General features: G+C 36.7%; 8 protein-coding genes across 11 annotated transcripts in view; 4 read left to right on the forward strand and 4 right to left on the reverse strand.

The window, feature by feature from the left end:
• Positions 1 to 1,986, reverse strand: part of LOC116215016 (probable GTP-binding protein OBGC2) — a 5,586-nt gene extending 3,600 nt beyond the window's left edge. Inside the window, exons 1-4 of the mRNA XM_031550571.1 lie at positions 1,864 to 1,986; positions 1,306 to 1,787; positions 957 to 1,048; positions 757 to 840 (exon numbers count right to left, since the gene is read on the reverse strand). Of these exons, the coding sequence (XP_031406431.1) occupies positions 757 to 840; positions 957 to 1,048; positions 1,306 to 1,787; positions 1,864 to 1,952 (747 nt within the window). The 5' untranslated portion in view covers positions 1,953 to 1,986. The remainder of the gene's footprint in view (positions 1 to 756; positions 841 to 956; positions 1,049 to 1,305; positions 1,788 to 1,863) is intronic.
• A 2,004-nt stretch (positions 1,987 to 3,990) lies between these two features.
• LOC116213498 (jacalin-related lectin 3) lies at positions 3,991 to 7,139 on the forward strand. 2 transcript variants are annotated; one of them, XM_031548476.1, is made up of 7 exons: positions 3,991 to 4,109; positions 4,200 to 4,418; positions 4,543 to 5,019; positions 5,213 to 5,440; positions 5,630 to 6,004; positions 6,140 to 6,358; positions 6,696 to 7,139. In XM_031548476.1, the coding sequence occupies exons 1-7, from the start codon at positions 4,107 to 4,109 to the stop codon at positions 6,987 to 6,989; spliced, it is 1,815 nt and encodes a 604-aa protein (XP_031404336.1). In that variant the 5' UTR covers positions 3,991 to 4,106; the 3' UTR covers positions 6,990 to 7,139. The 2 variants fall into 2 exon arrangements, with proteins under 2 accessions (XP_031404336.1, XP_031404335.1); XM_031548475.1 differs by having other exon boundaries at positions 4,010 to 4,109; positions 4,197 to 4,418.
• LOC116213500 (ribosomal RNA small subunit methyltransferase I) lies at positions 6,362 to 10,159 on the reverse strand. Of its 3 annotated transcripts, XM_031548479.1 has the most exons (10): positions 9,915 to 10,156; positions 9,727 to 9,794; positions 9,449 to 9,545; positions 9,223 to 9,351; positions 8,772 to 8,880; positions 8,537 to 8,681; positions 8,124 to 8,166; positions 7,829 to 8,002; positions 7,556 to 7,679; positions 6,362 to 6,754 (listed from the first exon to the last, which is right to left on the reverse strand). In XM_031548479.1, exons 1-9 carry the CDS (start codon positions 10,113 to 10,115, stop codon positions 7,572 to 7,574), a joined length of 1,074 nt encoding a protein of 357 aa, XP_031404339.1. In that variant the 5' UTR covers positions 10,116 to 10,156; the 3' UTR covers positions 6,362 to 6,754; positions 7,556 to 7,571. The 3 variants fall into 3 exon arrangements, 2 of the variants coding, with proteins under 2 accessions (XP_031404339.1, XP_031404338.1); XR_004158091.1 differs by having other exon boundaries at positions 6,362 to 7,679; positions 7,829 to 7,946; positions 9,915 to 10,159; XM_031548478.1 differs by having other exon boundaries at positions 6,362 to 7,679.
• A 526-nt stretch (positions 10,160 to 10,685) lies between these two features.
• On the forward strand, positions 10,686 to 14,510 carry LOC116213499. The gene is made up of 7 exons (XM_031548477.1): positions 10,686 to 11,112; positions 11,352 to 11,494; positions 11,891 to 12,162; positions 12,798 to 12,952; positions 13,051 to 13,313; positions 13,545 to 13,607; positions 13,964 to 14,510. The coding sequence occupies exons 1-7, from the start codon at positions 10,836 to 10,838 to the stop codon at positions 14,219 to 14,221; spliced, it is 1,431 nt and encodes a 476-aa protein (XP_031404337.1). The 5' UTR covers positions 10,686 to 10,835; the 3' UTR covers positions 14,222 to 14,510.
• A 5,183-nt stretch (positions 14,511 to 19,693) lies between these two features.
• On the reverse strand, positions 19,694 to 21,353 carry LOC116212638 (bZIP transcription factor 44-like). The gene has a single exon (XM_031547269.1). It carries the CDS (start codon positions 20,294 to 20,296, stop codon positions 19,901 to 19,903), a length of 396 nt encoding a protein of 131 aa, XP_031403129.1. The 5' UTR covers positions 20,297 to 21,353; the 3' UTR covers positions 19,694 to 19,900.
• Positions 21,354 to 28,059: 6,706 nt separating this feature from the next.
• Positions 28,060 to 31,290, reverse strand: LOC116213904 (mitogen-activated protein kinase homolog NTF3). The gene is made up of 3 exons (XM_031549041.1): positions 30,897 to 31,290; positions 29,848 to 30,274; positions 28,060 to 29,108 (listed from the first exon to the last, which is right to left on the reverse strand). Exons 2-3 carry the CDS (start codon positions 30,268 to 30,270, stop codon positions 28,413 to 28,415), a joined length of 1,119 nt encoding a protein of 372 aa, XP_031404901.1. The 5' UTR covers positions 30,271 to 30,274; positions 30,897 to 31,290; the 3' UTR covers positions 28,060 to 28,412.
• Positions 31,291 to 38,273: 6,983 nt separating this feature from the next.
• Positions 38,274 to 44,324, forward strand: LOC116213905 (fatty alcohol:caffeoyl-CoA acyltransferase-like). The gene is made up of 3 exons (XM_031549043.1): positions 38,274 to 38,802; positions 43,109 to 43,645; positions 43,739 to 44,324. The coding sequence occupies exons 1-3, from the start codon at positions 38,353 to 38,355 to the stop codon at positions 44,138 to 44,140; spliced, it is 1,389 nt and encodes a 462-aa protein (XP_031404903.1). The 5' UTR covers positions 38,274 to 38,352; the 3' UTR covers positions 44,141 to 44,324.
• Positions 44,325 to 62,214: 17,890 nt separating this feature from the next.
• On the forward strand, positions 62,215 to 64,771 carry LOC116213042 (transcription factor bHLH110-like). Its single transcript, XM_031547847.1, has 6 exons — positions 62,215 to 62,757; positions 62,962 to 63,093; positions 63,202 to 63,267; positions 63,538 to 63,603; positions 64,226 to 64,288; positions 64,460 to 64,771. The coding sequence occupies exons 1-6, from the start codon at positions 62,257 to 62,259 to the stop codon at positions 64,610 to 64,612; spliced, it is 981 nt and encodes a 326-aa protein (XP_031403707.1). The 5' UTR covers positions 62,215 to 62,256; the 3' UTR covers positions 64,613 to 64,771.
• The last annotated feature ends 1,687 nt before the right edge of the window (positions 64,772 to 66,458 follow it).

Below are 66,458 nucleotides of genomic sequence, written 5' to 3' on the forward strand. Positions count from 1 at the left end.
GACACAAGGATCATTCTAAAATCTGAACTGCAACAGCTGATATTCTTACCAAATGAGTCCATAAATATGGTTCGAAATTTCATCCATATACAAGAAAAAGGTTAAGACTTCATAATATACCAGCTCTAGGATTAGATAGTTCAATTTTTTTACCCTTTTGAAGGCCAATGAACAAGATATGTCAATACAAACACAAAAATAATAATAATTAAAAAAATATATATGAAACAGAACCAGTTTACCCTCTGGAGATAATGGTAAAATGGGACAACCAAATAGGAACTCTGTCGGTTCCAGCAAACAGCTAGCACAAACTTATACTTTAACACCAGCCTCGACATTCAACTAATGAACATTATGGTGGTGACATGCAAAACACCAAGGTTAATAAGAGAAAAGAGAGAAGGGGGAAAAAAAGAGGGAAAAAAAAGAGGAAAAAATAAAAGGACAGCTTTTTGCCACAAGACCTCTGAGTTTCTCATCTTTTTTTTTTTTCTTTTTACTTTTTTTAAATGGCGAGTCTCAGTTCCTCCTCTGTTAGCTCAGAGAGACTCTAACCTATTCATTTTTAGCAAGACAAATTCAGAGCAGCAAAACACAAGGCAGTGGCTGATAGCGGAATATTCCAATAAAGTAACTTTCAAAGTTCTATTAAGACATGGACCGGCTTGAAATGTCTCAATGGACATTAGTCCAAGATATGCATGATTCTTCAAAACATCAAAATGACTAAAATTTTGCATGGAATCTCAATACCTTATCACTGTCATCTCTCATAACATTTGTTGTCAAAGCCATCATCTTCTTCCGTTTATGTTCAGGCATCTCTATCAAGCTAATCTGCCACAAAGCCAAAATCAAAAGGTCTTCAGCTCAAACTGGGTACATGGAGAGGTTCATACTGATCCAAACAAGATAAATTTATTTCTAAAAGGGAAAATCTTCAATAGGCTCACCCCGCCTTGTCCACCTCTTGCGACAAGAACTTCGTCACCTGGATTAGCCAGATCAGCCAACAACTTCCCGCGTTTATGTTTGACCACGGTACCTGCAATTTGAGCGTCAAATAACATGAGCCGGGCACTCCTCATTCAAAGTTCCTAACTTGGACGAACAAATGGAGGCTGGACCAAATATAGCCGATTACTCAGTACCATTCTAGCTAGCTCGTAAGTTAATCGGAGAATTTTGTTCGAGTTCTATATTAAGGTCGCACCCTGTATCATGTTTCCGTTTCTAGTGAGTAGCTGCTCACTATCGATGCAATCACAGTCCAATATTGCTAATCCATTGGTTCATACTAACCTACAGGCACAGGAATGCGGAGAGTAGGAGCAGCGAACCCGTCGTGCAATTGAGACGTCAAAACGCCCATGGCGTCGGCATTTCCACCGCGCTTGGCGTTGTACCGGCTCTTCTGGTGGAACTCCAGCAGCGAATCCTTCCCTTCATCGGCGTAGATGACGACATCCCCGCCGTGGCCTCCCATGGGGAGTATGAGCGATCCATCGAAGTCTCTCTTAAGCGAGCTCTTCTTCCTCCCCTTGGGCCTCTCCTTCTCGTGCCTGCCACCGGTCCTTGGAGGCTGAGGCATGTTGAGGACGGCGCCGTGGCCTCCATCGCCCGACCGGACGGTGATGACGACCTGATCGAAGTACTTGTGAGGCTCCCTGACCAACGAAGCTGGGCTCGGGGAAGAAGCGGACTCCTTAGGCCTGGCGAGCCTGCACTGGACTGTGCATAGCTTGAAGTTCTGCTGATGCGTCCGCCGAATTCTATGACAGTACCTGTGGCCGACGGCGGTGAGAGCTGAGAAGCCGACGCGGTGAACGGCGAGGAGGAGAAGGTGAGTGAGTAGAGTACCTGAGAGGGAGAGAGCGGCCGAGGAAGAGGGAGCGGGATGGAGAGGACGAGGCGTGGAGAGAGGACGGTGGATGAAGCAGAGACGCCATTATCTTCTTCAGGGAGAAGCAGAGAAGAGAGTAGTTCTGTTTTCAGGCGGGAGATCATTGAATTGGGCCACTTCGGCCCATTTGGTCTGCGAGCAAGGAGGTTGGGCCCAGAAGAGGCCCAACATTGTGTGGGCTCTGGAGGTGGAAATCTTCCCCCCTGAAAACACGAGTTGCATATTGAATTAAACCAGCCTGGGAGTCTCCACTTCTTGGCCGCACCAAGGGATGTAAATGAGACGTGACCATTCGCGAATGGTTCGGAATCAACTCGACGAAAACTCGAGTTCATCTCATTCTTATTAAGCTCGAGCTCGCTAGTTGAACAAGCAGAATTGAGCTTCATAGTATTCGGTTCGCAAAGCTCATGAGCCTAAACGAGTTATTATCATCGATATCATCATCATCATCAAACATAGTATTTTAATTGAGCTCCATATGATTTGAATTTGAGTACCATCAAGTTGTAGTTGGTATTTTTGAATTATATTTTGCATGATATTGTTGTTTTATAATTTAGTTTATAGTCTTTTTTTTTCGAGCTTAAACGAGCCTAAATTCATGCCTAAGCCCGAGCCCTAGCCCGACTTTTCTACTTATTGGTTGAGCCAAGCCCGAGCTCAAAGCTCGGGCTTTTAGGTTGGATCAAGGTCAAGCCCAAACTTGGACATAGGAAAAGGTCCAAGTTTGAACCTTGTATATTTGGGCTCGGCTTGACTCGTTTACACCCCTCTACATCCAAACAACACCGTTTTTTTAAGCACAGTGCTCGCTGTATTTGTTGTTCTTGTGGTAGGAAAGCATATGAGACCTTCAGTGGCTTTTTGGATTTCGGGAAAAGGAGAAAGGCGGGGTGAGTATGATCTTGAGATCGCCTGAGGCAAAATGAAGAACTGCACCCACGTTGAGATGCTAAGCAAATGAACGCGGGATGGAGGCAATGCTTATGCATTCAGACTGGGGGAAGCGTGACTGTGTCCGTAACTCTACATAAGATCTATGTAAGCACCTCTTCTATTGTAAGCACAAAGAGATATGGAGACAAAGGGTCCCCTGCTTCACACCCTTAGCTCCTTGTCTTGAGATTATACCGAGGATAGAGCAACAATTGTGAATACTTAGATGCACTGCGTACAGGGTTTCCATACGATTAAAAGATCGGAACTCGGCTATGTTTCTAGTAGACTCCGGAGGGGAATGAAATGAATCACTGAAAGCATTCTCTACACGTGATGATATAGGTTCTGATGGTTCTTTCTTAACGAAACCAAGCTGTATAAATTGCGCTGCTCAGAGCAGTGCACAACGAAAGCGGCATCTATGAGTCAGTCGAGTCGATGTGACTAAACATGAATCATAAGGGATGCTACTTGGCACCCGATCCAACTTTCATTTTCAACTAATGTGGCTGATATCTTTGAAAGTGTACCATGATATTTTTCTTGAGAATCCTTATTTGTCACGGTTTTATCGCCATTTTCTTCTTTCTTTATTATAGTAATGTCATTGCTAACATAAGATTCACAAGGAATCGAATGCCACGGTCTTGACCATGCTCGAGCAGGAACTTAGAATATTGTGGCTGGATCACACTGATGAAAAAGGGATTGGCTTTATTCTATGGATTCTGAATTCAGAGGAGACCTGTTCCAAAATTTAACACAGCATAAAGAGAGAGATTTGCTGCGTCTTTCTTCCCTTTCGAGATATGCGAACTAGAGAAGGAAAAATTTTGTCGGCACGAAACCTCCTCGGGATTCACCTACTCGGTGCCTCTACTACCCTTTTCTGATAATGAAATTCCGGCATTAGTTGACTTCGGAAAACGACCCGTCCGATAACAAGAACTGATGAACCTGTTGGTTAAAAACGAAAAAGAAGAAAAAACGTATGCTGCACGAGTGATCACAGAACTCTTTATCAGTATCCTATTCCCTCGCTTTTGGTATTTCCCATCGGTAGTGGTAAGGCGAATGAGCTTCTCCTACGTGATTCTAATGTTATTTTAATGGAAGCTCCGTACAAAGGATCGACCCTTCCTCTCTTAATAAATGCCATGCCAGAGTCTCCCTGCAACTCACCAGAGCAACAAGCAACACTCAGCTCAATCCCGCACGGTTGCTCCCGGGAGAGATTATCGCTCTTCAGAGTTCAAAAATGGTAAGAGCTCGTCCAATATTATACACTCGGAAGTCCATATAACAACAGGGTTTTAATGCATTGTTGGGTTTTCTTCTTTCAAACAAGCAGCAGCAGCAACTTCAGGAGTGCGAGAAGAAGACGGTCTCGCTGGGGCCGTGGGGAGGACAAGACGGGTTCAAGTGGGATGATGGCATGTACTCCACAGTAAGGCAGATCGTGATAGCCCATGGAGCTGGGATCGACTACATTCAGATTGAGTACGACCGGAAAGGGAGCTCGGTTTGGTCTGAGAAGCATGGTGGGAAAGGAGGCAACAAAGTTGACACGGTCAGGGACTAACTCTGTTCAGCTTCACAACACACCCTGGTCAAGAAACAACGAAGAAAAAGAAAAGAAAGAAAATTTAAGCTACATGCTGAATACTTCTTAATCGTATCCTAATCCTGTACAGGTTAAGCTGAATTACCCGACTGAGTATCTCACTTCCATCCAAGGATATTATGGAAGTTTTCTAAATATGGGGGCCGTTATCGTACGATCACTGACTTTCCACAGCAACATGAGATCTTACGGACCATTTGGGGTCGAACAGGGATCGAGTTTTGCTCTCTCGATGACTGGGGGTAAGATTGTCGGGTTCCATGGAAAGTCAGGATGGTACCTTGATGCCATCGGGGTTCATTTGAAACCTTACCAGGAACAGAAGAAATCCAAAATATTGGTCCAGGGTCTGCAGACACAGAGCTATCTTGCTCACGGAAGCGAGAGATCCGGGTATTCAGTAATGCATGGGCAGATTGGCAATGGCTACGACATAGTGCTCGCTGTGAAACAAAGAGAGGATCAACGCTATAATGCTGTTGAGGGTAAATTCTCAGCCCAAGTTTCCGAGACTGGAGATTACAGCAAGGTGGAAACTAAAGAGAAGGTCAGTTCGAGTTTGTTTATTGCAGTATTAAATACTTGATAATTCAAGTCCTATTTCTCACATAAGCAGGTGACGAAGTATGTTCGGTGAGATTGCTATGTCTCTTCGAGTAGATGCATTCTTATCCTATTTCCGACTGGCATACGTAAGGAATAGAGGGTTCTCACCCTCGTCGAACTAAGCCCTGTTTCAGGTGCATAGTGTGGAAAAGGTGACCAAGAAAATTGAAGGTTTAGAGACTTGTGGACCCTGGGGAGGATCAAAAGGGACCAAATTTGACGACGGGATCTACACGGGAATAAGACAGATTCATCTATCACGCAACCTCGGGCTCGTATCGATGAGGGTTCTATACGATCGCAATGGAGAAGCTATATGGGGAAGCAAACAGGGTGGCACCGGAGGATTAAAGAATGATAAGGTCAAGAATCATCACGCCAAATTCTCCATATTAGTTTAAATTTTGAAGTTTTCCATCTTTTCAACTCTAAACCAAAAACAGAAAATGAGAAATTTGCTAAGAAAGGGGAAAACAGTGTGCTACTCTTATACCTGCTATGTTCAACATCGACTTCCTAATTTTTCATGCTTCTCTATTTGCTTACTGAAGGTCATCTTTGATTACCCGAACGAGATCTTGACACATATAACGGGGACACATGAGCCTCTGATGAAAATGGGGCCGACTGTGATTAGGTCCATCACCTTCCACACAAACAAAGGGAAGTATGGACCGTTTGGAGAAGAGAACGGACAGTCTTTTACATCAAAGGTCAAGGAAGGGAAAATTGTTGGGTTTCACGGGAGGGGAGGACTATTCATTGATGCTATCGGGATTCACATGATAGAATGCAAGGTGCCACCAGCACCACCAGCACCAATTCCTGTCCACAATTCGAATGACAAGATTGAAGCAAACGGAGCCAAAACAGATTATCCATGGTCGAACAAGTTCCATCTTCCAAAGCCGGTACCAAACGAAGAGGTATAATCTATTAGACCAATCTATGTATATAATAAATTCATCATGATGCGTAGACACGGGTATGACAAAAAAGAGGAAAAGAAGAAAAGACACAGGTGTTTCGAAAGATCGGAAATTTGACTTATCAAGCCACAGGTTTCTTGCGGAATTGTCAAGGAGCCAGCACCCTATGGGCCTGGACCTTGGGGAGGAGATGGTGGGAGGCCGTGGGATGATGGAGTCTTTTCTGGTATCAAACAGATCTATTTGACCAGAGGTGAAGCCATTTGCTCCATTCAGATAGAGTACGATAGGAACGGCCAGTCAGTTTGGTCACTGAAGCATGGAGGCAATGGAGGAATCATCGCACACCGGGTAAGAAACATAAAAGAAGCAGCTTCATTGCATATTATTCAGAAGCAGAGCTATTCGTTAAACAGGCCAAACCATGGGGTCAATTGGTTCACCAAAGGCTACTCTACTGGATTGCCTCGAGTTTCCAAAGACAAATACAAAAATCAGTTTAAAACATGAATTTATAAATTATGAATTTGAATGGTTTCACTTCCTTATTTGGTTTCTTAAGAGACCCGATTGTTGTTCCCGGTCCGACCAGCTGCTCTGATACAGTGCTAATACCTCTTCATTGAGATACCTGGTTATTTTGCCAAGTAATTTCTTTAAAATCGCTTCTTCTTGTGGGTGGTTTCAGATCAAATTGGAGTATCCTAATGAAGTACTCACTTGCATATCCGGTTACTATGCTCCAATCTGCAAAGAAGAAGGGCCTAAAGTTATAAGGTCACTGACATTTTATACAAGTCGAGGGAAATTCGGTCCCTTTGGGGAAGAAGTAGGGAACTTTTTCACTTCAACTACAACAGAAGGCAAGGTGGTGGGATTCCATGGGAGGAGCGGCTTGTACTTGGATGCAATTGGAGTGCATATGCAACACTGGTTAGGGAACCAAAAACAAACCAGGTCTCTATTCAGAAAGGGCAACTGAGATGGGAATTTCCGCTGGGACGTGTTTCCCCAAGAATAAAAATCAACATAAATGGTCAGCCTAAACAAATATTTAAATAAATTTAATGAAAAATTATGTATTGACTTGTCAGTACTTAAATGCTTTGAGCCTCTAATGGCAGCTATATTAGTTGGGTTTGAACAATAGTTCTATTAAGATATTCTCCACGTTTTGACCATGACAGGAGAAAACCTCAGAACAGAAAGAACGAGAAGTGCTCTCTTCGTGATTAAGTTTCTCTCATTCCAATATTCATTGATAGCAAATGGGCATTGAAAACCTTATAAGTCAGAAATCATACTGTGAGAACTTTGATTATCAAAATGCATTTGGTATTAAATTCAAGATTGCAGATTATACTCTAAGCCACATGGGGGAAAAAAAAAAGATCACATAGATGCTAAACGACATGGATTCATATTATACAACTTTCTAACACCAGCCAAAAAATTCAGTGCCAAAGCAACTACCATAAATTACTATGTTCTAGGAGCTCTTTCCAAACTCACAATCAAAAACACGAAAGTATGAAGTTGATAAGTAACCTGTTAATGCTGATCATCAAATTGAATCATCATCGACCCCAAGTTGCTTCCCGAATTTCTGTAATGCAAGCGTATAAACTGTCTTCTTCCTCACAGATGTTGCCTCAGCAACCATCTTGACAGCCTATAATATGATAAATTGTTCACTAGATCAATCATAATAAATTATTAGATCAATATGTGATGCTTGATTAAACAATAATACGATCCAGACAAAGAGGACTGATTGTATATTACAAATCTACCAGATACAGCCAAAACAAAAAGTGTTACCGCTGAAAGGCTATGTCCACTGGAAATCAAACGTCTCAGTTCATTCTCGAGCTGAGTGTCTGACGGAGCCTCTGGTTCAGAACTTGTTTTGCCTTCTATCAGTAGAGTAATTTCTCCTCTGGGTTGTCGAGTCAAAAATTCTTCTTTAGCTTCACATAGAGTACCCCGCCAAAACTGGCGAGTGATGGGGGAAAGGGAAGGGAGATATAACCACTCAGTTAAAATGAGAATCAAATTTCTCAAACAAAGGGCAGTGAGAAACTTGATTTACTAACAGCAAAATTGAGCACCCTACCTCTTCATGTATCTTTGTAATTTCTCGAGCTATGACACATCTCCTGCAATAATAATAAGACAAACTAATCAAACCTAGGGGATGTTAAATAACATAAAGCTGCAGGAAAGCCAAAAAATTTGTAATTGATAACGAGTTGAACGAAAGTAGGTATATAAGAATTTCAAACATTGAAAATGATCAAGTAGAGGATGTCAGGGAATAAGATGGACAGACAAAGTATCAATAAATGAACTGGAACATCTCATGATGCTCGTGATGCATATCTCAAGCACACGAACATTCAAGATTTGACCAACTAAATATTAAAGCATCAAGGGCAAGACTAATCTTCCAGCAAAAACAGATCTTCACAATTTCAGTATTTGTTCTATGGCTAAGATTGATGAGATGTAAGATCTAATGATGTCTACCTTGAATCACTGAAAATTGAACAAGCCTCCTCAAGAAACTGAAGAAGCTTGTGTGGAGGAACAAAGAATATCTGAGTTGTCGCTTGATTTGCAGAAACTAATAGCCTCTCTCTCCTCGTTCCAGAGTGCTTGGGAAGAAATCCAACTGAAGCAGTACATATCATATTTAGGGTCTAATATGAAAATATTAAAATGGCATCAACTTTAAGAAATGGATTAACATATCAGGAGTTACCAAATGTGAACTCCTCTGTGTTAAGGCCTGATGCAGAGAGGGCAGCTACCACAGCAGAAGGGCCAGGGATGGGGATGACTGGTATATCTTCCTTGACACATAACTTCGCCTTGCAATAGAAATCGGGGAACATACCATTGTTATATTTAAGATGGAAAACAAACAACATCCATGGTTCTAATTTCTTTTAGGATACAGTAGAAAAGACCATGAACTTCACAGAACAATGTTCGGGTTTTCACAAGAATCTACCCTAATTATCCATGTAAATCGCAAACATCTAACCTCAATTGAAAAGACACCAACAATTCAATTTAAAGAGAGATCGTCAAGAAAACAATTGAAAAATGCTCCATATCTCCTAGTCTACAAGTAATGCTAACAAGTATTATTCTACGGAGACAAAACTGAAGCTGGTAAAGAAAAAAGCTACAAGGAAATGTAAACTTACCAATTCAGTACCTGGATCACTGATACCCGGCATCCCGGCATCACTAATCAGAGCAACTACTTCACCCCCCCTCAACTTGTTCAAAACCGTGTGCTCTCTCTGCGACTCATTGAATTTGTGATAACTCAACTGAAAATCTAAAGTACACAATTAGAATCATCATAACGCCTATATAGGCTTAATACCTCAAAACCAGTCTCACCATTCACATCCTAGAGAAACTTACGAGAGGGGTTTTAATATCATAGTACCGGAGCAACTTTCCCGAATGTCTCGTATCTTCTGAAAGTATCACATTTGCTGATCTCAACACACGGAGTGCCCTGAATCAAGCAATTGAAGACAAGCTAACGGTCCATTTGTCCCAGAGAACCAATCAAAACAAACATATACTTTCTACATCAAAATTTCCCTACAATCAATTCCCCCAATTGCTCCTAAAGTGTATTAATTGTTGCCTACAGCAAAGAATAGTAAAAATGATATGCAGAGTTAGACGATTACCGAAAGGAGATATCTTCAAGATTGCCAATTGGTGTTCCTACGAGGTACAAGCCGGGCTTAAGCGCCGCCTGCAGAATCAAAAATGCTGCCTGAGCTGAAAGGTAGCAGAAGCTCTGTTTCCCACCTTGGTTTTGAGCTCTAAAACCAAGACAAAGGGCCGGAGAGAGATTAGTCGATGAGAAGCTTACACTTTTGGAATGCTCTGTCGGGGGCGACTCGGACGATTCTGTGCTCGAACACGCAGAGAGTGAGCGGGGAGAGAGCGACTGGAGAGAGAACGTAACGAGCTTGGGGTTGGGAAGGAACGGGATAGGCCTCGGCCGCCACGAGAGGGGTACGGTCGAGCTCAGTGACGTCGCCGTCGATGAGGAGATTCCCCTCAGCAGCATTTCCTCTGCTCAGTCTGAAACTTTTGGCTCGTCGGACTTCCAAGGTGAAATCCACATTAACTTCCCCAAAAATTATACATTGACCCCAAAAAATATGTTTATTAACATATTTCCCCCAATGTTTGCACCGGAATTGAACCTTGAGTTTAACGTTTAAGTTTGGCGGACCATTTTGCACGTCTATTCCTATTTCTAGATGACTATAAAGCATGATGTTCTAATTTCTAGATCAGGGAATTAATCTTATTAAATAACTATATTATCATCCTAAAAATAGCTAGTAATAATGTCAGTTGTATGAGTAGATTAACGATTATCCATTGAATTTCCAGTTAGCACCGGAAATTATCTTCAAACTGGAACTAACAACAAAAAATAATGGGGGCAAGATGGTCTGGATGAACAAAAGATGAACATTCAGGGAGCAAAGTGGCATTACACAAACTTCATGGGGCAACCTGGTACGGTCTGAAACTTCAGGGTGCAACATATAACTTTTTCTTCACTGCCTCCCTTCCCGCCAAAAACGATGTCGTTAGGTAGACCTCGGTAAAACAGAAAACATGGCATTGTCGGCTTGTGGAGATGTGATCGGATCTAAACGCTCTCACACTGACTCAACGGCGGGCAACGGTAGCCGGAGAATTCGAATCTCCGTCGCCGTCTTCGTCCTGCCGGCGGACTGCAGGCTGAAGTGAACTCTACTTCCGGCGAGTTAGCATGGTCAAGCAATCGAGCGAGTGGGCCGTAATGCAGAAGAAGAGATGGCCTCTGCTGCTCCTGCTCCTCTTCTCCCTCTCCACCGCCTTCGTTTTCCTCCTCCGATCCGCCTTCGATTCCTGTAGCACCGGTGCTGTCTCTGGCAGCAGGAATTTCGTCGGAGAAGAGACGTACCCGAGCAATGGTGTCCTGTACACCCCGAGTCTCAAGCCCAACCCGCTCGAGTTCATGAGGTCCAAGCTCGTGCTCCTCGTCTCGCACGAGCTCTCGCTCTCTGGTACTGTCCGATTTTCTGAGGTCTAGACTTTACCTATGCTTTGTAACTATCTATGAATGTGTCTCATGGAAAGAACAAAGAAGCCATTTTTATGAGCCAAGGACTTCGGAAATGGGCAACTCTGAACTTTTTTCCTTGGCATGTGTGCATACTGTAATTTCATGGAAACACGGGGTGTGAAATGTATGATGGCTATGGTAATCAGAGGAGATTGGTATTTGCTCATATTTTTGACTCAGGGGGCCCATTATTGTTGATGGAGCTGGCTTTCTTGTTGAGGGGTGTCGGCACGGAAGTCGTATGGATAAGTAACCAGAAACCAGCGGAGCCCGATGAGGTTATTTATAGCTTGGAGCACAAGATGTTAAACCATGGAGTACAGGTGATTTTCTTTTTTGATATAGTAATCTCTCGAAGTTTCTATCCTTTTCTCATGATTGTCCCGGGTTACATCAAAGATACTATATTGTTGTTTATTTGTTCAGAAGTCTGTGTTTCAACTGTACTTTTATTCTAGTGTGTATGTTGAATGGCTTCGGTGAGGTAGAGGGACAAAAGGAAGCATCATAAAACCCAGTTGTGTAGCAGTTACAAGATGATATAGGAATAAAATCTCGTGATTATCCTATTCATTGCTTCTGTGGACTCTACAGTGTGACTAAGCATGAGCATTAAGCAACTTCGTGCTAGCAAATTTCGTAATGACTGGATTTGCAGTTACTACAAATTGTATCAGGCGACTCGGGCCTTATTACTATGTTGTGCTTTCTGTTAGTAGGTCTTCTCTGCAAGAGGTCAGGAGGCAGTTAATACAGCTCTTAAAGCCGACTTGGTTGTTCTAAATACTGCTGTTGCAGGGAAATGGCTCGATGCTGTTCTTAAGGAGAACGTCCCTCGTGTTCTTCCAAAGGTTCTGTGGTGGATTCATGAGATGCGTGGGCATTATTTCAAACTGGAGTATGTTAAGCACCTTCCTTTGGTTGCAGGTGCGATGATTGATTCACACACAACAGCTGAATATTGGAAAAACAGAACCCAAGATCGTCTGGGGTATGGATAGGACACCGTGTTCACTCTTTTTCGAGTTCTTTTCCCATTTCTTTCCTCAAACTGTTCCACTTTTGAGGACTTACTCTTATTCTTAGCATTTATGTTCTTGGGTTGCTAAATGAAATAGTATCATTCCCCTTTGATATTGGGCATTTTTCATTTCTGCAGTTTCAACCTTGATCCCTTGGAACACCTTCCAAAACAGTACTTTAAAATGCAATAGAAAGTTTGGTTCCAAATTGCTTTGTTATTGAAGTGATGGACTGATACATGCTTTTAAATGATCATTTTTAGAATCTTTGTGCAAGTGGACTTGCTCTCAGTTATTATGTGTGATAATCGGCTAGTGCATTACTTTTTTAGTAGAACTCCACATTCCAATTCCATAGGTGTGATTGGATGATTCTGGTGCATCCAGAATTATGCACCTTCCTTCCCTAAAATCGCATTCTCTTTCTTCTTGTTATTCATATGCAGGGAAGAAAGAAATTCCAGTCCTGTTTTCTATGTCTTTGGATTATAATTTGCTCTCCAATATGTCATTTTAGAAGAGTACTCTTTCTTGGTTGCAACACATTCGTTTTTTTTTCCCTGTTTTGGGTGGATTCTCATGATTGCAACTCTTCTTTTCGCAGGATTAAAATGCCTAAAACTTATGTTGTGCATCTTGGAAATAGCAAAGAAATGATGGAAGTAGCTGAAAATATTGTTGCCAGGAGGATTCTCCGTGAGCATGTCCGAGAGTCTCTTGGAGTGCGCAGTGAAGATCTACTCTTCGCCATCATAAACAGTACGATTTCTATTAAACTTGTGAAATACAAGACAACAGATCATTCTTCATGTTGCTTTGCTTTTGTAATGTTTAGTTGCTTTCCTTACAACTTTCAGGTGTTTCACGTGGGAAAGGCCAGGATCTGTTCCTCAGGTCCTTTTGCGAAAGTTTGCAGATTATTCAAGAAAGGAAAATTAAAGTCCCAACAATGCATGCAGTTGTAGTTGGAAGTGACATGAATGCTCAGACAAAGTATGAGATGGAACTGCGTAAATTCGTCGCAGAAAAGAAAATTCAGGAGCGTGTGCACTTCGTCAATAAAACCCTTGCTGTTGCACCTTATTTGGCTTCCATTGATGTTCTTGTTCAGAATTCTCAGGTATTTCGCGACAGATATATGCAAGTATGAATATGTGAATAAGATGATCCAATTTTAGTAGTTAAAACATAATTCAACATCAAAGTTACTTAGTGAGAGTCCTTGCTAACTTCTTCCATAGTTTAACTTTTTTCATTAAATCTGCATTGAATCTCCAACCGTAGTTAACACTCTGTCTAATTGTGTGTGCTCTGTTTGATTTTATTGGTTTGACTCCTCGTTCACTTCTAGGCTCGGGGAGAATGCTTTGGTAGGATAACCATTGAAGCAATGGCCTTTCAGCTACCTGTGCTGGTAATATTTTGCTCTCAAGTCTTTTTCTCTACTCTGCTGTTTTTCCTTTCCACATGTAATCTTTGCTCTTGATTGGATATTTTCTTTTGAATAGTTGGCTTCCCTTTTGGATGGCATTTTCCAAAATAAACATTTCGTAGTTCACGTTTGGTGTCCATGGGTTAGAAATTAATAAAATTGACATTTAGAGAGGCCCACTTATGCTGAGCAATCCCATTTTTCAGAGCATCTCCATTCTATCATACGAAATGTGGAAATACATATCTAAACATTGGAATGATCGTGTTTCTTCTGGTTAGTTTGACGATGTTCAATCCCTTGGTGTTCTTTTTTCGTGGATGATGGTGACATCTCAGGGCACAGCAGCAGGAGGAACCACAGAGATCGTGGTGAATGGTTCAACAGGCTTGCTGCATCCTGCCGGAAAAGAAGGCGTGACGCCTCTTGCGAGCAATATCGTAAAACTGGCCACTGATGTGGAGAAGAGGTCAGAGATGGGGAGGAAGGGATATGAGCGAGTGAAAGAGAGGTTCTTGGAAGATCACATGTCTCAGAGGATTGCACTGGTCTTGAAGGAAGTGTTGGAAAAGGCAAAGAGCCGCTCGGTTTCTTGACTTTCCTCATTCAGGATGTCAAATATTCTTCGCTCCGATTGTCCTTTAATGCCCTTTTGTACCATATGCACGCCCCCGGAGTGGGAATGTCTGTAGATAGAAAGCAAAAGCCAGTTACAAGGGCTGTTCTCCTGCATGCCTTCATTTCTGGAAAACCAGACAAACGTCTTCCAATTTTCCAGTTTTCTCTTTTCACTATAGGTGGAGAATAAGGGGATAGAAACATGTATTCAGAAGTTGATGTCTTTTTACGAGCAACAAAGAAGGATGTTTTCCCGCGGTTTCTTCAGTCCAGTCTCCGTTTTCTTGTAACCAGCACTGTAGCCTTTCTTCACGCGGTTATGGTTGCCAGGGTGTTTAGTATTCATTCAACAAATATGAGTATCCTCATACCGGCAATAGCTTATCGGAATTCGAGTTCCACCATTTTCAACTATCACCATCTTGTTTGGATCTCAGGTTAGGAATGGTTATAGAGCTGGGTTTAATATTTCATAATTCATCCATCCATAACTCTTTCTAACCCGTGATCTAGACAAGCCAGACAAACGTCTTCCAATCTTCCAGTTTTCTCTTTTCACTATAGGCGGAGAATAAGGGGATAAAAACATGTATTCAGAAGTTGATGTCATGTCACGAGCAACAAAGAAGGATGTTTTCCCGCGATATCTTCAGTCTGGTTTCCGTTTTCCTGTAACTAGCACCGTAGCCTTTCTTCACGCGGTTACGGTTGCCAGAGTGTCTAGTATTCATTCCACAAATATGAGTATTCCTCATACAGGCAATAGCCTATCGGAATTCGAGTTCCACCATTTTCAACTACCACCGTCTTGTTTGGATCGCAAGTTAAAAATGATATATGACTGCACCCGTACAGTGCATGGGAAAAGAAAAAACTAGTATAAATTATATTTGTTTTCTAGTTACCGATATCACCTTAATGTCCGACAACCCATTAGATACTTTCTCACGCATACTCATAAAACATTATCTCGGCGGGTCTACGATTTTGGTTTTTTTTTTCTGAAATTTAAATATATTGAATTCTGAATGTGACATGTGCCAGGTAGCCATGTATATAGGACGATTCAGAAGGAAATGTTGTGCTCTTCTGATGTATGTTATTCGCAATTTTATCTTCGCCACAAGATTGTCTTCACTTCATCGATTGAAACTAAATATCCTCACTTATACATCAGCTTGTTCTAGTTACAAAGTGCATTCGGTGAATTTGAAATACCCTGTACTTCGACTACGTACAATATAGGTCCATTAACGGAGAGCTAGCAAACTACGCAACAGCTCGCGATTATAATATTCAAGATTTTAAGTAGGTGTAAACACCACCATATAAACTCTCTTTTTCTTTGCAATTGGGAATAATCTTAGTTTGAAAATGGAATTATTCTAAGTTAGCGCTTTTCGTGTCGTTTGCGGTCATTCTCCTAAAGTCGAAGGTGCCAGATAAATAAATGTACATGTGCATGTGATGAAATAAAACCATTTAAACAGTCAAATGACGTGGTGATAGTACCGTCTCAAATGACCCGATAATATGATATAATTGAATCACGACATATAAATCCGAACACAAGAAGACATGGATGGCTCAACCTATATTCAGTAAGGCAGGAACTCTCGAGGATTTGTGACCGTCCACAAAAACCGAAGAACATGACAGCTTTGAGTTGTATATATGATAGTTGACAACACTTGTATATGTTTTCGTCCCGTCTTGGAATTACAAGCGAATTATTCCCACTTGAGATTCAAGAAACCAACAAATAAAAAATTTTGAAATTTTCTTCTGTTTGCTATCTTTATTGGTCGAATGAGATCTGGCAGGAGACCAACGAAGGAGAGGGGAAAAAAAAATCAAATCACCATAGATAAGAATCAAATTGAAAGTCTCATGGTTCCAAGTCGGGGATGACTATCATCATACTAACTTTTTTTTTTAATTAGACCATGAGGTGTTTCAGTCTATTACTGAATATGCTAATCCACACTCAAGTATTGTTTTCCCGTTATCATGAAACGTCTATTTGCTTGAGCATGGACTAGAATATAAGGCCCGTGCTACAAACATATAAGGACCCATTTGGTTCATTTAAAATAAGAAGATAATCAAAATTGAAATGAAGCATTCCAATTATAGGTTCTTTTATTTAGGAGAATCGAAAACCGATTCTCTCATATAGGGGAACCAATTCCCCATAATGGGGAATCATCCATTCCCTGAGGTAACCTAGAAAATAGGAAAAGGGACAAGCAAAATTAATTTAATTTAATTTTTATCTAATTTTAGACTGAAAATTCGATTACAAAATGAAAGGAAAATCTCATAAATTGTCAATAAATAATAAATTGATGAAAAGATTAGTTGGTAGGAATATCTCGTCAATCTAGAATTCAACAGATATACTCAACAAATTCATGATGTTTTATATGAATAATTATTGAGTTGTATGGATACTAGTAATTGTTCGTTTGAATTATTACAAATAATTATCAAATATTGAAATTTGATTTCAGCTCTGTAGACAATGAACCATATAGAAGCAAATGGGATTAGATTTCAATTTATTGCTAAACCAAACAAAAATGAAAATTTGTCATTTTGTTTCCAATTCTGTCCCATTTTACCTCATTATGTTTTTGTTTCCACTTTTATACCTCGAACCAAAAGGGTCCTAATAGTAATCTAGAAATAATGAATTCCAAGTTATAAATAAATACATTGTTCATATATACAAGCAAATTCGAAGAATAGAAATTACTATAGAGAAAAGGAAAAGTAGCAAAGACGATTTGTAGTGGATTCGGCATAGTATGAAAAGAGACCTTGTAAGGGCCAAAATTGTTCAAATTATAATTGTAGTTTTCCTTCTAATGGTATTAATCCATTTTAATTTTTTGTGGATGGGGAGGGTTATATTAATGACAATGGAAAACTACATCCAAAAGGATTCGTAGGTTCTCTTCACCACTACCACCTCCTCTACTAGGAAATGTGCGCAATAGGCCTGATACGAGATTGGCGAACCAAAAACGAAATGGATGTGGTAAACCCTGCCAATAAAAATTGATCTAAAACCTCTTGATTCCCGTAGGTTGAGGGTGAATATTATTGAACACTTTCTATAAGATAGCATCGATTATTAATAATCTCCTGCAAGAAGCAATTCAATCCCATTAATAGAAAGGCATGACGGAGATTGATTGCTTTACATTTTGCTTTGCTCCTCCACACAATGATGATCAATTCCATTTGAAGACAACACGTTACCTACCTTTCACCCACTTATTGGATCCTTTTAGTAGTCCCTATTAATTAGTTTTATCCCCACCTTCCCTTTACAATTATTGACGTTGTTAAGACAATTCTTTAGTCCGCCTCTTGATTTTTCAAAATAATTACTAGTTAAACTTGGACAATGATATATAATGACTTCTGTACAACCTTAGATGTAACTTGATTATTAGTCTCCTCACCTGACACTGTGTTGCATGGACTTGTTTGAGAGTTGATACATTAGTTTGACATTTATATATTTGCTAATTAATATCTGGAATAGCTGGCAAAAAAAAATTTATATATAGAATATTGCATAACGCTATTTTACGATTGAAACATTATTTTTCCAGCTTCTATTCATGATTCCGCTATTTATTAGCTGGATAAATTTTTCTCGTTTGTTATAGAAAAGAAAATGTTAACTTTTCATTTTATAGTTAAGAAAAGAGTTCAGCATATATACATAGACTAGTTTCAAATTCTTTTATATGCCAAAGGAATATTTTTCTCAATGAGGTGGGCGAATTTTATAACATTTTCACCATTTGAAAGTGCATACTATAATTTCAATTTTCCAAAAAAAAAAACTTTGCAATTTCTAAAGTAATAATTTATGAATTACTTGTAGAATCTATACATTTAAGAGTGCTAGAAAAAAGTGACAAAATTATGTGGAGGTGCAAGTTGACATATCGTACGTAGAAGAGGGACAAATTCTCATTTCATCCATAAAATTAAGGTGTGCCATGCATAGGTTTTCTTGTACAAATTGCATCTTTCCTATAACATGATCATAAAAAATATTTTACTCATCAAATTAAGTATCGAACCTGAAACTTTTTAATTATTAGATAAAAGTGTGCGTTATTGTACTACACCCTCTTTGGTATAAGATGGTATGTTATGTAGCTTTTGGTTGGCAAGTAATATTAAAAAAAGTATACATATATATTTACTCTTTGCTTTTCACCAATATATATATATATATATACTCTTTGCATTTTCTATTTTGTCCTATGGTGTTTGATATCAATCCTGACCTCACACTTTTATATTATTCAGTGAAACTGGCCGAAATGAAGTCCACATGGGAGAAAGATGAAAGCATATCAGTGGTAAATAATAATATAATAGATCAACTCTGAACGCAACAACAATCAAATTTTACACCAAAAAAAAAAAAAGAAATAGAGAGAAAGAGACAATTGGAATTTATTTATTTATCTATTTTTATATTTTTTATTTATGGCATTAGAAAATAATGTCTGGATGCATGGCATGACGCATGAGGGTGGCTCCGGAGGACTACAGTTGCCAGTTTATTATTAGAGTGAAGACACAAATGTGTGTGGGTTCACTAAAGTGTTTTATCTATGGATAACTTACTATATGAAAATTGTCCAATATCATGAAAACCTCACAGACATCCTTAAAAAATCCCAACTGCTTCTGCTTTCTACCATCATCAAGATCCAAGAAAATATATAGTGATAAACCTAATCCAAAATTAACATGTATAATAATTAAGTGCCTCCAAATGTTATCGTATACTAGAACTTTATCCGCGTGTATCTTGCAATGCACACTTCGGTTCTCTATTGTTTCAAAATACTTTTTATCAATATTTTACATTTAATCACAACACTTTCTTTTGCTTCTTTTTTTTCCTCCCTCCTTTTCTGTGAAATATTACTGATATTTCAATCAACAGTTAATTACATATATATATATATATATAAATAGATATATATACCATGGAACCTTACAGGTTAAAAATTAGTGAAAGCAAAGAAACGTAATCAAGAGGGAGAGGAAAGAAAAGAGCGCGAGAGAAAAGTGGGCGAAGATGTTAGGTAATTATCTAATAAAATTGCTAATTTCATAAATCTAGCTGTAGTACATAATTTTCTTAGTGAATTAAAATTGTGAAAGATATTATTTTCACAATTCTGGAAGATCGAACAGTAAGCACCGTTTTCCCTGCTAATAAGTACAGTTTCTAAGACTCGACCAACACTTTATTGGTAGTGGTTGTATGTAATTAATTATCTATAATGTGCTATGGCAATTTGAAAGAAAGTCATACCGAATTCAATTGGGATTTTATTTTATTTTTTCAAATAGGACCATTCTGATTTTCACGCAAATATATAAATATTTGTACATCTTTCTCATAAGAAAACCCAAGATATGTACTAATAATTACTGACAATTAAGAAACATATAAGCCTCTAATATTTGTCCCCATTATATCATTCCACTCATTTTAGAGATGAAATCCATTCCATTAGTAGTACTCGAATACATCACTAGCAGCTGCAATGATAGGGTGATTCACAACTCTGCCCGTCATCACATCCATCAATGGGCTCACCACAACATTAGGAATTAGGATTATAATCTTCAAATCCTCCACTAACATTGTTCAAGTGGATGTAGTTCAATATCTCGGTGAGCGACTCGAGTCTCTGACTGAGTTCTGCAATCTGGGCACGGAGCACGGCATTCTCGGCTTCCACCTTCAATAACTGCTGGGTCGTGACGCCGAATCTAGCAATGATCTCACTGTTCGTAGCTCTGAGCTGGGCCAGCCTGGTCATTAACTCGTCCAGATGCTTCTGTTTCCGCACCCTCGATCTCCTCGCTGACTCCCTGTTCGATTCCATTCTCTTGCGTTTCCTCAGGTTCATCAGGACCAGCAAGTCGTCCTCAAAACCCGAGTTTGGGATATTCGAAATCAGTGTGATCCCTGAGGAATTCCCGCTAGAGCAAGCCATAGAATATTTACACCAAAATGGGACCAACTAGCACTGACTGTACTTGACGCGCACACAATAATACGATAGCAATTGATTAATTTTCTAGCTAACTGATATAGTTTTTCCTATATATGTTCTAGATGTACGGCTATACTACAACTTTGGAGCACTACGCTGAAGAAGTGATTTCTGAGAAAACATAGAACCAGTAAAGGAACTCGACCGAGAAAGACTGAACTAGGTGGGTCCGGCGCCGAAGGAAGGAGCTGATCATATAACCAGAGCGAAGGATCTCACTAAGTACTGGAGACATGAATCTCACATGCCAAGACCAATAATGGGCAAAGCATCAAGATGTTTTCAAGGGGGCTTAGATCTTGATTGAGGGGTGAAAATGGAGATCTTGGGGAACTTGTTCTAACGGTTAAAACACCCCGGATATTTGGCAGCGAAGTAGGAAGGAGGAGGAATATCGCGGGCTGAACTTTAATTTCTGAAAATTACAAAAGCAGAGCAGCAGAACATCATCAGAACTCTAATGGAACTTCTGAAGGATGATTTTCAGAAGAGGTGAAAGGGGAAGAGGTTTTTGCAGGTAGTGGTAATTTATAGATGGACAAAAGGTGGTGAAGAAATTAAAAATAAAATAAAATAAAATAATAAGGTAGAAAAAATTAAATGAGAGAAAGACGAGAGAATAAAGTATAACAAGGGATGGGAATCTCCTCGGAAGATCTTGCTTGGCAAGGTGTTTGGACAACAAAAAAAATTATAAAATTTTCTTAGAGCATTCAGTATATATTAATTCGTCGCCTCACATAGTAAGTGAAAAATACTCATCATTTTGACCCACCATGGATAGTTCGGTGTATTTCGATTAAGTGGCTCTGATCCCCCTTCATTACGACGCCTCAGTTCTGATAGCCACGTGCTCCGATTGATGGGTCGCAAGTTGTCCCGTCTTCACCAAATCTGACTTTAAGATTTCCAAGGTTTTTAAATGAGGCTCAACTCAAGACCCCATCACTCCTCCACTATCGTATTCAATCAGTTCGGTACTGCAACGGCGCTTCTTCACAATAGATAGAATTTTTGGAAAGCGTAAAGATCCAGCTGCTGAGCAAGACGACCACTGATTTTGCAAAATATCAGAAAATTAATTTCGGAAGAAATTGAAAAAAAAAAGAAGAAGAAGACAGAAGATCTTAACCACTGACTGCAAAATCAGAAGTTCCAACCTCGCTTTCACCGCCCAGTACCAGAATTCACCGTACCAATCTTTGTCTGACGAGTAGCACCTGGGGACAGAAGTCACAAAACATTGCCCGAGGAATCTCTGCCTCTGGACTGACCCCATCTAATTATTTTTTAATTTGTCCACTAATCTCGAGATTAACAAATAATATTTTTTTAGCAAATTTGTAATTTTCTTCTCCCCAAAATAACAACTTGCTTGAAGATTGAAAAGGTACTTTAAAAACATTTATTCCTGCATGACCGAAGTCCAATATAAATAGGATTCTTGATCATGTAAATTTATCATTTTTTTTTGTTATATGAAGTTCATAAATTTTGTACAATAAAATATAAATTTTAATAATTAATAAAGGAGCATAAATAGTCACACTTATGGCGAACCTGAAATCTCTTAATTATTAGGCTTTCAGTGAGTAAGATCAAGCTCTCCGGCTTCAAACCATTATTGTGGCCCATGCCAACTTATTCTTATGGTTAACTCATAAAAAAAACATTCATCGGGTCTATTCCACTAATCTTTTCATAACTCTGTCAAAGAAGTCTCAGACTTAAACCTAATCTCTTCAATCCACATACAGACCATATCTTTGTTACTGATTAGACTCGATATCTCGTTGAAATGCCTAGAGAAGAATCATAGAGGGTGTAGCTGAGCTAACTTGAGCAATCCACATAGATGCCCAACAATTGATTTCCATTGTTTGGCTTTGCCTTTAAATAAGCATATTATACTCTATATAGGCCTAAAGTTTCCTATTGAGATAAAAAGCATGAAATTCTGTTTTTTAGCCATATTACCATTTGGCATCTATGAACCCTATCCCTATTCTATATCCATGAATGGAAAGGAAAGACATAGAGAGCCCCCAATGACGCGAAAGCTAACTATTGGGAAACTTCAGGCACAAAATTCCCATAGGGAGATCTCTTATCCTCAAGATATATGCCTAACTTAATCGAGCTAGAAAATCTGATATTACTGAATGAGGGTGCATGGATTGAAGATTTTTAGTGTACTTTGCTGGTCGATCAATAATAATATGACTCTTTGAGAGTGACGCAAATCGATTCCATCTTAATTATTACAGCATCAAGACTTCAGGTACATAGAAGATTTTAGCACAAACATGCGATTCAGGCACTTTATATTGGCACGTCCTAATTAATATTGAGACAAGTGTGAACCGAGGGTCCATTCAAATACTAAACTTGTAAATTCCTTTTTGTTTTTTGGCTAAGAAATCGGAATTAAGAGTTCCCATTGGGAGATCTCTTATCCTCGAGATATATGCCTAACTTAATTGAGCAAGAAAATCCGATATTACCGAATAAGGGTGCATGGATTGAAGATTTTTAGTTTACCCTGCTTGTCGATCAATAATAATATGAACCCTTTGAGAGTGATGCAGATTCGATTCCATCTTAATTATTACAGCATCAAGACTTCAGGGACATAGAAGATTTTAGCACAAACATGCGATCAGGCACTTTATACTGGTAATGTCCTAATTGATATTGAGACAAGTGCAAATCGAGGGTCCATTCAAGTACTAAGCTTGTAAATTCCTTTTTGTTTGTTGGCTAAGAAATTGGAAGTAAGAATAGGCCATTATTGGTATACGTCTGTGTCCTAAGTGTTTGATGAAAAATAATGTCAGCTAACCAAAAGGCAAAAAAATCAGAGAAGAGAAGGGAGAGGATGGCCAGATGTATACGTGGATAGAAGCAACACCATTGGAACTTGGGAGTAATGAATTCAAATGAAATCCTATGGGACAACATTTGTAAAGCAATTTTGGAAGTTGTAACTCCAAATTTAATGTAATTACTTAGTGAAAGTTTTATGTTGCAACTAAACCAAGTTTGTTCAGGTGATTCGACATCTCTTTCTCCTAAGTAAAATCTCTTATTCGATTTTTAGGAATGAAAAAAATTCACGATCGGGAGGATTTCACCTTTTAGTGGATCGATTCGACTCGAACCTAGGATCTAGTGAATTTTTGTAAATCAGGTGGTTAAAATCTAAAAAACACAATTTTTTTTTATGACTAGAGTATTCGAGTTTCGCCCAACTATTTTCACAATTTACTGAACACCCTGTAAACTCACGAGACAAGTTAGTTCGGCCACAAGTCGTGTATGTGCCTCAATAAGGAGTATTCTCCTGTATGGTTTCCGAAGTGATTTGAATTTAAAACTTCTCCAAAGAAGTCACACCCAAGCTTTATCCACTAGGCTAACGCTAAAAAAAACAATTTACTTGTACTGATGATATTATTGCCTAGTAAATCAGTTATGGTGATATTAAACTTGAGTTATTGCTATATATATATATATATATATATATATATATATATATGTATATAGAGTATCGCCATTTTATGAGTTGAAACCATTCCAAATCATGATATTAGGGATAGTTCCGGTTCTCTTGTCTCCTCATTTATTTGCCGAGAAAGAAGTGTGAAAGCTAACGTCCATCTCTATCTATCAAAAGAAAGGAAAAAAGAAGAGGGACATGAAAGATGGGTATGACTTGCGAGATCTCATCGGATATTACCTTGGCCCCCCTTATTTTTGATGCTCGTAATGATACTTTTCCACGAATCACTTTTATCAGAAATGATCAAGAGCCGGAGATCTGAGAGACAGAGGATAAGGGAACAGTTACGGAAAGCTCGAGCGCTAGTCACTAATCCCTCCAAATGTGGTGGATAACTAATATGAGTTAACTCCAGAGAGTAAGAATAACAGGATCGAGACATAGCATGAAGTAGGGGATTCAGGGTCTTATATCTCATTTAAGTCGGTACGAAGCTTCCCTATTAAAGTTCACAACCGCCGGGAGGTGACTTCTGATTCCAATATAGGGATCATATGGTATATTAATGACTTTGTTCATCCAAAACTGGACCCGACTGAATGACCTTATAGATGCTTCATTGTATATCTAGTGTACGTAGGTATACTTGTAGATGACATCATGTCTGCCAAATTAAAATGGGCAGCCAAAAAAAAAGTATAACGTGGAATACTCTAGCTGTCTTGAGCAAGGAAATCAGCTCTTGCATAAAATTAAAACATTAATTAATTAAAGAGATTCTTTTCTTTTTTCTTTTTTTTTTTGCTTGAAAATTAAAGAGATTCCTGTTGTACAATAGAGTATAGTATAGACACACAATGCATCAAAAGTCGTGCCAACGAAAACTGTTTCTCTTTTTCTTTTCTTCTCCTTCTCCTTCTTCTTCTTCTTCCCTTTTTTTTTTGGGTAATAGCTCAAATAACCGTTCTTAATCAGAAAAAGTTCATAGATTTGACAGAACATCTAAGATTTTTTTTAAAAAAAGAAAATCTAAGTCAAGTCACCTAGAAACAAGGAGGTTCTTAGAAGTAAGTTCCTTAAAAATTATATAGCAATTAATCACAATGATTCAAATAGCGAAATCACAGTTCAAATATATATCTTTTTGAAAGTCCGGTGTGGTCGATCGGTTATCACATGAAAGTGCAACATCGCCATTAACAATACATGGAGAATCGATTGTTGAAGATCTCGCTCGAAAGATTACCGACGAAGGGAGAAAACAGAAAAGAAAGGATGAAGAACTAGGATACGGGGGAAAAAAAATCCCATAGGCGGACAAGTTGGAGGGAAAAAGCTGATTTGACTGCATATAGGAGACGATGGAGACCCAACACAAGATAACAAACATATATTAACATGTACGTATTGAGGAGGGCCCCATGTAGCTAAAGACTTACATTTATGTAACATTGATGATTTCACTTTTATTGTAACTTGGGAGTGATGTATCAGTATAGGGAGAGGCAACTACTTTTCGAAAGTAAATTTAGCATCAAAGCTCGATTCACATGTCATCCACATGGCAAGTTGCCTGGCTAGCTACCTATGCCCACGATACCATTCCTGACCCAATAGATATAGTATAATAGTACATAGTGTTCCCAATTGCAAACTGCGAGTCCATGCGGATGGACCAGCTAGCATAAACATCGCCATAATTAACGGTGGGGAGATCATCTGGCGAAATTATATTCATGTCTGATGAGGACAACTGATGAATGACTGCATATCTTTGACGATTATATGTACGTTTAATTATCGATTTTGGGTTGGAGAGATGAGCGATATATTTGATAGGTTAGTGGTGTTATCTTAGAAGCAAAGGAGCTGAAAAAGAGAAAGAAAGGAAAAGCAGTTAGCTTTAATATCGGGCTTTTAAGAAGATAAGTATATGTCGTGCGCGATATTGTTGGGGTCTTCGTTCTCTTCCCGAGAGTTCGGTCTCTTTTATACAGAGAAAAAAAAAAAGTGTATGTCGTACGTGCGATATGGACCCTGTCAGCAGTACAGCCCACATGCATGATAGGGGGGAGTGACACTTCCAATGACTGAGAGAGGAGAGAGCTTGTGAATCTTCTGTGGTGAGAAAGATATATATGCCCTACATATGGAAGATTCTTGCTAGTCTTAATACACAAAAAGAATCTAATGTTAACCATTCAAAGGACAGTTAAATTAGTTACTAATACTAGTCACAAAATCGTGAACATCATCATGTTCTTAGGGGTAAAAAAACACGGTTCTGTCCATTTGGTTTGGTTCGTTTTCCTGATATTGGACACATAGATATAGCATAGCCAAATTTTCACAGTTGATTACAGTTTATGGAAGATTTGGTTTTGGTTTGAGTACAATTATGTGATGTTGTCACCAGAATAATGCACATGAATATGTTCAAAGTTCGGATTTTTGATACGAAATCGAACTGGAACAGATGTCTGAATCGTGTCAGTTCTGTTTTATGATTGTTTTGTACGATGCTATAGCAAATCGTCGTCATTGTTCATGCATCCAATGGGACCTTGCTTCTATTTTACGGTTCAAAATGCACAATATGTACTGTTAATGGAATGCTTTCGCCAAATGGGGCTCTGCAAATTAAACTCCTCATTAAATAAATAAGTCTAGTGGATTTTTGCAAGAGATCCTCGGTATGGAAGTTAAATGTTAAAACCTCTGTTCGATTGAAGAACCGAAGCTTTGCGTAAATTATGCGAGCTCGATAACTCCCGACTGGGGCAATTCAGTGCTTGAATTTGCTCAAACTTTCCGACTCAATGTTGATCGAATTAACTTCAAACGTGTTCTCTGCTTCTATATATTTTTCTTCCTCTCAACCTTTATTTTCTCTTCCGCCCACTTTTCTCACCAAAAGCCGATTGGCCCTTTTCAGAGCTAAAGAAATTTGCTCCTAACTTCAAATGAATATATATATATATATATATATATATATACACACACACATTTACATATATACAAACATACCTACGCACACATATACACATATGCAGCATCAAATTTTTAAGTGCAGTGGCGTACAAGTAATTGTCCGAAACCATAAGGTCACGAGTTTGATCCTCATCAATAGAACTTGTGTCCCTCTATTTAGATTTGTTGTTTCTATTATTATACTAGGCATAGGCCTCCCTAACAATCGAAAGGGGAAAAAAAAATTACAAACTTCAATCCTCTCCTATAATTGTACCATGGAGCTAAAACTATATAAACTTCATTTATTCTCTCTATTTAATTATCAATATATCTATCTTTTTCATTAACCAGTACGCCCCAGCCCCATGTGCCAGCTGCTGCATTAAAGCCGACAGCTACAAACAAGAAGCTGAAAAAAAAAAACATAAAAAGCAAAAATATTTGACAGCCATTCCAACTGTTTTTTCCTTTTTTAAAATATTTAAAATATTATAAATTCGATGGTTAGTGTCTCAACTCTCAACTTTGTGTTCCTCTCTTTATGGGCCTCCCAAAGTACCAACCGAAACCCACATCTCTTTAATTAAAGGAAGAGGCCTTGGCAGGAGGAACCTTGCATCAGAAGAACCATACAGTACCTTCGAGTTGCCTAGCATGATACTTTGGTCGGTTTTTCGATCCTCGAGATATTTATCGTTGTCACCGATGCTGTCTTTTCAGCCACGAACGTTGGTTTTATCGTGCTAGATTATTGGGTTCTCTTGCCAGATATCGGTTTTATATTATTCGATGTCTCTAGAAAGACAAGATTTCGAGACTAGCAGATATGCTCAAACAGAGTAATGAGGTTATGGCTTTTCCATGCAGAAAATGCAAAATACAAGTATATATGTGAATAGAATATACGTTACTTGGCATTTCAAATATCGACCCAAAAGCATCCAATTCCCAATTCCAGTCATCCAAGAAATAAACAAATAAATAATTAAAGTTAATGTTCAGACTTAATGTACATTGGAATTAGATGCTCCAATCAGGGGAAGGTATTAATACCATTAGTATAAAAATGAGAATCACGATCTGAGAATATATAGTTTTGCTTTCATATTGCAAGTCTACAAATATGTAAAAGGTATATATAATTCGTATATAGTTTTACTCATTCTATGATGCATGACGAGCTAAGGAAATATCATCATTCAACTTTAATGAGAAGATCAGAAGCATATCATAGAAACACAGCTGAGCTGATAATATTAATTAGCATCTTCAGCATACATTTAATAAGGTTACAACAAAAACGAGTTCTTTTTTTGTTTATTTTTTGTCTCTTCGAACAGCAGCAGCATCTATATACATAACCCTAGATAGGTCATCGACTAACTTACGAGCACAAGCTCATGGCTTAAAACAGAACTTGCAACTCATGCTCTTTGTAATTTATAGCATAAGCACTCATATGCATGATTTTAGCATATAATTGACATTATTGTGATACCTCTAGAGAGAAATAGAAAACTGGCGCATAGACTACAGCGATTACCTACAGCACCTTCTCAGCAGAGAAGTCGATAAACGTTATCAAGAGTACACTGGCATGGGGCCTGCGACGACCTCAGGATGGTAATGGAGCATTTCCATCCACATCATCTCCCTTATCATGTCTTCCCCCAAGTCTTCGTCAATGTCCAGATCAATTGGGACCTGAGCAGGAGGGTTGTTGGCCGGGTCATATAGTGGGGCCATGTATGGGTGCTGAAGGGCCTCGGTCACACCAATCCTCTTTGTCGGGTCGAAAATGAGCATCTTCTGGAGCAAGTCAATTGCTAGAGGATGGGCATTGGGGTAGAGCCGGGAGAAGGGGGTCCCAGGGGAGTAAGGCAGGGACTTGATGTACTTCCTTGCCTTCGGGTTATCAATAAATTCAATGTCCTCTTCCCTCTGGCTTCCTAGGACGTTGATGATGAGCTTTAGTTGGTTTAGGCATTCTGTGCCTGGGAAAAGGGGCTTTCGTCCGAGGAGCTCGGCGAAGATGCAGCCCACAGACCAGACATCAATTGAGGTTCCATAGTTGTCGCAGCAGAGGAGAAGCTCTGGTGCCCGGTACCAGCGGGTCACAACATACTCTGTCATGAACTGCCCCTTACCATTGCTTGTACGTGCCAGCCCAAAATCGCATATCTTTAGATCGCAATTTGCATTGATGAGAAGGTTCCCAGGCTTCAGGTCACGGTGGAGAATATTCGCTGAGTGCAGGTACTTCAGGCCTCGAAGCAACTACATTTTTGAAGTAAAATAGTAATTAAAGACTTCAGAATATACTGCCCGAATTGTTGTAGTCAAACCATCAAATTAAGAATTGGGTTATTCCCCCCAATCATGGAGCTACAGCTGATGAATTAGATTAAACATATCAAAGGAGAAATTCTGCCCTTGATATGACATCACAGTTAAAGATTACTGAAAGTCGACTGGGAAAAAAATCCTAGGAGGCCATAGTTATGCTGCAGCAGAAAGCCTTTTCAATATGTATAAAATGGCAAGGTGCAATCATATGTATAAAATGACAAGGCGCAATCATCAGCAATCAGTCCATCCTTTAAATGGCTTATAAATGATAAGAATGCCATCTATCATGATACAAATATTTAAGCTGGAAAAAGAGGACAAATGTGTAAAGAAGGCTTTCTGCTCTATCATGTTATCCATGATGATGCGCATCCAACTTTTTCATATCTAAAACAACATAGACACAGAATTGAAGATCTTTCAGCAAACAGTATTTGGTTGTCATGCAATGCGAAAGCAATAAAACACTCGAAACCGACTAAGCCAACAAACTCAGCTCCCAATTAATTGAGAACTCTCAAATGCAGCCTCTATGATGAAACTAGTAATATATGAAATTCCTGCATATATGACTCTGTTGCAGCAGTGCAGAAACTATGTAGGGAGTAAAGGCTCAATATTATCACATGAACTAGTTTCTTGCAATGTGCATGGCATGTTTAAGTACCTGGAAGAGGAAATATTGGCAATGGTCATTAGTAAGTGCTTGAGATGACTTGATGATCTGATGAAGATCGGTGTCCATGAGCTCGTACACAAGATACACATCTTTGAAACTCTTCTTGTGGATAGGCATCATGACATCTTTCAAAGAAATCACATTTTCATGTCGGAGATGCCTTAGGAGCTTTATCTCACGCAAGGTTCTCAACGCGTCAACACGATTCTCAAACGCATTATGTATCTTCTTAATCGCAACTTTCTCATTGGTCTCCCTGTTGATGGACGAACAGACAATGCCGTAAGCCCCTCGGCCAATGGGCTTGATGGGCACGTACTTGGTATCGATCTCGAACAAGGTCTGCCACATGGAGAAGTAGTGCTTTCCTCTGATATGGATTCCATTTGGAGGCTCAACCGGTGTTGCCATTTGCCTGCAATATATCATCAACCCATCGTTGAAACTCAGGCACAGAAAAATTCTCAAACCCCTCATGAAAAATATGGTTCCAAAGAAAATCTTGTCATTTTAATAGTCGTATTTGAGCATACCACAGCAAGTACTACGTCAGAACGGCCTAAAAGAACTGCATAGCATCAGCACCATTCTTAATCATATTGTTTCAATAACTATAAACGATACTTTAATTGTAGCAATAATGTATTAACGTAACATGTAACAGGAAAAATAAAATAATGTCCTTAAGTCATTGACAAAAGATAAAACATGCTAGCAGGAACTCAATCATTAAGTTGAACATACGACCAAATTTAGGAATAGTGAAGATTTGGCATGAAATAAGTAGCACAATCAAATCCTTTAAACTTCTCGAAATATTGAAATTAATTCTGTCATAGATATGAGATCAATGTACAAACTAATCTTCTACAGATTCTAAGGTATCGTATCTCCGACAAGGACCAAAGTTTCCATTTTTAAGAAAGGAAACCCTGCGAAATCTCAGAAATTCACGAAATTTCCCCCCAAAAAAGAACCAAAAAGCAATCACTCAATTCGAGCTCAGAACCCAAAAACGATCGCCTGCAAAGTTAAACCTTTTCCGGTGATCTTCTACAGGCGCTCTGTTCTATTCAAGCAGCGTCAAATTGGCAAGCAATTCAAGCTTCCTGCGCCCCCAATTTCACTCCCCGAGTGGAATTGGAGCTGAAAGATGGCATTTCGGTCGGAATTCTCGAGAAGCGGAAGAAGCTGCTCAGCCTCCAACAACTCGTTGATCGAATTTGCGCCAGAACAGGGCCGGAACCATGCGGCGTCGGGATCTGATTGGAGCTTAGCTCAACTGAAATTCGTCGAGCGAGGAGATCAATGGGAGTGATGATAACTGTACGGATCTGAAGAAGAAGGAGAAGCAGGAAGAAGACCGGATCGGGGAGAGGAAAGATTCGTTATCTCGTCGCGATCAGATCAGCAACGGAGTCAGTGAAGAAAAACATATATCGCTCTTATTTTAATCATTAAATTAAATTAAAAGAAAATCCAAAAAGGATAAAATGATATTTATTAAAAATATCTTCCTTTCTTGTGGATCTTTTTTGAGCTTTTTCCCTTTTTCTTGGGTTCATCATTTTTGAGGACCTCAATGAAATTTTTAAAAACAAAAATGTATTTTTTCATGAATTCATGATTATACAAAAAAAAGTGAAAATAAACGTGTTTTTCCTCTAGGATTGAAAATTGGCTTATGTAATAGTAGGGGTCGTTTGCTCATCTATCTGTAAGTCGGCTGTTAATACAGTTCAATTTTGACATATACCCTTTTCGTGAATCATCAATATCATTAGTAATTTTTTAGCTCTAGATTTAATTCGATCAATTTTCTTAGTTTTTCACATTGTAGGTGCAATACTCTACATTGCATGTACTATTTTGATAAATAACATTTTGGTTTTTAAAACACTCCTATGAATATCATTTTTTATTTTTATTTTTACAAGTTGTTATTGATAGTTTAACTTATTGTTTCTACAAACATGAGGTTTTGTTTTAATCGAGTTAAATGCAATCTTATGTGAGTACTTATGTACCTAAAATTCTAGATATAGCATGGGACCGCTCTCGTGTCTTATTATAGAAATTCCCTTTAATTATTCCTATCATGTAATATAGTCTTTGTAATTGGATATATGATTTTTTTTCTAATAGCATGACAAAGATATATAAAGGGTTCTACTAGACTTGACAATACCCTAATAAATATGGGTAAAATAGTAAAATCCTTATAGAAATTATAGAAATTAAATGATAATCACTAATATTATAATGAATAACAATATATGAATATAGAGAAAATATTCAAAGAAATATGAGAGAATATTTCAATCACTTATATTGTCATATCATTAGTAAATAAATATATTCATTGTTTTTTAAAAAAATAATCATCAATATAAACTTAAAATTAATTTAATAAATTTTAAAAAATATAGCTAAACTTATAAAAACTTAAGTACATTCTCATCCAAGTGATAGGGACATTTTATCTAAAAGTGTTCAAATTTATAAAACTTAATATATGGAATCTTAGTTATAATAAAGCACAAGCAAATAATGAAGATTAAAAATTTTAATGAGTAGACTACCATTATCACCATCCACTTATGCCATTACCACCGTTTTTACCAATGACATATTTTTGTCACCAGTTAGCCCCAAACGTTGGCATTCCATCTAACATTTATACTATTTCGTTAACATCCGTGACGGAAAATTTATGGACGGCATTATATGCCACGTCACTTTTCAGTCACGGAAGGTATAAATGTTAGACAGAATGCCAACGTTTGAGGCTAACTGATGGCAAAAATATGTCATTGACAAAAATGGTGGCTATGGCATAATCGGAGGGCGACATTAGTAGTCTACTCAAATTTTAATAGGCTATAATAATATTTTTGTATATATATATATATAATATAAACTTGACAATACCCTAATAAATGAGGGTAAAATAGTAAAATTCTACTAGTTCCAATGTTAATATACCATATAGAAATTAAATGATAACAATTAATATTATAACTAATAATAATATATGAATATAGAGAAAATATTCAAAGAAATATAGAAGAATATTTCAATCACTTATTCTCATATCATTAATAAATAAATATATATTATCTTATGAAAATAAATAATCATCAATACATACTTAAAATTAATTTAATAAATTTTAAAAATTATTGCTAATCTTATAAAAACTTAATTAAGTACATCTCTCATCCAAGTGATTTGGTCATTCTATCTAATTAATATATGGAATATCAGTTATAATAAAGCACAAGTAAATAATAAAGATTAAAATTTTTATAAGCGCGAAGAGTATTATTCTTCTATAAATTAAAACTAACAATTTTATCTAAAAGTATTCAAATTATGAATTAATTTTCTTAGAAATTAAATTCATAATTGCAGTAATATATATACTACATGAATTCCTTCCTTAAGAATTATATATATTTAATATATATATATATATATATATATTCTTCTATTATAAGTTTGAATTTACTACATTAAAGTTTATACAATAAAAATAAATTTTTTACATGTTAATATGAACTAGAAATTAAAGTAATCAAATATTGAAGTAATTTTCTTATAAATAAAATTGATAATTGCAATGATATATATATACATTACATGAATTGCTTAGTTAAGAAATTTTGATATATATTCTTCTATTACAAGTTTAAATATATGGAATTAATACTTATACAATTAATAAAATAAATTTTTAGATGTTAATATAAACTATAATTAAAATATTGAAATTTTGAACTAATTTTATTGGCAATTAAATTTATAATTACAATGATGTATATATTACATGAATTCCTTATTTGAGAACTTTGACATATCTTTAATATATATTCTCCTATTACAAGTCAGAATTTACCGTATTTAAGTTTATACAATATAAAATTAAACTTATTACAAGTTAATATAAATTATAAATTCATACCAGTTATTGTGTCATATTTAAACTTTTATAATAAAATTTTCTTATAAAATCCGTGCGGTACACGTTTCAGAAAAACTATTATATATATATATATATATGCAGTATCTTCATTGTTTGTTTTTTTTATGATGATCTTCATTGTTCGTTGTTTGCTATTGCTTGTAAGTGTAATTTTAATTAAATGCACTAAAGAAGTTACCCTCATAGAAACTATGAAAAATCGCAACTCTTTTTTTTTTTTTTTGCGTATATATATGGATTTCTGATCATGTTTAATACATGATTTTGTTTGCTATTTCCCATTTAAGTTCATTAAAACTCCGAAAACTGCATAATATAATCTAAAAGCTATTGCTTAGATTTGTATACTTGTGTGGTTTAGATAAATACATACATAATTTAAGTGACGTGTATGTTATGTATTAAAAAGCCCGTCTATTTCGTTTATAATAAGTTATATTTAATGCATGGACATTATAATTATAATATATATATCTAACTCAAAGCCGCCCCCTTCAAATTGAGTGAGGAAATCAAATTAAATGGTCGGTGGAGGGTGCCACTGTGAAAGGGGACGGGAGCAGACGGTTTGTTAGGCAAATTTGACTAATTAGATGCAATATGCTTGCTATGTCCGTCGGTTTTTGATGTGCTAGAGATGTGAAGCTTTTCATAAAATTTTGATGCTCCATGTCCAAAAACCATTCATGTTTAGTTAGGTCTACCCCACATTGACGTGGTACGGAAAAATCAATAAAAAAATTTTGATGACGAATAATTATGGCAATTATCCTAGTGATTAACACAAATTCTCATGTTCCATGCAATTTAATCGGCATTTTCTCACGTCACATGACGTGGTAAAATCACCAAAAAATTTCTCTATAAATCCTACTAGTGAGATCAAATACTGAACAGCATAGGGCAAAATTTTAAATAATCTAATCTCAATACATGATATGAAAATGATATGAAGATTTAACGGTGATCAACTCAATAAGCACAAGAGCAGTGGCAACCGCCATATTTGAAAAAGCAAAAATCATTATTATGATTAAACTAACGTATTTTTTGATGAATTTTCAAACTAACGTTTTGATTGATGATTCATTGGCCAAAACAAATTAAGTTGGACTATTGAAATTTTCCTTTTCGTTTTTTTTTGGGCTAAAAAAGAAGCGAAAAAGAAAATGTTGATGTTTTTCTTTCCTTTAGGGAAAAGGAAAAAAAGAAGAAGAAGAAGAATTGCTGATGTTGGGATTGATTGATGATTCATTCCCCAAGGGCGGCAGGTCTGGCCATCTAGGGAGGGTTGCTTCCTGACCCAAACAAAGGATATTGCTTATTTCAACTTGGGGTTGGAGTGGGCCCCGGGATACGTGGCAGGTTTCTGTTGGACAGGACGCCAGGGTAGGGGAGGTGGGGCCCCCAACGTGCCGTCGACGCCGCGTCGTTTCTTGCGGGAGAGGGTTGCGGCCGGAGATTTGTGGATAAACAAGAGCATCTTCTTCGGTGATTCCGTTGGCTTAGGGGCGTCCTTCGGCAATGCTCAGGTGCTGGTGGGAACCAGCCGTCTTTCGTTGCACCGCGTCGATTGATATAAGTATCGAGAATGGTTCATAAAGTATTACAACTCGCGGCGTGATATGCAGTTAAGACTAAGAGGCCACGTTATCAATAAATGTGACGGTGGAGTGAACCGCTCCGCCGATCTTTATTCACTGAGCTTTTAGCACAAGCAGTGAACGTTGCGGGGTCATATAGTTAGCAGTCGTGATCGATCGAGCTGCTGCTCAGCCTAAGGTATTGAACTACATATGAACCGAGCCTAAAGAGAAAAACGTTGGGCCTCCATCTGTAATCAAGCTGGCCCAGGCCTCCATCTTAAGACATTCCCAAACGTTTCTTCGACGGGAGAATTAGAATGAGACATTCCCTTTAGTTAATTCTTTTATGTATCATGCATGCATCTAATTTCGTTATAAGAGATGCGACGGGGCATAGGCCTGGCCGGTGAGAGGAGAAACACGACATGAAAAATGAAGAAACGTAAGAAGTCTCTGATATAAGAATCGAACTAAGAATCTCATATTCAGATCGTAAACTATTTGGTTACAGTAGATTTCCTTTTTCAAAACATGATTTTGTTTATCAAAGCTCGCCCTCTATTGCAGTGTCCATTTAAAGACCCCTTTAATTATCATTCTTATATATGATTGATATATATAGCTTCAGAGGCCAGTGCGGTGTCGCACTCTATCTCCATCTGTTTGTTTTTTGTTGTTTTTGTTTTTACTAAAAGGGTAATTCATCGCACTCTATCTCATTAATCGATAGCTTCATAATTATATTGATACTGGTCACTTGATATTAAACACAGATCATGTGGTTTGCAATTCTACTTATCAGTGTATACACGTACGTGATACCATCCCTCTCGCTGTTTACTATGCGGTTCGAGAAAAGATTCTCATCCGGACTTATTGTAAACCAAAAAAGTTCAATAACTTAACTCTCAATTAGGGCATAGATTGATGTCCAAAGATTTTGAGAGATTGAGATATGCTGCTGAAAAATTGCATGATTCCAACTTCCAAGTAGTTCTTTATGATAAAAAGATTATGAAAGGACCGAAAGCGGTAGGGATTTCCACTTTTTTTTTTTTCAAGATAATCATTAACTAAGTTTGCTGGCCCAAAAATCTTGACTAATTTGAGATAGGCAACAGCATAGGAATCAGATTTTTCCATTTTACTCAATTCTTTAATCTTCGGACTTTGTGAGATTAAGCATAAAGTTGGATCCTTTACATTTTACATGTCATCCATATATTCCATGCAGAGGAACTGGCAAAGTGTTCGGACATAGAACAAAAATGGCACATGAAACTGTCTAGTTAGCTAGCAGCCTGTGTAGTTCGTTCGCAAAAAAGGCCATATTAGAAAAATGTTATATGATTAAAAGTATGTTTCCGTATCTTTTGTTATCGAATCTTATATCCAGCTACGGTCAATTTTTTTCGACCGAATAACTTTCAACGCTTCAAAAGCTTCAAAAGAATTCAAGGAAAAGGCACAAGCCGTAAGATCGGACCATCTGCAGTTGGTACTACTGATCCAGTACAAAATTATCTTAGATTTGGTCGAACCTAATTAGCATTGACCTTGATGGACTGATGTCGACCCAACAACATGGAATCTTGATCATGGGATTTCCAATAAGTCATGTTACTGAGGGCAGGAGAGATCGACCATTCAACACTGGGTTTAGATCCAGTTTTAGCGGAAGTTCGCGGTGCTGTGCATCGTCGAAGTCGCAATAATCATCATCGTCATGCCCAAAGTTCATGGCGCGTGCATGGTGCGACCTTTATGCACTTTTTGGCATGTGTTGTGTTTCGTCCAAGAAAGAAAAGGCCCTTTCGAAAGTGCATTCCTGATGATGTTTAGACCAGAGGGAGGCAAGATTACTCCGTGCACCGGGTGCATGCACCCTCCGACAAGTCTCTCTTCTTTCGTACGAGGGGAGGCACATGGACCCGGACCAGGCAATCTTTTCCTCAGAGGGACTGAGGGAGATCAGACAATCTGCATATGGGCAGGCAAACCTCGGGCTCTCTCGTGGGTGGAATCTCATCGTACCCTTCGATATCTGACCGTATGATCTTGTAGGAACAAGATTGCTAACCAAGGATTCTTGGAGGTGTACTGATGAACTGACACGGTCCGTCGAAGGTTGATGTCCGGGACGGATACGATCAATAAAAACACGAAATCACGTGAAAATAAATTGTGTTAAGAATCTGTATACGGAGGTTATCAATCTAGGATTTCCGAGAAAAGTCATTTATGGCGCGGAAACCGATTAATGATATTCATTTATCGAAGCCCGGCAAGTTGATATCGACCCGCCAGGTTGTTGTTGAGGTTTACTTGCTCCAAATAGCTTTTGCTTTGCGAGGCGCAAAAGTCTACTTTCATAAAGTTCATGTCCCTAATTGTAGGAGACGACCTACTATTGGTAATCAATATGAAGTTCCACGTCAAATTTCTGCCAATGTATGGATTTTCACCAAGAATATACTCAAATAAGAGAGAAATAACCCGAGGATAGCTCGAAACAATCGCATGCGGGGATAAGAGGAGTCCATCGAAGGTACATATCATTTTGTGATAGACACCCGTCTCAATATTTGCTTATTGGCCGTTGTTTGTATGGAGCCCAACCGACTCTATATTCAACCCCTCAATATATCCCGAACACTTGAGTAAGCTCTATTGGCTTCTAAGAAGTGAGTATAGCGCGGTGACATAAGCTCTTATTTATTGATCTAAATATCACAGATTTAATACATAGTAGGACTACTCATATCCCTTTATTGGTTATTTAGAATTTTTTTTTCATTATTTTAGGTTTCGGACCTCCTTTGTAAAAAAAAAAAAAAAAAAAACCATTGGCCTCCGCTCTCTACAAATCTCTCCTCTCTTCTCTTCCATAGTCAGATCTCTCTCTCACTTTGCTATAGAGACATGAAAACGCCTCTTCCTCCTCAGCCTTCCCCCGAGCTCCCGGACTGCTCCTACACTGCCCCGTCGTCCCTGATCCGGCCATCCTCCCCGACCCCGACCGGCACCCTCTACCTCTCCAACCTCGACGACCAGCACTTCCTCCGGTTCTCCATCAAGTACCTCTACCTCTTCGAGACATCCGTCCCTTCCGACACCTTAAAGCGCTCCCTCTCAAGAGTTCTCATCGACTACTACCCGCTTGCTGGGCGGCTCAGGACAAGCTGCCCTGGAGATGACAGGAAGCTCGAGGTGGACTGCAATGGGGAGGGGGCCTTGTTCGCGGAGGCCTCCATGGATTTGACTGCCGAGGAGGTGCTGGGGCTCGCCCGGAGGCCGAACAGGTCCTGGAGGAAGCTCTTGTATAGGGTGGAAGGCCAGAGCTTCTTGAATGTCCCTCCCCTTGTTGTCCAGGTAAGCCTCAGTTCGTTGCCAGCTTCATTATTCAATGCTCTCGTCGACAATGCTTTCCGACGATATAAACCTGCCCAACTTTCCGACTAAAGTTCAGTTAATATATAAACCTTTACCGATATTCAAGTGAGAATTAGTTTTAATTAATAGGCTGATCGCCGAAAAATAATACAAACTTGATCGAAGGAAGATGGATAAAAAGGCAAGGGAATCTGTCAATCAGAGCACGTGGCGCCAGCGTGGTTCGATCATTTTCAGTTTGATGAAGTATACATGTTACGTACAGCGGGTTCATCAGAAGGGTGGGCCTTGAAAGGTCGACAGCTTAACCTTGGCCCTCTTCTAGTTCTTGTTTCTCGGATTTTAGCGCCAGTTGCGAGAAACTCTAGGGCCCATGAGCTGAACCGTTCACGAATCTCTCCGAACCGTTTGATCAGAGTGGAGCTTATCATTTAACAGCTAATGCGGTTGTTGCGAGAATAATAGGATCAATGCAAGTGCACGTTATCGAACAAGTAATATAGAGTGAATAAGAGTATTGTCCTTGAGATCTAGACCACATTAAGTATCAAAACCGTCATAATTAACTTTTATTCAGACGATCAATTTTTAACAAGTGGAATAAACTAAATCTTAAAACTAAACTTAAAGGATAAACACGAGTAAAATCGGTGGAGATGAATCAAGACAATCAATTTTCCCTAGTACCTTATACAGAGTCGATCATTCTCTCTCTATTCTATCAACTTCATAAATTACTAACCTCGAATTTTATTATTTTTCTACCCCTCTTCCGAGCGCTGCAGAAACGTACTCTCTATATTGAATTAACTACTCTATTCCAAGGCAATTAATAAGTAGGAACCCATGAATTATCAACCATAATTAGCTACCTAAGATGTTCAGGTATATTCTTATCCCTCACACAAATTGGTCGATTGTCCAACTCAAACTAAATTTAGGCTATCATATCTACGGGTTAATATAGAATCCTCTTCCGAGCTTATCTAGATTTTCAGATCTAATTAATTGGTGATCAGGCAATTGACAACATTATGACCAGGATAGGATAAGCAATTCAATTGAAATCAATAGACATGGAGAAGAGAAATCACAATACTATAGAAAAAAAAAACTATGTTTCATTGAAGCTCTAGATAAGGGAGTTTAGTTCATGATCGATAAAGTGACAATCCAAACATAAGAAATAAAACATCGACATGGTATCGAGCATTGGTATCGAGCATAGATTAGAAACTAGAAGAGAAAAATTGTAGCTCGGTTTTCCAACTCGATCTACACCCGTCGTCTCCTTGAAACTCTCTAGGTTGGTCGTGTCTCCGAGTCTTCAAAGTGCTGACCATACCTCTCAGCCTCTTACTTCTATATGAGTTGCAATCCCTTTGAAATCTCTCCCAATCTACAAAATATGATTTCCTATTTTAAACTTCAAATTTCCAATCTAAGTCACTTAAATAGAATCTTGTATCCTCGGGGTATATTTCCTTTTGCTTCCTCCTCTAGGAATGCTTGGGACCCAACCTCAAGGGGTTCGGCCTAATGGTTAATGTGCACTCAAGTTTGCACCGAGATCTAGGTTCGAATCCCCTTGGGGTCACCGGAGTGCCTTTGGTGTAATTACCCGTGGGCGAAGCCTGGACACCCCGAATTAGCAAAAAAAAAAAGGGAATGCTTGGTACCCATGAAAAAATAAAAAAGGAGAAGTTATGGTCGGATTAAATTGATCTGAAGGGCAGTAGCCCTTTATTTCCAGGGCTGGAGTTGTTGAGGTCAGTATATTTTGATCGCGCGTTGAATTGCTTTCGGTCATATCTTCTTCGTCCGAACCCTGATTGATGAACCATTTGAACCCTTGCGCTCCTAACTCGATGAGCTTTCAAAGCATAAATAATTTGTGCCAATTTGCTTGAGTTTGACCTGTTCAATGCACCAAAAACTTAGGGGCTGCAAAAACTCGATTAACAAACTAACTTCCAAAATCACCTAAAAACAAACTGAAAGTCACTTAATACTCTAAAATCCTACCAAAACATAAATGAATGCTAATTAAACTATAAACCTACTAAACTAACCTAAACTAGGGAATCTAACTCCAAATAAACGCATAAAAGGTACCGAATAACTCTATTTTCATGAAGTTACACAGGCCCAAATGTAAGATTTGCTAGTCCTCGAGCAAATAGAGAAAGAAAACAAAAAACTAACAAAACAATCAACCAAACTTCTCTTGGCAAGCCTCAAATTAAATAAATGTGAATAATATCCTTAAAGTTCTCGGGAGTGATTGTACACCACCTAATAGTCTCATTCTCTCATCACTCGACTCATGATTGAGAGTAATGCATTACCATCTTCCATAAATCTTGACAAGAAGTGCAGTTAAAATTTTCAAAATATTTTTATCAAGCTCACTTAAAACTACACTTAAAATCTCTTTCTTCAAAAGCATTTTAAAAGACCACACAATAAGAGCAAGAAATAAATCAAGTTATCCAAGAAAATGAACTTTCATAAACAAATCATCCTCACCAGCCCAAGAGTCTTAATATAATATCTCATTGAAAAGCCAAACATATCAATATAGTATACCCTCACTAAGAAATGTGTATGCACTCAACACTTAAGTGTTTAGGCTATATATTTACACTCAAATCAATACCATGAAAATTGCACTACCATAAGCTTGCTTTTTCATCACAACTTCAGTACTCAAGTTATATGCAAACATGAATCAAAATGACTTTTAATGGGTTGTAATGTGGTTAATAATCTCAACCAACCATTTGATTGAAATATAAGAGAAAAGAAAGTGGCTGAAACCCATATAATCGAAATTCTGAGATAAAACCCATGATATAATAATTCTTTTCTCTTCACCCTCAAACAAAAAGGCATGATCTCTTTATCTCTTTTACAAATAATGAATTTCAAATACTCGTCGCTCCCCAAAACCATTAATTCTCAACTTTGACTAACCATAAACCTCAAATCTCAAGTATCGACTGCCTAATTCTTTCACATTTCATGACTTCCCTTCCATCTTTCTTTATTCTATTTTTTTTTTTACATTTTTCTTTCTTCTTTTCACATCTCTTTTTTAGAAAAGAGAAGTATTAAACAATAAACAACTTATAATTAGCACTCTTATTCAAATTTCTAATTCACTTTCATTCCAAAAATGAATACCATCACTCACCCCAAAAATCAATAGTTCATATATCTCATGGGTCATGAAGAAAGAAATATGAAAAGTATAAAGCTCAAAATGGCTCACTAAGAGATAAATATGAAATAGGTAAGCTTTTTAGCTCAAATTCAACCTAATTGCCTTCGTCTTTCTTCATAAATGCATATAAACGTAGTCTCAATAGGTATGGTATATAAAGCAAGTTCTAGAGTAACAATAAACATATAGTAACCCCGGTGAAAGAAAATATCGATTGATAAAATAATGCATCAACTCTGCAAGAAGGCTCAAAATCTCACCAAGGGAAATTTGATATACTATATTGACATGAATAGATTCTCAAATCAAAAATTGTATCAATAACAACTCAGGTGGTAAGTTGATATGCTTAATCGGTTCATAATCTTTTCAACTAGATCTACTCCTACTCAAAATATGTAAGACTCTAAAAATAGTTTAGTTTAAGAAACCAAAAAAATTTTAAAATCTTTAATTTTTAATTTTTAAATTTTTTAAAAAATGGAAAAAAAACTTAAAATTTCATTAATGATGATGGTAAATGCAATCAAAGTCAAACTCAAGAAATCATCTAACCACAAGATACATATATAATCATTAAAATCGTCGTTGAACAGAGACCAACTCATATTAATTTTCATTAATTCAAGCCAAGATAAAACTCTAACATAAATAACATAGAAACACCATAAACTAAAAAAATCTTAAAACTGAAAACAAGAACCGAACTGCAAAAGTTATGGCCCTACAAGTTATGAGATTGTGTTCTTTCATGAACTAAGTGTCAGTTGCATCTGTCTCCGAGTACCCATAATTAGTGCCTAAGTTGTAATGAACAAGGTCCCCCATTACCATGTAGTGGATCATCCTTTTGCCACTAGTAACTAATGGTAGTTCGGGATACACTATATATTGTCAATCGACAAGGCATTTCATGCAGAAGTTCATTTGAATAATCATAATTCATCTCCATTTTTTTTTTTTTTACATACATGTGGAGACATGATTTTCGCAATTTCTCTATTATTATTTTTTTAAAATTTTTAATTTTGGTTTATATTTTGTGAAAATCGCATTCAGGCCACTAATCTCCGGTGCGGGGGAATGATCCTGTGCACCGCGATCTGCCACTGCCTGTGCGACGGCATCGGCTCATCGCAGTTCCTCCGCGCGTGGGCCCACCTTACTTCCAAGCCCCACGCAGATCTCACCCTCCAGCCAATACACAGCCGCCACGTGTTGAGACCCTGCGACCCTCCCAAGATCCAATCCGTCCACCCCCAGTACGCCAGACATCCCAGCAGGCACAATGACGGAAATGCCCCCCCGGCGGACCTCCACCGGCAACTCCAGTGCCAGCCGCTCGTCCCGGTGTCCCTGACATTTACACCCTCGGACGTGGTCCAGCTCAAAAGACGGTGTGTGCGGTCTGTTAAGTGCACGACTTTTGAGGTGCTTGCAGCGCACACGTGGCGGTCCTGGGTGAGGTTGCTCGGGCTAGGGTCATCGGTCAACATCAAGCTCCTTTTCTCGGTCAACATCAGGCAGCGGCTCAGCCCGCAGCTTCAGCCAGGATTCTACGGCAACGGGTTTGTACTCGGGTGCGCTTGTACCACGGTAATGTCAGGGGACATATATAGTAGTTCTATTTTTTTGAATTATATTCGTGATCTCATATATATAGTAACGAGGTCTAACAAAAACGTATAGGTGAGCGATCTGGGCAATAATAATTTATCCAATGGAGTGAAACTAGTGCAGCAAGCGAAATCAGCAGTCACTGATGATCACGTAAAATCGATAATCGATCTGTTGGAGGACAAGACGGTCAGGACGGACATGAGCACATGTTTCGTGATCTCGCAATGGTCAAGGCTGGGGCTAGAGGACTTAGATTTTGGCACCGGGAAGCCTGTCCTCATGGGGCCCGTGATGAGCGATATATACTGCCTGTTCCTGCCTGTGTGCGGCTGCCCGGAGTCGGTAAGGGTGCTCGTGTCGGTGCCGGAGAGCATGGCGAAGAGATTTGAGTACTTAATGAGAGGCTTTGAAGTAGATGGAGGTGACGAGAGTGCAGGAGAGAATGGATCGGTAGATTTTGAAGATATGTAAATTAACCTAACAAAACAAAAACTCCATCTAATTTGCTAACGCAGATTTGATATCCACACCTCCTTTTTTTTTTTTTTCACCCTGCAATCGTGTTTCTTTGTTTGCATTTCGTGCACATCTGATATTATAAATGAAGTCCCTTAATAATATAACGCGGTCTATCAACTGCACCCCTTTTCATAAAGTTCATTGGTCCTTTGGATTCGATTCTTTTCCTTGAAGGGTCCTTGGTTGGTGTGTTCTTGAGCGTTTTTCTTTCTTTCTTACGATGGTCTCACTATGTTTGGGAAAGTTCCAAAAAGGAAGGCCTGGACCATCGTTTCTCCTATGTGATAACATGGTCCATTTGGTTTGCTAGGAAGATAATGTTGTAATAGTTTGATGATGGATCAACTAGTGGACATTGTGTTTCTGAGGTTTAGCTTGTTCGCGATGAGGATTTCATTTTGATCAGTCATGAATTTGGTCTGATATATTGCTTTTCAGATAATAATCAACTCCGGAGAAAACTCAATCGACTGATTGTCCCGGTTGTGTACTCCTCCACAAGGCCGGCTTTCATGATCAATGATAGCTCCTCTTCGGGTAGATCGGGTCCCCCATCTACATTGGAGCAATGTGGCCGTTGGGAAAATTAAAGGGTGATTTTAGTTGTGCACGTTCTTCTTCTAGTAGGGACCGGGATTCACATCTTGTCATGCTTCTTACTGTTAGAAAGGCTTCAAATGCGCTCAAAGTATTTACTCAATCATTCATATGACCGCGTAGTTTTTTGCAAATTGAATTTTTAAATTTATATATTATATATAATGTTAGATTTTTTTTTGTGTACTCTATTATTCGAAAGCCTAACAGGCATTGACTAATCTAGTTCGAGTCAAGTCGGTCTACTATAGATTAAATCTCTCACAGCATGGATTTTTTCCATTTGCAAAACTCAAATCGAGACTTTACTTAAGGGTAATAAGCGTCGAACTGCTTGAACCAACCCATATTTAGTTATAATGTTAGTCTTTTGTCATGAGGTTTCATTCAAGTTTTGAAGGTGCCTCATAATAATTATTTTTCTTAAATAAAAATGATATGATAAACGTAATTTATACCATAAAAACGTTCAATCTTCTTCCAATTATGGCAAGTCTAGACTTAGAGGTTTCGAATTGCCTGTGTTGTCATATAGTTCATACTTTAATAGACATCTTCCTAATATTATTTTCATTTTTCTTCTTTTTTTATGAGCATGAATATAATAATAATAATAATAATAATAATAATAATAATAATAATAATAATAATAATAATAATAATAATAATAATAATAATAATAATAATAATAATAATAATAATAATAATAATAATAATAATAATAATAATAATAATAATAATAATAATAATAATAATAATAATAATAATAATAATAATAATAATAATAATAGGGATTTAGAAAAAAAATATGCTATATATTTAATTATAGACTTGAAGAGTCTTTCAATTTTGATTTGAGAATTTGCTAAAAAGGCTCCATGTTCTCATTGTAAGACTTTAAGGAGTCTATTTTAAATACCTATAATAGATGGATGCGTAACTAGTTTATACCATATAAATACAATCATTTTCAATGTTTTGACGTGAGTATTGAACATAAACTTTTTTTCTCATAAAAAAATTGGTCATAAACTTTGTTTTTTTTTTGGACATGAACTTTTATTTGTATAAAAAAAATAGAAACATCGTGAGGAGGATCAAGTCGATACTCGAGAAAAATTAGTATTATTCAACTAATAAACTAAAAGCACTCTGTGATTTACAAAAAAAAAAAAAGATTATTAGGATTAGTTGGTAGTCATATCATCATAGTCCGGTCAGTTTTGATCGATGTAACTATCTTCACACAGGACGACGCATCATCACAAGGGGGTAGATGGTGTTTGAGGGCATTGAATACGTTGTAATCGCATCATACCTCCCAACTCAATATGTTCCCACTATCATTCAATTGCGTTCAGAAAATATCGGGGCACGAGGTGCTCAACCACACAAGCAATTAGTGCGATTCACGATAATAAGCTCCTCGCATTTCTTTGATCCAACCCCAATTATGGCCGAAAATCGTCAAAAGTTCGTGGCTACCTAGCAAGTGGCACATAAATGGAAATTGTATTATTGTATCATACTATACAAAGTACACTGATAAGTTCGCAATTTGCAGAACTTTCTAATGTAATATATCCAGTAAAATGGTTGTATTGTGAGGTTTGATAGTCATCTTTCTTTCGTCAAGGCAATGCCTGCATGGGATTAAACAATTGCACGTACGTCTAGCAAGAGCACTCAATATGATAATATCTGTTCATTAAATTTGCCTAAGACAAATCAAACTTTGGAAGCACACAATGGATAGATATATATCCGTTACCTGATGCACATACTAACGTGGCTTGATCAGGTGTTTCGACACCTATTTTCATTAATCAAGGTCTCATTTACGAATTTTGTGAATGAAAAAAAAAATCTACGATTAGAAAAGGTTTAACCCTTAGTGGACCAATCGGCTCAAATCTAAATTATAGGGACGCGATCAAGTTTCAGATATCAAATGGTATATAATAAATATATATATATATATATATATATATATATATATATGATCTGTGTATTTGGTTTGGCAGCCCTAGGAAAACGATATACATGGAAACATGGTCGACGTCGAGACGACCTTGTGACCCTAGATAAATGTGACTAGCACAGCACTTCAATTCTATTTCACGTAATTTAACAGATTTAGTTATATAATTATGAGAAATATAATTTAAATGGGGACATTAGAAAGTGGAAGATGCCATCAAGTAGGATCAACTCCTTCCAAAATAATTTGTAATTTAAAAAATATGAAATAAATAAAATCCCACTAGTACAGGTGACCATTGGAACAGACTTTATAGACCCACATGAAATGATATGTAATCTCGAGGAAATCAAGGATTCCTAATCAAATACATTGCACCAAATTTTTCTTCGTGGTGCGGCTTTTTTGTTCCTTTTTGATATGGGCATCACTCTCTGTATCATGTCCTGTCAAAAACACCTAACGAACAACTTTTCCCACGAGGTGGACGACAATTGATTTGAATTTATTATGTACAATGATGTTAAGAAAAATAATTAACTCGATGATTTGACAGGTTTTGATTCGTTTTCGGATGAAATATTTATTGACGCGGCCAAGTCGATACAAGCTGATTCGAATATTGAGTCTACCTTAAAATGAATTTTTATCTCATCAAGATATTCTGTTTGTTATCAATTCATGTTGATTCTTACATAGTTCGTGGTATGCGACTGTGAGCCTTGCCTTGCAGAGGACTGATTTCTATATTTTGAAACCATATATTTAGATGAAAACTGAAATCGAAACTTCTCCTATTCTATATATGCAAACATATATATATATATTACAAGTTCAATGTAGAATGTCCATATATTACCATCAATAATGGGCTGATCCAAGCAGCTTGACCAATTTTTATGCAAAATTGAGCCCAGGGCCGATAAAATTTCAGCCCAGACCATACCAGTCCGGTCCAGTTACAACTCACAAGCCTATAACCTCTTCGGTGCAGAGAAGTTGGATCGTTAACTCGGGTTTGGTCAATTATAAATCGGTTCACCAGAAATCGCATTAAAAACCAGTGAAATATTTAGGGGAAAAAAGCCACTTTTAATTCTTAACCTTTAGTATTATTATTATTATTTTTTCTGTTTTCATTCTAAACCTTTTTTTTCCTATTTCGTCCTCAGTTTTCCTCTGTAGTCTCGGTTTTAGTCCGGCTAATTTTCAATCAAATCTATTACGTTTCCTTTCTAGAAAAAAAAAATCTTTTTAAACAAATTATATTATTTTTACAAAAAATTTGAAAAAGGGGTGCAACTTATATTTAAAGAAAGGATAAATTACATATAAAATCACGTAACTTCTAATTTTTTTTCTAAATTTAGCACGTACTTTCAAATTTTTTTGGTAAAATCACAACGTGTAATTTTTACCCAAAATCGACATGCTTTCAATCGGCCGTCAATTTTTCCGTCAAGATGCTAAGGTGGCATACCGCATAATTAATTCTTTTAGAAAAATCATTAAGAATTAAAAAAATTTAAAAAAGATATGGTTATTAACACAAAGTATTTGTATATTTTTCCATTAACATATTCATAAACTTTTGATAAATTTTACATCCTTTAAGATCCTTGGATATACTTAAAACATAATCTTATAAACTTCACCTAAAACATCCCTGGCATTCACATCACAAACACATATCTATGTAAGCACATTCAATTGCTAATGAACTTGTACATAATACCGGACCATTGGAGTTATAACAAACCTTTAGCCACGACCTTTCGAGGATGTAGCTACACATAAAAAAGAAACAGCATTCAAAATTATCAATGAAATTCAATGGCCAGCAAGTGTGGACTGTCGGACGCTCCCAATCTTATCATGTGTCGGTACCAGCTGTTTGTAACTTGACTGCACTTATATGTTATCGCTAGAGTGATATTACTCTTCTTGCTTTGACGTATAAGAGAATCGAGATACATAACCTCCATTCCAATGCATAGTCTCGGTTTAGTGCTATATTCGTAATTATGCCTGCCGAAAACACTACTCGTGCTATATGCTTACATAATGTGGATGAACAGATAATTAACATACATGTAAAGCCCTAGAGATGTTAGGGCTAATTGGTACGGGATGAAAAGCAGAGAGAGGGACATGGACACTATACGAAAAAAAGTGGAGGAGTTTTTGCTTTCATTGGATGGCTTTAAGAGAGCTTTGGGAAGGAATATATTCTTTGGCTGCAGATGCTCTGTCTTGTTCGGGCAAATCTCTCTCTTGCAATCAAATGCTATGCTTTGGCTTAGGCCTTGGTTTTTAGGGCTTTTTCTTTTGCCCCGTTTGGCGTTTCAACTCATAGGACATTTGAAATGAACATCATTGCTTAGGAAGCCATATGAAAGAAAAGATTCTTCAAGAACTTATGTACGAAGGAATACCTATAATCTGAATCACATATATATATATATATACATATATAGTCATGTGAGATGTTCCCTATTTAATTGTGTGTTGCCTTTACGGTTATATTGTCAGAAGATAAAGAATTATCGCCTACATCGAATTTTCATTTGAAATATCGAGAACGTTCCCCTCCATTCTAATTTTCACTTGCTCTTATGAGTTATCACCACAAGGCTGCTTCAGGCATTGGGTAGAACTTGCTATATAGTATAGTCCCAATCGATGTGGACCTTGATTATCTCACATCTTTATCGTTTGATCATGATAACAAGCTAATAATAGTAATTGCGGTGGTCAAGTGGTGAACCAGACAACGTCAGTATAACATCCGCAAATTCTTTACAATCTAGCTAGGATTACATAACCAATTGCAAGAGTGGCCTCGACAAGTTGGGATGTTTGGACAAGAAAGCTACCTGTCTGAATCCGACCTCGATGATTCGTGCTCACTGAATTCTTCTCTGGTGTAGTTGAATCGGGGTTGGGTGTTGTTCAGGATATATATATCATTATTATATTGAAGAATAAAAACTCATGTCTTTCCACCATAAAAAAAAAATTTCTAACCTTTCCAGAAAGTGTGGTGCGTAATAATTATATATAACGGAAATCAAGTGACAAAATCACAACCCTCTAGAATATCATAATTTCTATCGGTTTTTAGAAATATTACAAAAATAAAAATTTTCAAGTATTTTGTGATTTTATCACGTGAATTTTATTACATATAATCATTACACATTAAGACTTTGCTCCTGTTATATATAAAAATCAATAGATTGAGTAACCTAACACTTTTTTTAACTCATCTCACAACTCCTATTTTTTCTCTCCACTCTTACACTCTCTCTCACGTCCATTTTCACCAATACTGAAAATGAACCCCTTTTTATCTATTAGTTAAATTATCATTGTTATTATTACTTATTCCTTTTGATTATATTTACAAAAAATCGTCACTTATTAGAGGTAAATTTATGTATTCTCTCAACAAATTAACACAAATATTATTTATTAAATTATTCCGTACGTAATGCAGGTTGTATGTCTAGTAATTTACTTAACATAAACGAGAAACAATAAGGATGCATTCATTCCTATATATATATATATATATATAATCTCTTAGTCCTTCTAGCTCTATGTAGACAATGTGAGGCGCTGCATTTTCTCTCGGTAAAAGTTGAAGGAGCAAATTGTGCAAAATTTCTTTTTCTTTTTCTTTTTCCTGCTGATTTTGTAATCAATATATTGAAACTTCTTAGAGGCTTGTAATTTGAGATGACAACAGTATATATAACTGTGATTCATAACCACACCGTGCTCTAGAATCACACACCATATGATATGATCCAGCTAAAGGACTCTTCGCACGGGCATGAGGAAGAATCCCAGGATGACAGGGTCGGGCATGAAGGCGAGCTTTGGGATAAACATGTGCCAGCTAGAGCAAGTACAAGAGTACGAGATAAGCGAATCCAACAAGCCATGCGAAGGCTGTTATTGCATATCCATGGAGGAGTAGTCGAGTTCTTTGGCGGGCTGCATGTGGAACAAGAAGTCACGACCGTTCATATCCTAGAAATCTATTTAGAAAATTATCCCAGTTCAAAGTTCTGAATTCAGTTACTTTTCAATAACTTAGGCCTATTTCATTTTGGGCTCATTACACTTAGGATTTATTTTAGTCAAGCCCATTAGCCCATTTAGATTATCAGCTAGTATCTCTCTATAAATAGGCATGTGACCTCCCTAGAAAAGACAGATCAGTTTTCATTGAACTTTGTGAGAGAGGTTTTCTCTGAGTTGTTCTTCAGCAACTTCGCCGATATTGCAAGTGTGATGACTTGTGATTCCTAACATTTATAATATTGGTTTCTAGCTCTTTATAACTAGCGGGTCAATATTCCGTTTATAATATTGGTTTGTGGCTCTTTATAGTCATCGGGTCAATATTCCCTATCCTTGAAACCTTCATTGGACGATCCCGGGTTTGATCTCATTCTATTATTGTTGGGTCTCGCGGCAGATTCGTCGAGGTTCGCATCATTTGGTATCAGAGCTTTGGCTCCAATCCAAGTTTCACCTATCCTATTTCGTTCTTGTTATTGTTCTTGTCCTAGGGTTCGAAAAATTGTTAAACGACTTATTGTTGTTTTGGAAAGGTCTGAAAAACAAAAACAAAAACAAAGAAAAAGAAAATTCATCCAAAAAAAATACAGAGAAAAAAGAAGGGGAAAGAAAAAAAAGGAAAGAGCAATTGTTTGGGAAATCTTTACTTTTGGGGTGATAGAAGCTTTCTTAGATATATCTCTGCTAATCAAGTAAAGTAGGGAATTTCAAAAATTTCCTGTTATTTTCTTCCATATCTGCCACTATCCCTAAATTACTTTCATTTATATATTCTTATTTACTTTGATGGACAACTGTCATATAAAATGCAGTTGGGAAATCTAATATTGTTTCCTTTCAATTGAATATTTTCCTATCATATTCTTTTCTTGTCTCTTAGAATAATTCATTCCTTCCATTTCGATACTTTCCATAAATCTCTTGTTTCCTTATTCCCACAAATCTTCCTTGTACATTTCAGTTGTTTCGTTAACTTCATCTACCACATTATTTCCTTTCTCATTTAGGTTTGGATCCTAAAATCAACTGATTTTACTCTTGCGATTGAATTGCTTAGTTTCTTAGGAACTTTGAGGAGAAAATCTAGAGAGAAAAAAAAAAGGCAAGAGTTGTGAGTATATCAGAGGGTAAAAGCCTAAAATTGAGTAAAACACGAGTGTTGAGTGACATTAATTTGAGTGCAAACACGTGAGTGAGTGGTTGTGAGGTCCATCTTTATTTCTAAAGTTTCACTTGCAGATTTCATCATGCCACAAGAAAGCAGTGAAAATGATCAAAATAATGGAGGAACTGATTACAACATGATGATCCGAGATATGCAGCAACAATTTGAGCGCATGATTGTGATGGTTGATTTGATTTACGATTGGTTGGAAAGGCGAGACAAGCGGATTGAACAGTTGCTAGATGGCTATGACAAAGCTTCCGGTTCATCTTCTTGTAAATTGAAGTGGGGTTCTTTGACGAAGAAATAAGAGAAAATAGCTTTGAAGCCAATCAAAGAAAAACCCATAACCAAGTTTCAACCCAATGGCAATGAGAAGGGTTATATTGCTTCTCAATTCCTGGACAGCGATGGTCGGAACGCAACGCTATTGCCACTTCCACCTAACCAAATGGATGAAGAGCAACTTCAAATCAAGCATTCCATTGGCGAGAAAAGTGAGGAATTCAAGAATGTCTTTCTCGAGCAAATGCCTCTAGAATAGTCACCAATCAAGTCGGTTGTCATAGATTCGAGGACGAATCCTTTTGAAGAGAGGGGGAATGATATGATTCAGCTAGAGGACCCTTCGCACGGGCATGAGGAAGAATCCCAGGATGACAGGGTCGGGCATGAAGGCGAGCTTTGGGATAAACATGTGCCAGCTAGAGCAAGTACAAGAGCACGAGCTTAACGAATCCAACAAGCCATGCGAAGGCTGTTATTGCATGTCCATGGAGGAGTAGTCGAGCTCTTTGGCGGGCTACATGTGGAACAAGAAGCCATAATCGTTCATATCCTAGAAATCTATTTAGAAGATAATTCCAGTTCAAAGGGCTGAATTCTGTTGCTTTTCAATAACTTAAGCCTATTTCATTTTGGGCTCATTACACTTATGATTTATTTTAGTCAAGCCCATTAGCCCATTTAGGTTATCAGCTAGTATCTCTCTATAAATAGGTATGTGCCCTCTCTAGAAAAGACTGATCAGTTTTCATTGAACTTTGTGAGAGAGGTTTTCTCTGAGTTGTTCTTCAGCAACTTCGCTGATATAGCAAGTGTGATGACTTGTGATTCCTAACATTTATAATATTAGTTTCTAGCTCTTTATAGCTAGCGGGTCAATATTCCGTTTATAATATTAGTTTGTGGCTCCTTATAGTTATCGGATCAATATTCCCTATCCTTGAAACCTTCATTGGATGATCCCGGGTTTGATCTCATTCTATTGTTGTTGGGTCTCGCGGTAGGTTCGTCGAGGTTCGCATCACCATACAATACCATACCACATCACTCACACACCACATGCGTGGTGATTCTGAATATATGCACCCCCACAAATTGAGATTAACTGCAAAACAGCACATCAAAAAGATGATATTAAATTAAATGAAAATCTTGAAAAATCTAACTAATTAATAATTATAACCAAGTGAACTAGGAAGCAAATTGTTACAATAAATATAATCGATTCACGTAAATGCATGTATCGAACAAGCAATAAAGAGTGAATAGATTGTTCCCACGAAAATTGATCTAGAGTTTCACTAAGTAATAAGATTAAAACAGTCGGTTTTTATTCAGACAAATGGCTTTTGAGAGTTTTTAGCTCAAACTAAATTAAGCATAAAATTAATAAAAACGATAAATCAATGGTAATAAAATACCTAGAGCATACAACTTCCTCTAAGGATATTCTTAATCCGATCACTTACTTCACTTAGTCACAAATGAATGATTCAACTGTTAACCTATGATTTTGTATCTTCTTGCACGTCTTCTGATAGCTACGAGAACATTTCCCCATATATCAAATTGACTGCACTATTCCTACGCAATCGACTAGTGGGGACCCATTATGATTGAATCCTAGCTAATTGGTTACCTAAGAAGATTGATTATTCCTAATTCTCTTACAAATTAATCTCGTTTTCCAACTTGAATTGATTTTAGGTTATCCTATCCCGAACCTAAACTTAGAATCCTTTTTCCAAGTTCATATAATTTGCTAGAACAATCTAATTGGTGGTCAAACAATCATATAGCATTAAGAATTACAATAAACATGATCAATCAATTGAATAACAAAGAAGTAAGATCACAAATGAAGAATAAATCATAGGTTCCATTGAAGCCCCAGGAAACGAAATTAGCTCATAACAATGGAGTTTAACAACCAAAAATTCGAAGAAAACATAATCAAATGATAGAGGAGTAAAAGAATCAAAGAAAACATGGCCGGTCTTGGCTCGGGTTCGTTTTCGTCTTCCCCTTTTGTCTCCCATTGCTCTCCCACGTTTTGTTTCTTTCCCTAGTGTCGACTGCCGTCAGCCTCTCGCCTTGAACTTCCTTTTAATTACCTTCTAATCTCCTCCCAAGAATCTCTCTTCAAGATAATTTAGTATTTTAAAAGTCAATTGCCTATCTACTAGACTAAGAAAATCTTCACGGGAACAAAAATTCTCCATGTAATCGAAACTCCTAAAATCTACAAAAACTCAAATAAACATGAACTAAACTAAAAACCACTAAATGCTAACCTAAACTCGATAATCTAGCATGAAAATATTGCCCAAATAAACTATTTTCACTGAGTTATCACAAATCAAAATTTTCCTAAATCTATTGTTCTATCTAAATAGTTTAATTGTTTTCATTAGATAAGCTAAAGAATCATGTGAATTTGAGAATGGGCTTAGGCAATAGATTGCGAATATGCGTCTAAACTAAATGTATACATGCATACAAATACACAGGTTATGATAGATTTTTACATGCGGTTTGTCATTAAAACCTTATCCGTACTTCCCTCCGACGATTTAAAAGAACCATATCACCTGCAGTTATGTTCAAAAAATGACACAGTTGCACTCAGTCACAGTTTTTCTCAACGTTGTTGCAACCCTATTTGGAATCTTTGAGTTTCTCATTCATAATGAAAATATTAGGGAAAAAAAACTGTCCATTCTAGATCCATAAGCATCATTTTTAATAAAAAAAAAAGAATATTAGGAATGATACATATGACGATTTGAATTAATTTAATCTACGAGCTCTCTCAAAGAAAGTTTCGTAAAACTTTTGAAGTATTTTTCTATCAATACTGCTTTTTGGTCCTTTTATTTTTTACTTTACACGTTTCTTTTGTCCAATTATTTTATTTGATTGATAGAGTTGTCTCTTTTTCGTCATAGGATTTTTAAATGCATGCTTGGATGAAAATATATGTCGATGAACCCCCCACTGAGATTTTTTAAATAGGAAAATATAATCCGGCTTGATTATTAGTTTGTCGAGTTATATATATGACAAGGATTTAAAGCGCGGTCCTAATAAGAGGAGGGGCCATCAGGCTTTAGCTTTGCCCTTTTCCTTTTCATTTAGGATGAGAAAAGTAGTCTAGTGATCAAAGTGATGTATCCTTTCTGAGCAATCATCTTGGGGAACATGAATATTCAAATTATGCTTTTTTGACCGGAAGTAGAACCGCACCCGCAAGATATTTTGTCGACAAGTAACTCCTTCCATGGACATAAATTTGTACTTACGTACCGAAATATATATTGTGAGATTTGACATGATAATATATAGTTGTCTGCTCTATAATTTAATCTTATAATTAGATACAAGGGTTGTTTATTTATTTATTCAGTTACATTTCCTCTTACATATACGATAGAATAGTTTCAACTTCTAATCAAAACTCATTCATGTGGAAGAATGAGTCTTTGCCTTGACACAAGGCGCAACTCGGAACCAAGATATTCTAATTTTCGATCCTTACGAGTGAGACTCAAGCGTCTTTTTATTTCAATATATTTTTTATCCTTATACTAGACTCATGATCTTCTCTTATGACAAAAAGAAAAGCTCATTCATTTGGAATTATAACAGGATGTATGCATGATCATGATTGTTTCAATCTTATACACTAATACCAAATGAAATTTTGATATGACTACAATTGTCTGATTTAAGATGTTAATGTTATCAAATAAACAGAGTGATTTATCTTTTTATTTATTCATTTTCAGTTACGAGAGAGGCCTATGGGTCTAGTATAGTGAAATAAGAATTTTGATCCACAAATAATATATAATTGTTAGGGCATTCACCATTCTTTGCCATTTGTACAAAATTTACAAATGGGGACCCCTCATTCAAAAACACTCGAAATGTCACATTTAATACATTTTTATAACTTAATTATCATCATCATCATCATCATCATCATCATTATTAAAGGGATAATTTCTTGGGTTGTCATTATTATTATTATTATCAAATAATAATTACTACTACCACGACTTCTTCTTCTTTGAAAGTCCAATAACAAATGAAATAATACTATTTCATAAGCATGTTATTAATTAATCTATATATATTATATAATTGCTGGGAGATTCACCGTCTTCTTATTATCTGTATAAAATCTACAAATTGAGATCTCTCATTCAACGACTCTTGGAATGTCACATTTAATACATTTCTATACCTTATTATTATTATTATTATTATTATTATTATAAGATGGATAGTTTCTTGGTTTATCATTATTATCATATAATAATTACTACTACTTTTTCTTGTTCAAAATTCTAGTATCAAATGTGATAGTACTATTTCATGAGCTTGTTACCAATCAAATGGGATAATTGCTGGGAAATATTATTATTATTATTATTAAATGGACAATTTCTTGAGCTATTTCATAAGCCCATCATCAATCAAATTGGAAGAATTTCACATATATTAAACTCATGCAACGTGTGGGTCCATTGGCTAGTAGCTAATAAATGGGTATGAATAGTCTCATTAAATATCGAACCTGAAAATCACCAGGCGAGGGCGTGCGTCATTGCGGTATACCCTCTTTCATTCATTTATATATATGCTTATATACTACAAAAGTGAGAATGAAAGTTTTGTTCCAACCTCTATTTTTCTAAAACACCCTTAGTGTAATTTTTCTAATTAATAGCAATCATTCAATTAATATTAAAATTGTAATTCTACTTCAATAACCATTCAATTAATGTTAGGATTTGGCTAATTGATTTGATCTAGATATTATGATCTATGAAGGATTTCTGCTTTGAATACCAGTCCAAGACTCCTCTTAGCTCTGCTTCATGTTTCCACAGTATGAGCAGTTTTTATGTGAATTGCGCTTGATTTTCACTGGGGTCCATATAGAGTTTAGTTGCAAAAGGTTGAGTATGGAATGCAGCAACTAAAAGGATCTCTGCAACTGTATCTATGTTTAACTTATGTGCTTTAGTCACCTGTAATTTCCTTTTGCAGCGATCTTGATGGATCTGCTATATTATTTTATGTCTTCATAATGAATTCTCTTGGACATTTTCCTCTGCGTTCGTTTTTGTTTATCAGTGAACATTCAGTGATTATCGGGAAAAAAAAGAGCTTTCTATTTGCAGCCGGTCACTCACCCAATTTATCTTTGATTGTTTAATTTCTTTTTTGGATATATCTCCAATTACCTTAATTAAAAAATTAATATTGCCCGAACATTTCTCGAACTTGGTGAATCAATTTCAAACTTTTATTTTCCTAGCTATATACTTTTTATTATTTTAATTTATAACTCAACTACTTAGATTAATTACCGTGCATAGCAAGAATTGGCGTCTAGTATATAGGTTTGCATAATACGGCGTAGTATTTATTTATTTTTATATATTTAGAGTAAAAGTGAGTGAAAGTTAAATGGCATTGTCCCCGATCAAATGTCGAGAAATTTTCGTGTGTCATAATTCATATTGTTTTTTTAAAAAAGTAATTTTTGTAATGGGATTTATACTCTGAATACTCACTCGTATGTGACAACATTGACTCTTAACATGTCAATGGATTCGAACTAATGGTGAACAGCGGTTTCACACTCAATGGATTTTCATGATTGTTCCCCCCCTCTGTTTGTTTGTGCCCTCTGCATACTCTTAGAAACATCACATGAAATGTTTCCTTGATGTTTCCCAGGTTAGCACCTGTGTGACTGCAGTCATGGACGAAGCGAGATCAAGCTCATCCGTCTTGACATTCGCTCTCATGCTTTTGAGCTAATGTGGTATGCTTTCTTTTTCTTTTCATTTTTTCTAGTTTGTCTCGGCTTGCACGACTAAAGTTGTGATTTCAATAACATTCTGACTAAGTTTTGCAATGTGCAAGAATAAACTAATGACTATAATCATAACTAAGCACAATTCACTATTAAAAGACAAGTTGAATTGAGAAAATTTTAAACAATCCTACCTCACATTGACTTGCTGAGAAAGAATCAATAAGAATTATTTAACGAAAAATAATTATTGTAATTATCCGAGTGACTAGCACAAATTCCTCTATTTCATATAATTTAATTGATATTTCCTCAAATCACATGGCGAGGTATGATCGCTCAATAATTTCTTTGTTGAATAACATACTTACCTAGAGTTATTAACACTCCAAGGCTTTTTTTTTTTTTCAAAAAATCCTATTTAAGATTCTAATATATATTTTGGTCATACTACTTTATTTCGACGAGGGGTTATGATGGGTTTGGAAATAAATATTGGCATTTGAAATTTAAAGGAGGGGAGGGATGTGGTGGGTTTTCAAACTTGACTATACAATGATCTTATATCAAGTTATCAAGATATAAAAAGTTTGGAGGGGTGGGGTGGAGAGGGGTAACAAATTTTCTCATTTCATTTTGATAACTCAATGTAAGAAAGGAGGTGTGAGATGATGTATACTGAGAGTAAAACCGATCGCAAAGATGATACCATCTCACCCCTCTTTTCTTTTGAGATCTGATGAAATGGAAGAGATCTAAGACGTGCAAACGAGTGATCGAGGTGGGCGAGCGAGCGAGTGACTGGGTTTGTTTCAAACAGTGAGAGGAGAGAGTCGGGGTAAACTCTTTTGAAACTAATAAAGGAGAGGGAAACTTTGTTTTCCATTTCTTTCTTCTTCTTTTTTTTCCTCTTTCTTCCCCTATTATAATTGTTTTGCCGATTTTCATCATAAAAGAACAAAATTCAAGAACCCATATAAGTATTTCAATTTCAGACTTTATTAAAAGGAGCTATTGACGATTATCTGTACTATTTTAAGGTCAGAAGGAAAGTTTTTTTTTTTCATTTTCCCAGAAACTCCTTAGAGAAATAAATCTAGTTAATAATAACCGCATAATTAAAGATATAATTATAATTTTATCTAAGTAATTATTCCATTTTCTTATATTGTTTCTTCTGCTCCATCTATCCCCCAATTCTCTTCTCTACCTCTCTCCTCTTTGTGTGTTCCAACTAGGGCCGGCAGTATTTGACACGACACGATAACATGACATGAATATGATACAGAATTAAGCGGATTTAAGTTAAGGCTAAATGAGTTTCGTGTCTAAACGGTCAAGCCCATTTAGCCACCATAAATAATCGTGTTTAAACGGGTTCAACCCTTATAACCCGTTTAGACACGGTTAGATCAGTTTATATTATATATTATTGTGTTAATAAGTTTGTTTCACATATTTTATCAATTTATAGAAGAAAGTACACTAAAATCTTCTAAATTTGTTTATATAAATCACCAATTTATGGTGATTCTCATGTCAATCGTGTAGTAATGCGTAGATAAAGTTAATATTGTCATATTAAGTAGGTATAATATGTACCTAAAGGTAATAGTGTCATATCATGTAGATAAGTATACATACACATTTAGACACGCTTAGTCAAATGGATTAGACGTGTCGTATCAATGTCAACCCGTAATTAAACGTGTCGTGTTCATGTTTGAAAATCTTAACATGTTTATTAAACTTATCGTGTTCGGATTTAGAACTTTCTGACATGAATCCGTTTAGACACGACCCGTTTAAACACAACACGATACATATTGTCACTCCCAGCTCCAACTTAATCCGTATTTTTTAACCTTTCATGCTCTTTTAGTTTTTTGCTTTGTTTTTAATTTTTATACAAGAGGAGGACCGATGCTATGCATGAAGTAAAACCAATTTTTTGTTTTTAAAATTATACCCACGCTAAGTTATTACAAGAAAATGTATTTCTAAAGTATTTCTAATTCTTTTATGCCACATCCTTTTTTTCAATATTATAAGTATTTTCTTAATTTATTTATTGGGCCCACTCTCTCAATAAAGAAAAAATGTAGTTCCTTCAATTAAAAATTAAAGCAATAAAATTAACAAAAAAATTGGAAAAGAAAAATAATGGGAAAGCAATGGGGATAGTGTGCAAGGAGAGAGAAAGTGGGGAGAGAGAAGAGGAAAAAATAATGGTGGGTTGTTATTGGTAATTAAAGATATTGTTTTAATTTATTTACTAGTCATATAATCCATCCTTTGCGAGAATATTTCTTTTTATAGATAAAATGGTAGACAACAGTAATGAGATTTTTTAGAAAGATAAATATAATTAATACTAGTCATATAATTAAGAATGCAATTGTAATTTTTTCTTATTAACTTGCTCATTTTCATATCTTCTCTCCCACTTCCTCTCTCCCCTCACGTCTCCTCTTCTCTCCCTCTTCCTCCTTACATGTTCTATTTCATCCGTCCATTTGAATTTTTTGCTCTCTTTTTATAATTTTTATATCTTATATATAATAAAGTTTTAAAAACTTTGATACGGTTCAAAACTTTCTTAGATTTGTTAGTTCGATATCTAGACATTATTTAGAACGGAATTTTTTTGCTATGATCTATTTTATGCATTCCATGCATAGCACAGGCCTATGCGTGTGTTGATAAATTTAATTACTATATCTCTTCTGTTATTTTTAACATCACAATTTGTTATTCACAAAATTCATTCCATTAAAAAAAAATTGTACTTTGATGAATTACTAAAGCGATTCCTTTTTGTTGCAATAAATAGGATTATTATATCTCGAGGCAATTTTAATATATATGTATAGATTCTGTCACATTAATCGTCCCGTTGATAATGAAAATTAAAACTAGAAACAATAGATGACCGTATATTTAAAGAATGATCCCTTATATATAAATAAACAAATAAACAAACATGTAAATAAATAAATGAAAATAGGTTACATGGAAAAGAAAGAAAGAAAAGTTATTCTTTTTACTAACATTGGTTGATTTAAGCGATTCGGTACTTATTCCGCTTAAGTAAGATTTCGGGTTCGAACTCTTGTAAATGTAGAAAATCCATACTTGAATAGTTTTACTCCTTAGTGGGCCAACCCAACTTGATTAGATTAGTCGAGGTTCAATTAGATTTTCAGATATCATGGTTTACGCCGAATAAAAGTTTTTATTTTTTTAGTTGTTTTAATTTTTGTGAGATTTGTTTTATTGGCGAAGGAAGAGCTTTTGGCCGAAAAAGAGTCACGAAGAAAAAGCTTCAAATATAAAAGAGAAAAAGGTCCCGTAGGGCAAAAATGTTTCTTTATGTGGTCGTGAGGTTAAAAGGAGAAAAAGTCGATAAATAATAAAGCTTTTTATTGCACAGACTCTAAGTCTAAACTACGACGCCGTCCCATCAAAATTTCATCACCCGATCTTCCTTTGACCATACGGCAATTCAATTACTTACATGCTCGATTATCCTAAATCCTCTATCGCACTTGCAATATCATGTCTATATCCCATGGTGGTCGAGAATCGAATCTAAACTTCCAAATTGGAAGATCGAAGTTTATGTAATAATAAGAACCAAAGAAATAATTCAAGTATGTACATATATGTAGGATCGGTTATCTATGGAAGTCTTTCTTTCTAGTGACGCCCCAATCAACATAATCAACTCGAAAGGCCTTAGTAGCGGCCTTGGGTGATTTTATGTGCGGAAAAAACCAATCCAAGCACAACCGAAGACGTGAAAGTAAAGTACTCATCATTGGAAAACTTTGCCGGTCGGGGGATATTTTCCATCCCCGTGGTTGTTCGGATATCATCAAATGAGACCACATGACAGTTCGACACGTAATATCATCAAATGAGACCACATGACAGTTCAACACGGAACGAAAATCTTTAGTCACAGGTCCAAAATCCAACAGATATGAAAATAATCCTCGTGCTTTTTTATTTACTTTTCTCATACCGACGACTGAACTATTCGAAAGCTCACCGAAACTATATATACACATGACAAACGGGGAGCTAGCAATACCTCCAAAGCAGATAGAATCATGAATTATTGCAACACTCTTGATCCTCCTCTGAACTGCACGATGAACATCAATGGAGGAGTAAGCAGCTCACCATGCTTCCATGATCAGCCCTCCAAGTCGTCATCCGAATCCTTTGATGTCACCATTGACACCCTGCCAAGTAGTAACTACTCTACTGAGGATTCATTTCTTCACCCCACGAGCCACATCACGAACGTCGTTGGGACATTGCTTCCGTACCCAAATGGCACCGAACACTACTTCCCTATCCATGGCTGTCCTTCAGATAAACTTATTAGGCAGACAATTCATAAAAGCAAGCATAGTGTTCCTTGTATCCCCGAGTTGTTGAGCCGAACACCCACTTGGGCGGTCCCGAGCTTCTGGTTGGATTCAAACTTTCCAGTCCTGGACTTCTCAAGTGAAGCTCCGGCGTCGAGTTGGAGTAGCTTCGATCTCAGTGATCACATTAGGCAAAATTTATCAGCACCGAAGTCTCTATGCACCTATCCTCATAAAGTAAGCCTTACAAGCATATAAGTCTTCCATGGTTATGCATATATTCCGTTTCTTTGTGACATAGGTGCGTTTCGAAGATCCTAGTAACGAAACCGTGATACCATTGATGCTTCAAATTATATCCTATTGTGCTTCTTCCATGAATATTTGCTGATTGATAGCTAATATGCATGCGACCTTAACAATTTTGCATATCAAATTAAGAGATTGCAATACTCCGGTGACGGAACACGTGAGGGGAAGAGGGCAAACAGATTGATGGAGCTGAAGTCCCCTGGATTTGAACCCAAGAAGTCCCGATCAAACCCGTCACATGCTTCTTGCCCTCCACTGAAGGTTTCGATCAATTCATATCATTGAGCTAGCAATCTATGATAGCATATCTATGTATCATGCAACCGTATATACATAAATTTAATGTTGCAATTGGATACTGCCATGCAGGTTAGGAAGGAGAAATTGGGAGATAGAGTTGCAGCTCTGCAGCAGTTGGTAGCCCCCTATGGAAAGGTGATTGAGTAATTAATTAAGTTTCATGATTAGAAAAAATCAAGAAATTCTTAGATGGTCCTCACGAACAATAAGCGGATCGTGTTAAACAAAAATTATGTATCATAATTCTTAGATACTTTAAACAAATTTAATTAATTCTTCCTCATCAGGTCATGCTATCGTGAGATCACTCTAGATGCTGTTGTACGATAGAAATTTAATAAGATAGATAATTATCAGTTAGTGGAAATTGCCAGTAAGCATCTTGTTGGGGGAAAATATTTGCAGACGGACACAGCATCGGTACTGACGGAGGCCATAGGATACATTAAGTTCCTTCAGGACCAGGTCGAGGTGCGATGAATTTCTGACTTTCCTCGCAAAATTCCTTCTTATATGGGCCAAATCAGTTCTACTTGTCAAGACCCTTCGAACGAAGTATTATAATTCATGGAGAATAAAATCTTGTATGATGATAGAATGGGTACAAAATCCACAACAACGTCTGTTTTCCCGAAGATGTATTGTCTGTTTTGAGTGCCTATGATGAGGTAACATCTCGATTAATCGCAAAAATGAAAAACATTATTCTTAGATTTTTATCGACTGACTATTTGGATGAAGGGATGCTGAGGAAAAGGGAGGTAGACGAGAGGAAACATTGTTATCCCTCGAAATCTCCCTCTATATATAGACAGGATATTTTTTTTTCCCCGCATGATGTAAAACGGCTCATCTGATCATCGGTTCAAGTTAAAAATTCACTCGATTAGAGCAGAGAAATTTGCCCCCCTCCAGTTTTATCCATCCATCTAAGTTGTAATCCTGTTCCATATCCAAAATAGTTAACCTACGGGGACCAATCTGTGGTCGTCCTTATCTCGGTTTCGTTTAGGTTTTCGTGATTAGTTCTGTTACCATTTTATACTCCATGGAGTGCTATAATTAATGCAGAAATGCTTCCATTTCATTGCAGGCACTCAGTTTACCTTACATGAAGCACTCACACGTTTGGACGACTGACGAAAAATTGGAAGGGGTGAGAAACGTCGATTCCAGTCCATTATCGACCGACCGACATCTTATATATTTTAGAATTTTCCCACTAATTTCCACGACATGGGAGTCTAATCTTAATTTCTTGGGACTGAATATTGATCATCGAGTGGCTAATTAGTTTCTCCTTCTTTTTTTTTTTTGTTCTGGACAGGTTTTAAGAGAAGACAATAATGGATCAATAGAGTGGAAGGGAGATCTAAGGAGGCAAGGGCTGTGTCTGGTGCCCCTATCTTGCTTGTCTCACATTGACTTTGACAGTTGTGGTGGACCCATCTTTAACTGGACATTTCCAAGGGTTGCTTAGTGATGTATTGTTGGCTTTGATTAGTATCATTTCACTAACTAAGATCATCAATAGATTATGATGCATATTGGCTATTCTTCGTGGCAACATCGATCTCTTTAAAGTAAGGGACTAACACGAACTTCTCGGATTCGTAATAAGTATATTTTCTTCGTCCAAGTTTCAGCCGATTTTTCTCGACAAAAGACTCTTGTTAAACTGCATTCAGTTCGTTCTATTCACCCGGTTGCATTGACCGACTCTAATAGACCGGCAGCGTTCAAACGCCCTTTGTTATTACTACTCGGCGAGTGTCTAGACCGGCCGCATCGGTAAATGTATCAGCATACTTACTGATCGATCCGCTTCTTATCGCAAGCCCAACTCACGTATTATGGACTCATATGGACCAGATCAAGATTTTGCATGATTCATCTTTTTTGATGATGAGAGTTCAAGTCCGGCCCATTATATTTTTCCACTCACCTAAGGTTTAATGAGGAAAATTGATGAGCTCAGAAATTGAGCCACTTTTGTTGCTTTATAGCTTGCCGAAAATTGAGTTTTTTCCCCTGTCAAAACATGGATTAAATTGTTAGATATTGGATTATAGATGGATATATTAAAAGTAAAGGGGGGCCAATGAAATAAATTTGTCCTATCCTTCTATTAAGTACATGACCTCCCTTATGACAAAAAAAATTAAAACCAACTAATCTTGTTTTTCCTTTAAAATACAAATTTATCAATATTATTATTTTCGCCTTTTCCTATGTACTAACTGACAATTATCGACATCTTAACATGGGAGAATGACTGACATTACACAAAATTTGGCTTGGGCATTTAATTGATCATCACTATGTAAATAATCGAATTGCTTTCCATACGCATACTTTCCTTCACTATTTCAATTGAGTTGATCTTCGAATCAAGAAATTATTTGGTTCAAGGATCATTGCATTTGGAAAGATTTCATAAAAAAAAATTTCCATTTGTCAATTACCTTGCAATATGTCGTGCTTAGGGTAAGTACTTCAAATTCCTAAGAACATGCAGAGTAATATTATCTATATATATATGTGTGTGTTTCTGTGTATATAATATAGTAAAACTGACTAAATTTTACATTAGAATAAAGTCATAAAGGGTTAAATTAACATATTCTCACATAAATAAGGGCTTCATGAAGTAATAAATGAATTAGAAACAAATTATGTTATATTAAATACCAGCGCCTTATTGCGGTTTTGTTATGCTCATCATGAATCATGATAATTATTGCGTTTAACTAAAATATTCAAGAATTTGTTAGTTTGATTATTCAATAAATTATATAATCGAAGAAATAATAATAACATGATGATTTTGATTTAAAAATAAAAGAAATTATATGTTTGTAGAATCATATATAAGAAATATATATATTTGCAAATTAACAATACCAAAGTAGTTTGTTTTTACATGCACGGATTGTTTATTAATATTTTATGATAAAATGGTAGGTTGAAAATCGCTTTTAATCTCAATATTTTGCTATTTTTCTATGTTTATTCTAAACCTTTTTTTTAATTTAAGATTATTCTCAACTTTTTCTTGTTTGTAAACTTGTCCTCTATCACATATTCCTCAAAAATAATTGTTTGTTATATATTGTAAACAAAATTGATTTTAATAATCAAAAAAGAAAAAAACTTAATCCTATATATGAAAGTGCAAAAGAATTGAACGGTGCAATTGCTAGCTTTTTTTCTTTTTATGCATCAATAGTCGGTAAATTCTTTTTCTTCCTATTATTTCATACTATTATAAGCAAACAATGAGAAACAAAAGTAATTTTGGCGCTTTTGCCAAATAATAGAAGAGT

Source organism: Punica granatum, chromosome 7 (genome assembly GCF_007655135.1).
Source record: "Punica granatum isolate Tunisia-2019 chromosome 7, ASM765513v2, whole genome shotgun sequence".
In the NCBI taxonomy this organism is placed as follows: domain Eukaryota; kingdom Viridiplantae; phylum Streptophyta; class Magnoliopsida; order Myrtales; family Lythraceae; genus Punica; species Punica granatum.

What these genes read in the sequence shown, in the direction of transcription:
- LOC116213498 (XM_031548475.1), top strand. An exon ending in GAGGCAACAAAGTTGACACG is followed by an intron (nt 4,419 to 4,542) that starts GTCAGGGACTAA and finishes AATCCTGTACAG; the next exon opens with GTTAAGCTGAATTACCCGAC. An exon ending in AGGTGGAAACTAAAGAGAAG is followed by an intron (nt 5,020 to 5,212) that starts GTCAGTTCGAGT and finishes GCCCTGTTTCAG; the next exon opens with GTGCATAGTGTGGAAAAGGT.
- LOC116213500 (XM_031548479.1), bottom strand. Translation starts at nt 10,115, where the DNA reads ATGCTGCTGAGGGGAATCTCCTCATCGACGGCGACGTCACTGAGCTCG. An exon ending in CGACAGAGCATTCCAAAAGT is followed by an intron (nt 9,795 to 9,914) that starts GTAAGCTTCTCA and finishes TTGATTCTGCAG; the next exon opens with GCGGCGCTTAAGCCCGGCTT. An exon ending in ATGATATTAAAACCCCTCTC is followed by an intron (nt 9,352 to 9,448) that starts GTAAGTTTCTCT and finishes TTAGATTTTCAG; the next exon opens with TTGAGTTATCACAAATTCAA.
- LOC116213499 (XM_031548477.1), top strand. Translation starts at nt 10,836, where the DNA reads ATGGTCAAGCAATCGAGCGAGTGGGCCGTAATGCAGAAGAAGAGATGG. An exon ending in GCACGAGCTCTCGCTCTCTG is followed by an intron (nt 11,113 to 11,351) that starts GTACTGTCCGAT and finishes TTTTTGACTCAG; the next exon opens with GGGGCCCATTATTGTTGATG. An exon ending in ACTCTTCGCCATCATAAACA is followed by an intron (nt 12,953 to 13,050) that starts GTACGATTTCTA and finishes TACAACTTTCAG; the next exon opens with GTGTTTCACGTGGGAAAGGC.
- LOC116212638 (XM_031547269.1), bottom strand. Translation starts at nt 20,296, where the DNA reads ATGGCTTGCTCTAGCGGGAATTCCTCAGGGATCACACTGATTTCGAAT.
- LOC116213904 (XM_031549041.1), bottom strand. Translation starts at nt 30,270, where the DNA reads ATGGCAACACCGGTTGAGCCTCCAAATGGAATCCATATCAGAGGAAAG. An exon ending in GCCAATATTTCCTCTTCCAG is followed by an intron (nt 29,109 to 29,847) that starts GTACTTAAACAT and finishes TCAAAAATGTAG; the next exon opens with TTGCTTCGAGGCCTGAAGTA.
- LOC116213905 (XM_031549043.1), top strand. Translation starts at nt 38,353, where the DNA reads ATGAAAACGCCTCTTCCTCCTCAGCCTTCCCCCGAGCTCCCGGACTGC. An exon ending in TCCCTCCCCTTGTTGTCCAG is followed by an intron (nt 38,803 to 43,108) that starts GTAAGCCTCAGT and finishes AATCGCATTCAG; the next exon opens with GCCACTAATCTCCGGTGCGG. An exon ending in TCGGGTGCGCTTGTACCACG is followed by an intron (nt 43,646 to 43,738) that starts GTAATGTCAGGG and finishes AAAAACGTATAG; the next exon opens with GTGAGCGATCTGGGCAATAA.
- LOC116213042 (XM_031547847.1), top strand. Translation starts at nt 62,257, where the DNA reads ATGAATTATTGCAACACTCTTGATCCTCCTCTGAACTGCACGATGAAC. An exon ending in CTTCTTGCCCTCCACTGAAG is followed by an intron (nt 63,094 to 63,201) that starts GTTTCGATCAAT and finishes ACTGCCATGCAG; the next exon opens with GTTAGGAAGGAGAAATTGGG. An exon ending in TGGTAGCCCCCTATGGAAAG is followed by an intron (nt 63,268 to 63,537) that starts GTGATTGAGTAA and finishes AAATATTTGCAG; the next exon opens with ACGGACACAGCATCGGTACT.